We start from the raw sequence: 72,089 nt of genomic DNA on the forward strand, positions 1-72,089 counted from the left end.
TCTGGTCGGCCTGACACAAATGTCTTACAGCTTCCGGCACTTGAAAGACAAACGGCAGCGGCGGTCAACCGACCAAAATGCCAAAATGTGCCATAGATCCCGAGGACACTTGACCAAGGACATGGCGCATCGCCATATCCATCGGAACTCTGGATATAGAATATCAAAACGGGCGACGGACCGGCATGGATAATTAATGATTTGTTATTTCTGACCCGGATCGTTAAATGTTGTGATCGGAGGGGCGCGAAGGACCTATCGCTGATTGATGGAACTCCGGCAGGGATCCCTAATGATCTGTGTTTACCATATGAATGATTTGTAAGTTACAGACGTTTCTCAGCTAAACTTTACTGTATTTAGTGTTTTTTGTGAAAAACAGTTTGTATTTATTTCTTTTCTTTCTTTAAATTTACTATATTATTACAGTCTGCTTTATAAAATAGTATTATTTAAAAGTGTATGTACTTTTAAATTTACCCAATGTAATATTAAGGAAAAACTATTAAGTTTCTTTGTTTATAAATTTCATGCTCGGGAGAAATCAGCTTAAACTTTAAAAAAATCTAAAAAAAAATTGTTCTGAAAAATAAGCAAACTAAAGTATTTCTTTTAACATGCGCTTTATATTTTAATTTGTAACTCTTTGTTTGTTGAGTACAGCCCCGAAAATGTCTCATGTCGCGTGTAGTTTTCCATTAATGGATTTTGCCAGCTAGCTCCATCAAACTGGATCCCACATCTTAAGTTTGTCTGCCACCCATCCACTAGAACAAACATAATTAATGAGCCAGCACACGCTTCTATTTTCCCCCCCGCCTTTTTCCACACGTTTTCCCCCTTTTTCCCAGTTTTCCTCTCACATGTCGGTCAAATTCAGCTGGAAAAACTTATTTTAAATTGCATAGATTAAAAGACAAGCATAGTTTTTGGCTTAAGTCAAGATAAACAGCTGGCCTGGGATTTGGGGGTCGTGTGGGGAGGGAGGGGAAATCGGGTGGAAAAGTGGGCGGGGCCGTGGGATAGTCATGTGTGGCGTTGAGTGACAGGTTGAGAAGGACGACGCATCGCGAGCGCTGTCACTTTTGACAAATTATAAACGTCATTGCCAGCGACTTTGACGTTGGGTACTTGTTTTTGCTGTTCTTGCTGTTTTTAATGTCCATGTTGTTGTTGTTGTTGTTGTTGTTGGTGGCTTTTCCCGTATTTGGCTTTTCCTGCGGCACTTTCCCGAGGCTTTTCCGAGGCACGCCTCAAGCCGGCAAATTTATCCAACTGATTAATGCAATAGTTTGGCCAGACGTGAAAATTAATTAAAACTGGTGGCAGAGAAAGGCTTACATAATTTATACATAATTATTTTAAGTTAAGTGTCTTAAACTTGGTAGGTTTTGAGACTAATTATAAATATAGATTAAGTCAATACTTTAATTTTTTAGAAAGGAAATTTATGTTTCTAAAAGCCCTTTTTAATAAATTAAATTTTTGTGTATTTAATGAAGATTTTAGAGTCTAAAATGTATAATATATAAATTTCTAAATATATATATATTTTGAAATCTTATAAATTATATATCATAAAATATTAAATATTACAATTTATAAATTCATTTTACAGATAGAACGGATGCCGTATATGCAAGCTGCACTCATGCAATTTATTTGCCGCACTATATACTTGGTAAATAATCACCGAAATGTGTTGGGCATATCCTGCTTAGGGTCCCAAAATCCTCCTACTCCCGAGTTTCCTTTTGCGTCCAATTCTTTTTTATTGTTCCTCAGAAGTTCCAGGAACTGGAGTTGGAGAAAAAAGAAGGATAGTTTTGTAACAACTGACGGAATGTTGGGCAAACAACCCCCGCAGAGGCATCGCGGATGAAATTTAATAACACCAATAAAGCCATTCAAAGGAGCACAGGCCAAAACACCAGTGATCCTCGAAGGATATAGTCGAATATGGTATATATATATATATATATATATATATATATATGGTGTGTTGATGGCGCAGGCGTATAATAAATCAATTAACGAGCAAGGAGTCTGCTGGATTAGTGGAGGTTCGCCCTCGGCGCGGTATTTATTGTTTACAGTTCCGGCTGGACGAGCGTGCGATGGGATCACGATCCCAATAGCGATCATCTAGAAATGAGGGATCGGGGGACCCAGGAAATGGCACGCGTTTGGAGGCCAATTAACGCATCTTTGGCCTCGGCTTACGCCTTTGTCCCCGGTTTTTATGATCCCCATCCCCATGAAGGTCCGACAACTGGCGCTGATATCCTGTACCCACACACGAAGTCGAGCGAACGTGCCCGGGATAATTCCCGCTCGTTGTTTGTTGGCCTAACTTGAGGCTTATCCTTTGGCAATTATTATTTCAGGATGGATCTCGAAAGATGCGTGATATGGATATCTTTAAATATTTTTAATTCCATAGTTGCTAAACATATAATTATTTGTTTTCCTCGTTAGGCAGAGCATTTTTATTTAAATATATGTTGTTTAAGGAAATTATTTTAGGTTAATTATTTTTTAGTGAGTATATTAATATTTATTTATATATATATATATATATATATATATATATATATATATTTAATATATGCAGTAAAGATATTTTTCAAATAAGCACACTATTTTGAATAATATGGTTTGCTTTAATGTTATTATTTTAATTTAATTATGGAATTCTTAAAATAAAACGACATTTAAACATTTAATATAAACTTTGACAAATACATAAATAAAGGAGACAAATGTATAACAATATCTATAATAAGTTCTTATTAGCTTAAAAAGGCATTTAAGAATTTGCGGGTGGCCTACTTTTAAGGTGCCATTACGTTTCACAAAATCAAAGCATACTTTTGGGCAGCGGTGGTGGTCGAAACAAAACGTAACTTGAGCACTAGGGGCGCCAACTGATCGTGTCAAATATGGACATAAAAGAATATACAAATTAAATAAAATGATATTATAATATACTTTTCTTAAAAATTAGTATGATTTGTCTCTACAAAAGTCATAAATATAGTATACTTTACTATGCTTACTTAATATATGCTTATATTAGATCACGTGATCTTGTAATATAAATAAATATGATTTAACTTGACTTAAAACCAATGATCAAATGTGTGTAATTGTTTTCTAAATATTTGCGTAGCTCTGCTCTTAGGTATTCCTGTTAGACTCGCAATTGGCTGCGATTAACCGGCTTTTAGTACCCTTTATCCTCGAACTCATTAAGTCACAGTCCTCCTCCTTCTTTCAACATTCCGGCGACTGCTTCTCTTTTAATTTAACCCCCAATCGAGGGATCTCCGAAATGACCCGCAAATACGCAAACTCTCTAATACAACTAACGAAGTGGACAAAGGACGCAGGACCTGCCTCCACCCCAAAAAACAAAGGGAAGAATCTGATTGTGGACCTGAAGTCCAGACACATGCAAAGCAGCCCCCGAAGAGTTGAAACGAAAACAAAAGTGAAACTATGTGGCCCCAGTGGTGGGGGGCGGTGGGGTTGGAACTTTGGCTGGATGTGGGCGGTGGTTCACACACAAAAAGTGTGACAAGGGGGGAGGGGTGGGGGGAGAGCATGGTCAACCGGAGGAGGTTAAATGAATGAACGGATGAATGGATAAAGGCCACCGCATGTTACACAAGAGTCTGCCCCGTTTTCATTGTGTGCACGTACAGCTGCGGTCAAACTGGTAGCACCAGCACAAAAGCAATATGCTCCTGATTAAATAAATATTCTTTATTTACATCAACGTATTTAAAAGAGTATTACAATTAAAGAGGCATCAAATTAATTAAGAAGATAAAAAACAATCAAAGGGGGACAGTAAAATCTTTAGAGATTTTATATCAATCGATAATATCTTAGAAAACATACTGATATTTAATTTAAGGTTCAATTGTTAGGCGCTAAATGATAAGCTAACACATTTTAAGATTCAAAACTCTAGAGATTGCAGTGACTCACTCAATAACATTAAAAAAACAGATTGTACCATAGAAAGTAGTATCGTAGCTTAACTAAACTATGGATATTTTGTTTATTCAATAATAATAATAATAAATATTCAATAATTCAATAAAAAATATTTAAAATTTCCGATGCTATTGCTTGTACCCAAAAGTGTGTGCTTTGCATATGTATGTGTTTTTGGGTGGTTCACTCTAGTTTACTTTGGGATTTATGAATGCTTTATGGCGGCTTGTCTGGACAAGTTGTAGAGCGATTTTCATGGGGAAATGCGGGGAAAAGTGTGTGTGTGGAAAATTGTGTGTAAGTGAGTGTGTGTGATGGTGGGTGGTGAAAAAAGGGGCTGGGGGGGGGGGGGGGGGGGGGGGGGAGGGGCAGCAGGGAACCCAACTAATTTATTGCCAACTTCCGGCAAAGGCGAATAATTTTGTTTAGTTTTCGGTGTTGATAATGAACGAACGGTCAGTGGCAAGTCCCGCCCCAAAATTTTCAACCAAAGGGTGCAGCCTTCGGCGAAGGACCTTCATTTTTGAGAACTCCTTTACTGACCACCGGGGTCTTAGCCCCTTCCCCTAAAAATACAAAAAGGGGATCTTTGACCAACCCTCCGGAAATGCTCATTTAATTTTCAGATATTTGCGCACAAAACTTGCCATGAATTTATTGCTTTTTAAATAAATAAACGAGCAAATAAAGTGCAGAAATTAAGGGGTTAGGAAGGGGGCTACCCTGCTTAGTTGTGGCGCAACTAATTGAAAGTCACTCAAGTGTGAGAAGGATGCGAAAGGGCCACAGGAGCATGGGGGTGGCACATAAATATTTAATTAAAATATTTCGAAAACAGAAAAATTAGAAAGCATTTGGAAGCAAGACAAAAGGCAGATAACACATGGAAAGCCAATACAAAAATATAAAAGGGTAAGAAATGCACAAAAACATGTACTTTTTGCTTAAGAAATTAAAAATTAATTTACTATTTTACTTAATTTAATTTTTTTATAACAAATTAAATTAAAAATTTCCAATGTAATTCATTAATTATATATTTAGAAAGTAAATTTAATAATGCTGCATATTCTATATTTGACAATGAGGTTTTGGCAATAAGTAATTAAAAATAAATTATAGTTCTATTAGTGGACAGAGAAATATTTTACCTTGACCAGCCAAAGATAATTTAAAGTTTAAAGCAATCATCAGCAGCCGTTTGCTATCTTTTCTATACAATTTGCATGCACAAAACTTTCGCTGCGAATACATTTTCTTTTGGTTTTCCATTTCCTTTGTTTACTTTGGCGGGCACACATGCCGACCCCCCCTCCCCCTCCTCTCCTCGTTTTTCTTTTGCAGAGATTTTCTTTTTTTACTCCGACCAACAGTAAAAAGCTTTCAGCAGCGCGGCAACCTCAAAATCGTCTGCCATAACTAATTAATGCCGTACTAATAGTGATGGCGTACCCCGGCACTCTGCCACGCCCACCACAGTCGACACCTAAGACCCCCTTTTTCTATATTTCCCCCATAAATATGTACAATCCAGAATCCAGTCTATATACATATATTATCTGTGCTTTTGTTGGCTCCTATTTTTTGATATTCGGCATGTCTCTCTTTTAGATGTCTTGAGGGGCATTTTCCGGAAAAATGCGGGGCGGTGGGTGGGGGGTACTTGGGGGTACGAGACAGCCAACCACAGCCATGCTGAAAACCGAACCACTGCCGCACCGCCAACCCGAAACCCGAACCACCCGCCAGGGGGCGCCACTTAGAGAGGCAGCCAACAGCAAATGGGAATCACGAAAACTTTCGTTTTTCTATTTTTCCCAAGCAGATTCACACACACACACACACACGCACATATAAAAGCAGGGAGAAAATGTTCATTGCATTGCATTTATTTTCTTTTCCCCATCAGCGTCACCTTGTCTGGCATTCGTTTAGCATTTTTCGACATGAAAAGCGAGCGAAAAGTGGGCGAAAAGTGGGCGGAAAATGAAGGGGGCACACAGGCACCCGCTTTACAAATGGATGCTCTTTGCACTTTGCAATTTTGTTTAAAGGAGCTAAAAAATTCTGCGCATGTTCCCTATCCAAAAAGGGAAGCAAACAAACTAGAAAAAGCGAATGCATTGGATGAATGGAAATTTCCCGGGGAGAAGGTTAGTGGAGCAGCGTTCAACTTATACCAAAATGGCGGAGGAAAATCGAGAAAATTTATCGGTGGCCAAGCAATGCACTTCTTTGGCCATCAAAGCTCCAAAGTACATTTAAAATTATAAATAATTAAAATAATTCAAATGAAAATCAGATATAATTGATTTCTATGTAAGTTAATTTGAAAATCTGGCTTAAAACTTTTGGCAAACAAATTTGTTCAATTGTCATTTGTCAAAAAATATAACTCACAGTGCAGCTTATTACTCCATCCAACAATGCACATCACTCTTTAACAAATAGATTTTGTTTTTCAATTTCCGCATTTTTCATAGATCACAAAAATTGGCAAAAAAAAATGTTCAGTTTTGATTGCCAGTCAATTTGGAATTTTGTTACGAGTTCGACGGGAAATAACATTTCATTATTAATCCATTATTTTTATTGTTATGGCAAAAATACAAATAATTTTGAACAAAAAATCGGGATTTTGGTTTAAAACACAAATTTAAGCCTGTTTATGGAAAGATAAATTAATATATATGTACATATAATATTAAAAAATGAACACACTGAGAAAATTGAGTTTAAAAAATCTACGCTTTAAGGGATAAATTGGGTAGCAAATTTAAAAAAAGTAAAACAAAATTTGCTAGTTTTTAGTTAGCAAGCCCAAGCTCTACAGTCTGTTCGAGTAACCCGAAAAAATAGAGCTATGCCAGCAGAAAATGAGGCGCTGAACGCGGCAAAATAAAACGAAATTGTCACCCACAATCTGCCATGCAACCAGCCAGTGGCGCACGGCCACAAAGTGCAGCATGATGAGGGGGGGGGCCCCGAGTGCAGTCGAGGCGGTGGGTAACGAACCCCAAAACGAGGGTCTTTGCGCTCCCACCTCGCAGAAAAAACACACAAAATGAAAAAAAAAAAATCAAAAAACAGAGTGGAGTGAGCGAGTGCAACCCTAGAAACTATTAAAGCATCGAGTCGAGTCGAGTCGAGTCTACGGTCTCTTCCAATCAGCGGATCCGATGGTTGCGCATTTTTCTCGTCGCCCAACAAAAACAACAAACGTACTGGGGAAAATCGAGGAAAAATCGCAAAAAGGACACAACAAAAACAAAAAACAACAAAAAAAAACAAACACAAAACAAGTGGAAAATCTGGGCACAGAAATAAACTAGAAAAGCAACGGCTCCGCCTGCTGCCACCAATGCAATTCATGGAGGAAATGCTCTGGGCAAAAGGCGGAGAGGGTGCCAGAAAGGGGGGGAAATCGGGAAAAAAGGGAAAACTGGTGGGGGAAGGGAGGCATTGGTGCCCCCTTTTGAGTGAAATCTGCGACTGAGTGAACTAAACTCGGAGTACAAATACAGTTTTGGCTCGGTGAATAACATGTGCACCAGGGTTGCCAGGACGTTCAGTGTTAATATTATCATCACTTATTTATTTGCAAAGTTTTATTTATGTAATAAAAAAACAACAACATCGACCGGATTTCCAATTTGTCTAGTATTTAAATAATCAAGCATAAAACTATTGTAGACCAAACAATTATACCATTTATATGGAGAAAAACGGTTAGAATAGTTTTATAATTAAGAAATGTTTCTTTTAAATTTAAAAAATTTCGATTTTCATATTTAAAATGTAAGAATATTTGATTAATAATTGTGTGTGTATTTTGCTTGATGATAGTGGTCTAAAGATCATATAAACATTTTGAAAATTATTTTTGTATGTATTAGACAACTTTTAAATTTAAAAATAAGGAACATAAAAACGCATAAAATAATAAGTTCATATTATTGTTATCATCATCATAAACTTCTGATTGAAGGTGATGTTTTCATACTCAAAACCTTTTAATTTTCTTCACTAAACTTCTTGGCAAGTTGACAACCCTGCTCCAGCTGCAAATTGAGTGCAATTGTTTGTTTCTTTCGTTTTTCCCACTGAAATTGCAATTGGGTAAGGCTCTTTTCCCCTATGTGTGAGTGCTTCATGGGTTAAGGGGCTGGGGTATTGAGGGGTTAAGCACTGGCGGCAGGCTGAGATTCTTTTCTTTTTGTTTTTATTGCCTTCTGTCGTGGCACGTGGCACACAAAATGTAAACAAGCCGCAAAAGTGAAGCGCGTGGGAGGTCCACGAGGAAAATAAAAATGGATGGGGTTCGAAAGGGCGCCGAGGGCAGCAGGGTGTTAAGAGATGCAAATGTGTCTAGGATTTGAGTCCTGCGGTAATCAAATGAAGAGCAGCTTCAGTAGATATTTGCTTTCCATTAGCAACTTTTCCCTTCAACAAATATTCAATCGATGTGGACAGAAATCGTATTAGACATTTCTGTTTTCAATAAATTTACTTTAATTTTTCTAATTATAATGTTTATCTTAAAAGTATAAGTACAACAATTAAAACACAAAGACAAAATAGCAAGTTAATATTTCAGACCTAAATTGAATATATATTATTTAAATAAAAGCATTTCATAGTTAGTATCAAGATTCATTTTTAAATAAAAACATTTGCTAGCACTTTATTAAGTGAGTAACAAGATTTGAGCTTATATTTTGTTAGAAACTTCAAAAAAAGACAATCGATTTTATCAATATTCACGTCAACAGCTTAATCAAGATATTTTTTTATGAATTGTAAGTGAAATTAAATGAATAGAACCTAATTTATGTGACTATTAAATTAAGGCTTAATTTTTGGCATTTCGTTTGCTTCATAGATCTCCCAGTGTTTTCGCAATCATTTTTGTAATCTTATGAATGGATGTTTATTGAGAAAAAAATGTGTGCTGATGGGTTGCCTAATCAGGATTGCACTGCCGCCGCACTATTACGCACATGGCAACGGATGAGCCCCACCCACCCTGAAATTGGCACCTGCCTCGAGTCCGGGTAATCGGACCGGAGTCCTAGGCCTCCGATCCTCCGGTTTATTCCATGCAAAATGGCCGCTCATATGGCCGGGCTCTCCGCTCGGATTGCGTGTGCATTGGTTTACTTTTGTTTAGCAAAATGTTCATGCAAATCCGCGCGCTGCATTGCCATTTGCATAAGCGGCCCCAGGACGTTGAATCCGTACCAGTACCCGTACCCGTACTCGTACCCGTACCCGTACTCGGACTTGCATTCCTGCCCCGACCCATTGTCCGTAACTCCTTGTCCGTAACCCGGAACCCGGAACCCGGAACCCCTAACCCGGCCTCGGTTCTGGGTCCATCATTAACCATCGCAGGTTGCGTCCGCTATTGAACGGCGCGCGATGTGTGTGCGAATGCACTGGGCCAAAAATGCCAAATTTAGGCTCTGTACAAATTTTGGAGAACTTTTCCATACGATTTTATTGAATTTCTCTTCTTCATATTTATTTCAACTCTTTGGAATAAATGCAGTTAAAATAAAAACTATTTATGGTTTTAAAACATATTTTCCGCTTTTAATTAAAAATATTAAAGAGGCATAATGTTCTATCTATTTGCTATATGTTTGAACAAGCATTTACCTTGCCTGATTATTATATGTAAAATGTTTATTTTTTATTCAGAAACAAGGCCTTATTAAGAGTTTTTTCCATGAGATTTTTTTTATTTCTGCAAATTTGCATGATTTCAAACGTAATATTTGTTTTTATGCAACACTTCACAACAAGAGTTCCATATTTATTTCAATGACCAAAATATTAGAAGTTCGTTTTTTTTTTCTGAAGTATAGACTTATAAGGCTGCATTTGCCTTTGCTGACCATGTTTTTGTGCAGTGCTTGTGCTGGAGGATAACTCATCACCAGCGTCATTCCATTCCCATCCCAGTGCAATCCTTGCTACGCATATTCGCGCACGCACAAGGACTCTCTCCCCCAAATCCTCGCCAACTTCTGGCCCAAAGTGAATCCTTTTGGAACTTGCCAAACTGGTTGGTTTAGTTTTCAAAACGCTACGTCCTTTCGCCCCACCCGCCCGTTCCTTTTCCTTTCTCCGCCTCACATGTGTGTGTGTGTGTGTGTGTGCGTGGAAAACCATTTAAAATTACGGCAAAAAAGCAACAAAAGTTTTCCCAACTGAAAGGGGAAAATGTGGGTGGGGGAAGTCGCGCTTGCGTTGCGTTGCGTTAAATTAAAACGCGTATGTTGCACACATTAATTGCCAGGAAGTAGATACGTTGTGGGTGGTTGGGCGTTGTGCAGAAGGGCAGGGGGTGGGGGAGGGGTGAACGGGGGGTTTTCGTTGCAAAAATGGGGGTAGCCCGAGCCAAAGGTTTTTCTAATCATTAACACAGTTGCCATCGCCATCGAGTTTGTTTTGTTTGCCTGCCATTATACACACACGCACATACATTTGCAAATTAGAAATGTCCGTCAAATGCCCCGCCCCTTTTGCGCCATACGCCCGCCGCCCGCCGCCCTTCACCACCCACCTGCCACGCCCCTGCAGACAAGTTGCAAAAGGTCGCTCAGATGGCCGTTGTTAGGATAATGCCGATGATGTCCTGGCTAGGAGAAAGCGACACAAAAACTGCACATGCGAGCACTCACAAGCTGCACAGTGGGCCAAATGCCACTATAAGGGGTTACAAATTGTACGATGAGAAGGATTTTTCAAAACAATGTGCTTTAATTTAATATATATTACAAATAGTTAAAGAGAAATTCGAATTCTTTTTTAATATTATATTATTATTATTTTAAATAGTTAAAGCGAAATTCGAATTCTTTTTTAATATTATAAAAACGATGTTTTTGAAATCATGAGGTACTAGTCTTTAGAATTTTTGTTTCGTATTTCACATAAAAAATCAGATGTAGCCTTAACTATTTGGTTACTGATAGGGCAACTCTTTCAAAAGCTTGAATTTCTAAAATTATCAGGACCTTTGTTATTTCACTTGATATATAATGAACAATATATTAGTTCAAATCTTTAAACCCTATGGAATACTAAAAGTGACTAAAAGTATGCAACAATATATTGTAGGTCCGTAAATCGGATAGATACATATTGAGTTACCAAACTATTTCAATCACTGCATACTTTTAGAAACCTTTTTAAGTGATTTGAAAAACTTAGTTATTTCTAAGCCATTATATATCAAACACTTTCGACCACTGTGCCTTGTCTTATTTGTAATGTGTGTAGAAAAAAGTGTATAAAAAACAATCAATTCGAAGTGGAAGTTTATATCAAGTACAGTCCCGCTGGGAAACCCACACTAATTTACAGTTAGACACTAATGCGTGCCCCCTTTGGAAAAACTTTTGTTTGCCAAACGGAGAAGTCGAAGAAGAGGAAGCAGCAGAAGAAGAAGAAGAAGAAAAAGAAGAAGAAGAGGACTTTGACTATGAAAGCAGAGAGAATCCGATCCGAAGTCAGCAACAAACTAACGATAGTTTCCCCTTGTCGTGGAAAATAGTTTAAAATTCATTATATATGTATATGAAATGAGTGAAAACTACTCAACTGGCTGATTGTCTATCCCTTTCGCTCGCTCTAGCTATCTCACTCCCCCCCTCCAAATTTTGAGCCGTACATATTATTGTGAGCGAACTCTAACCATATATTATATGTACGGCATATGTATAAATCTAGTGTATATTATGTAAAATGTTGCATTTTCCTGCTCAAAAAACACCACCCCCACCAACTTGTTGTTGTTTATGATAATGAGCATTTCGCTCATGTGTACATCTACATACTTATATATATATATATATATGTATATATATAGATATAGATGTATATGTATGGGAGGAAAAGAGACCCCCAAAAGGGTTGAAAACCCGTTCAGATAATGATGCTAAATTTATGTATTTTGTGTAGAAATAAAACCTGATTTCCAAACGAGTGAAAAGTGCCGAGACTGACCATTTAGCATTTGGGGGTGGGTACACTGTATTTTGTACTGTAAGTTGTGGCGCCCCCGGGGGGACCAACGGTAATTTCCCATTTCCCATTTCCCATCTCCATTTCCGCAGACTCTGAGCTCTTCTTCGCTTTTAATTGTTGCTGCTGCTTTTACTGCTTTTGCTGCTGCGGCGGCGTCGCCGTTTTTGAGCCGAAACTCAATTTCCGTTTGAGTTATTTAAGGCCGCCACATGTGTGTTTTGCTTTTTTTGGAGAGCGTCGTCCACTCGTCTCGTCTCGTCTCGCCTCGTTTCGTTTCGTATCGTATCCTATCGCATCGCATCGCATCGCATCGTATCGTATCGTATCGTATGGTCTCTCATATGTTGCGTAGCATGGCCCACCCACACTGTCGTTTGGAAATTTGAAAAGTTTTTTGTGTGAAAATTTCGAAAATTCGTGTGCGTTGTTATCATTTGCAATTGTGCCGTTAACCGGTTCAGCAGCAAAACAAACGCACGGCGGCACGCACACATCCGAGCTACACACACTCGACTCGTCAACCATTTGATTCCAAATTGCCAATTCCGAATCCAAATCCGAAACGGTTTCGTGTGTTAGTCGGTAGTCGGCTGGCAAGTGCAAACTGCAAATCGGGTGCGCTCAAAGGGCTCTCGGGAGGCGGCAATCGGCGAGGTTCGGGCCCAACACGAATTGCATCCCGGCAGCAATATCGCAGCACGGCAGCAACACCAGCAGAGCAGGCAGCTCTGGACATGGCCAGGTGCCCCCGAATGTGTCACTCTGCATTTTGACCACTAACGCGCCGGCTGTGCTTCCGTTGCGTTCCGTTGTGATTCGATTTCGATTGCGATTTTGATTTCGACTCCGGCTACGACTTCGATTCGATCGGTTTTGATCCCCTACGTCGTTGCGTTTCTATCCCGCCGTTACGTGGCAAGCAAAAATCGCGGGCTGACAAATCATAGAAAGTTATCATCATAAAGATCTATCAGATCAGCTAAACTGTCTTCAAAAATATATGTATAAAAAATAAATTAGTTACACAGATCGTTTAGCAAAGAGATCTTACAAAACAGAGATCCTGAAACAACCAGTTCTTAAATACAATGTTGGCGCCAGCATTTGTTCAAGTTATTTGTTTTTTTGAGTGTGCCTCAGTCGGGCAATAAAAGATCGAAAGTTGCAAACAGTGAAGAGATCTAAGCGATATAAATATATGCAGTGCACAATATAAATACACTTGGGACATCATCAGTCGACCAAAGTGCACTAGGTGCTTAAAACAGGCCAGAAAGGTGAGTTAAGAGATGAATATACATTTATTCGGATACTACGGTAGTAACATGGTATTTTTCAATGCCCAAAGTTGGCAGATTACCTTTGGTTTTAAGTATAATAATAAGGGAATAAGAAAATATTACTAAATTTTCTTTTTTAATATTAGGAAAGAAAGAAAATAAATCTTCTCAGCTACTTGGCAACTAATTAAACAACACCCATGAATTTTTATTATTTTATGCTCCTGTTTTATATATTCTCCACACAAAGACGTTTTTAAAATAAACATCAGGTTTGTTATTAATTGTTTTCTAATTTATTTGACAGAAAGGACACTAAAGTCAAAGTTTTACCAGTTTTTACTTTCCTTCGATAAAATGTTCTAGAAATTCTTAAACCAATTTTTCAAAATCTTATTTTGTATTTTAATTTATCAATTTTAAGTTTAACATCTGTTTGCCACATTTAAGCAATTTGAGAATTTCTTTTCAAAGACATATAACATGGAAGAATTTTGGTTTGTATTAATTTTTGATTTTCTTTTTATAAATTGTCATAAGCAAAGTTATAACCTTATGCAATCACATTTTAGTTCAGTAAATGGCCACTTTATAATTGTGATTCCTCATAAATAAAGACGATACATATCGCTTACGAAAAGTAAAAGGAACAATTGTTATTTCCTCTTGATTTAAAACAAAACCAAAAAAGGAAATTAATGCAGAGAGCATTTAATAACCCACTTGACGTGTCAAAAATGCAACGGGCAGTGAGCAATTTTTACTTAATGTAATTAATTAAAATTTAACGTATTAATTTCGAGCTGGACAAATCTCATTGTGCAAGTGCGAACAAAGACAGCAATAATTGTGTGCATACGCGTAAATGAAAATAATATGATACCTTGGGAAACTCATTGGCGAACCGCACTTATGTACCACAAGTTCTACCGCGAAATTGATAATTCAACGGTTAACCAAACCGGTCAACAACTAACAAAAAAAAAAAAAAAACAAAAGTAAAAGTAAAAAAGAAAATCGGGACAAAAAAAGCGCGAACCGTGCTTCTGCGAGTGTTAAACGCTTTAAATCAACTTAACAGTTGGAATCGGATGAAAAAACTACCCACACAATAAATATAAATGTAAACAAAAATTGAGTTCAAAGGACGGGAGGTTGAGGGATTTAACATACACCAGTTGTATTGATCAAGAAAGAGGTTTTCGTGTTCAGCATTTTATTATATTTCTCAGAAAAAAATATGCTTAGCTATAAGATACAAATTATATGTATTTATATTGTTTTCAATAAAGCTTGTTTGACCTAACTATCAAGCGTAATTATTGTTTATAAATAAAAACAAGAATTTAGACCGAGGATGAAAGGCACTAAAAACTTTTATTCCTTTAAAATATATTACAAAATAATAAGACAAACTCTTCGTTCTGTGTAGAAAATAAATTTTCAATGGATATAATCACTTTTTAATTATCAGTATTCAATTAAAAATAATTTAATTTATGTAGCAATATGCAAATTTAACTTCAGACAACATTAGAAATTGAAAGACAACTAAAAAAAAGGGAAATCTTAATAAAAAGCGTGTATATTTTTTAAAACAAATGTTTTAAGCCCACCAAATTATTTTTTTTGGAAAATACCCCTTTTAGATGACGTTAAAAATAGTAGATAATCAACAGAGATTCTGATTCTGCCCCGAAATGTGGGGCGGGTGGGCGTGGCTGGCAGTCAACTTAAGGGCCATTTGGTGGGTGGAAGGTTGAGGGGGCGGGGGGAGAAGGGATGGGAGTGGGCGGTATTTGAAAGTGGTCAACCAACTCGTTGACCGCAAAAGAGAAAAAATAATAAAATGAAATAAACACACGCAGACAGATAGGACAGATAAATGCATATGTATGAATATATATATTGTATACATATATATATATATATGTACATGCGGCCTGGCAGTCAATCACAAACAAAACAAACAACAATGCCAACAATAATTTCTACAGCCGGCGCTTAAATGTAGGCAATGAAATTATTTTTTCCCCCTTTCATATTTTCCTGTGTGCTTTTTTTTTTTGGCGCTGCTAATGCAATGCGACAGTTGAACGTTTCATTTTATAATGTTTAATTTAATTTATATTTATTGCAAATGTTTAGTTTTTTATTCCTGCCCGCTGATTGGCCAATTTGAAAGTCGCTAGTTTTTGTTAAAGTTAATGATTTGTTTTAATTTGCTGGAATTATTGACAGTTTGACAAAATGGTAGACTAAATAGAAAATTCCTATTGGTTTATTGATAGAAAAATAATTAATAAGCTAGCTTAAGGGAATTTGAGAAATTTAGAACATATTAAAGAACTTATTAAAATTATGTAGTTAAATGCAAATGTTTGTAATAAAATTGACTTAAGTTATTTGTGTGTTTGATTTAAAAAGTAGTTTTCGTTTTTATTAAATTTTAAGCCTATTGAAATCTTATATAAGTTTAAAATAAGCCTTAAATGTAATCTCCAATTTATAATAAACAATTTTGAAATAATAAGCCAAGTAGATGCTATTTTCTAAATTAAAGTTGACTTTTTTAATTAAAAACAACTTTACGGAAATATAAATAATAGTAAAACAAAGTTGAAAATTTAAATTAAAAAAGTTTACAAATACTTACTAATCAATTTCTTTGTCAAAACCTATTTAAATTTCCTTTACTATTTCCCGTATTGTGTCTTAATTAAAAAAAGCTGACCATTTTGAAAAAGAGGTGAAGGGTGTGGAATTTGGTGGATCGGTGAGATATATATATTTATGAGGGTTGCTTGCAATTATATTGTGCATTGTGATGTTGTTGTCTTTCGTCTGGGCGTCGCGTTTTTTTTCATTTTATTTATTTTTTTTTGTGTGAGTGCAACTTTTATCGATTTAAATTAAAAACGCATTGCTGCAAATTGTAAAAATTATTGTGTGCGTCTGTCCGATTTTCCGACTGTCTGTCTCGCTGCATTTTCCCCAGCCAGTTTTACCAGCGTAGTCGTTCTGTGTGTTGTTTGTGTGCCAGGAAGCGCCGGCACATTAAGTTGGTAGGCCGTGTTGTTGGACAGCATCCTGTCCCCCATGTCCACCCCGTTTTCCACCCGCCATACCGCCATGTCCACTTCCACATCCACATCCACATCCATGTCCATGTCCATGTCATTGGCCGGGGCAATGCGGAAAATCGCATTTTCTCATTTGGCTTCTGTCAGGCAAAAATATCAAAAGCGCGTCGCGAAATCTCGTTTATTTTTCACACGCATTTCTGACATCCCCCGACGGATGCGCATCCTTCGTCCTGCGAGAGCAGCGACGAAGAATCCATCGAGGTCTGACGACATGCTGGCCAATTCTTCGCCGTCTCACGCAAATTGGCTTAAAGTCGTTCGATCTGCGGTCGTGTTGCATCGCATTCAATAAAGGACCATTTCAGTATGGAGTCGTCTTTTATTATTTGATTTACTTCTGTTGGCATTTTATGAAGAACTGCGAGTTGTTGCGTATACGTCGTGGTGGCACGCGAAACTGTTACATTGGATAAAGAAGTGGAGTCGATGTGTGTTTAAATATATATATATATATGTTATTTTTAAAAAATAATGTTAAATATATAGTTTAGTGTTTATTTGAAAAAAAGTTTAGAAAAAATGTGCTGTTTAAAAAGTGCTTAAGAATTCGCGTTTCGATTGCGTCTGATAATTCATTACTAGTTCTTACTAATTCTTTAAATCAGCCAACATTCAACATATCTTAAGCTGTCGATTTCGTTCCCTTTAAAAATTCACGCCGACCTGCAATCAGTGATGTTCTATTTAAAAATGCGCAAGCTGCAAGAGTTAATGCATTCTCCTCGATGCAACGCATTAATGTCCTGGCCGCCATTGCAGGAGGGCTCCTGAAAAATATATAAGTATGTGCGGGCATATGTATATTTATATATGAGCGGGCAACAGCGCACACAATTAATAAGAATTACATGTTGTATGATGAGGGGGTGGTTGGTGGCTATGTGTGTGGATGTGTGTTTGTGCGGGCTTATCCGCATCCTGCATCCTGCATGTGGGGGCGTGGCAGCAACTGCAACAGCAACAGCAGCAACAGCAGCAACAGCAGCAACAACAGCAGCAGCAACAACAGCCGCACAAGTGCTAATGACTTAATAAATCATCGCGTGCGACAAAGAAATATATGGGATATATGTTCCTGGTCGGTCGCTCCCCAGCAGCAACAACCGCAGCCAGGAAGAGGCGATGGTTTGGGCATTGCTGAGGTCGTGATTGGATCGACAAACAAAAAAAAAAACAAAATAAGCAGAATATATACGAAAATGTTCGGGGGCGTAGGCGGAAATAAATGCATAATTCAATGAAAATCCAGCAGAAATTCCTTTAATCCTCAATATTCATTAAAAATATGAGCCGACCTCATGATGTTGCTGCCGTGTTATTGACGTTGGCGTTGTTTTTGCCGAAGTTGCTGATGATGTTGCTGCTGATCTGTCTTTTCTTGTTAAGTCTTCATGTTGTTGGTCACAACAAAATACCTTTATTTTTTGCCAGTTCATTATTGTTTTTATTTTTTTAAGCTCATTACTTGATCCCTGCGATGGCTTTTTTTAATCTTATTATAATTAAAATGTTAAAACCAATTTTAGGTGCGTACCCTTTTGTCCTTTAATACAATTTTATTTACATTTTGGGTACTTAGTTAATTTATTAATTATAAAATGCTTAAGAGTTGTTCAATGATTTTAAGCTAATAAAAATATCTTATTATTTTATAATTATGGATGCATTTCGATTTTTGTATGTATATGTTGAGTTATCTGATCTCTTTTTTTGCGTCTTCTTTCTTATAAAATATGAAAATCCTTAAACTTATGTTTTTACGCTTGTGCTACAGATTTATTTTTTTTTTTTTTGTGAATATTCTTAATTAATTTTATTACTGATTTAAGTTGTTAAAAATTTCTTTCTCACCCCTTTGTCATATGTTTTCATACCGATCCTCCTGGCTTCATTTACGCATTGCCTGCCCTTTTTATGTCCTTTTTCAATTAAAGCCATTTAAAAGCGGAGCCAGCAAATTTTTGCTGCTGCGAACATCTGATGTTGCTGCTGGTTTCTGTGGCCAAGGGGCAGGTGCAACACCGTCCCCACTCATTACATCTTTATGTGCTTGAGTACATAATGTGCGGAGTACATAAGCTTAATCAGCAACTTAAATGTGTCGTGTGGCAGCAAGGATTTAATGCGCTACCGACCCCCTCTACAACTTTCCCCCCACCTCGCGGCTCGATTTTCCTCACTTTTCCGGCGATTTCCCCTGTGCGGGAAACTTTTGCTGTCCGGCCATTTGCACGTTACAAAAATTAATTCGATTTGCTGCCCGGCGGTCATTTTAATCGTTTGCCGTCGTGCGGTGCCGTTTAATGAAAGGACGAAAACCAGGACACACTCGCGTTCGGGCGGCCTGCAATGCAATTAAAAATTAAAAACGTGAGCAAAATGCATAATGAGCTCTCAAGCAACACTTCATTAACGCGTTTTCTTTGCCGTCCCCATTTCTCCCCCCTTTAATTTCCCTGTCAAGATAAGTTACACTCCTTTTTTTGCCGGCGAGTCCTGCGTGTGTCCTGCACTTCGCATTGATGGGCGACAAAATGTTAACAAGCTGTTGAAAAATTGGCAAACAGGTCAGAATGCGTAACCAGAGAATGGCCCCCAACACACCTCAGTCGCCCTTTTCCTCCTTTCTCCGCCACTTTCTCCACCTTCTCCGGAAAGAGTTTGGACAGCAGGCCAAAAGCAAATGAGCCATCTGTGATATGGGACAACGAATGTGGGATCACCTGCAAAAGGTCTTGAAAATAAGAACTTTGATGTAAAAGAACAAAATATGATATGCCATTATCAGAAAAAAAAAATTAAAACAAAATACAAATTAGTTGGAAGCAACAACAAAGAGTTCTAAACTTTAGATTTGAGTGAGAAAAAATAATATATTTCTATTATTATTTCATATTATTTAAATATTGTATATTTTCTTTGATGACTGCTTTTAGATTAAGTTTTATAAAATTAAACATTTTAGTAACCGCTTTATTAATTCAGACTTGCCATTGCCCATAAAATTAAATTTAAATTGAATTTAAATAAAGTCTGTTCCTATGAAAGCATATTTAAATTAAATAAAACAAAACTTAAGTCTTTTTAAGTGCTAATCAATAAAAGTCTTTTCAAGTTAAAATATACATTTATTTGTTCCACTTTTTAATGTTTAATTTTGCTATGTATTTATAGTTGCAAAAAAACACAGCTAAAGTTCAATTAAACTTGATTTAAAATGAGCAAAACCTATTTTAATTACCTGTACAGCCTGTGATTTATGTTAAAAGCAACCTGAACCTTGACCACATCGAGGGTATCGCTTTATCATGCAACTACTTAAGCAGCGTCATAAATTTACACGCCAGTCGAACAAACAATGCCCGAAAAAATGAAAAATCCTGACCGATGGCCACGGCACGGGGATAATCGAGTTGGGGTGTGGAAAAGGAAAAAAAAAAAAACACCAGGGGATGAGGTGGCACCCATTCCGCAGTTCGTGGCCTCAATGTTGGCCTCAAAATGCAAAACCCCAAAAAGAAGCAAAGTGCAAGAGTGGAAAAGCCTTGCACGTGATTGTCAACAAGTTTGACTGCAATGGCTTGGAAAAATCGGGGGAAATGTGGGGAGGCGAAAAAAGATGGACCTTGCAGTTTGTTTGCCATTCCGCCATCCCTACTCGTTATTTTATTTTTTTTTTATTGATTTTTCTTTGCCTGCTTTTTTGCGCTGCTTTTTTGCATGTGTGCATATTACGCATACGCCGCGTGTGCAACGGAAACCAGCCAACTGACCAAACGCGTCCTGAAAAGCACCATCACCATCGCCATCCTTCAGCACCCTCCACCACACTTAACCCCACACGGCCCAGACCCTTAACCCTTGTTGTCGGTCTGCGTTTGTACAGCTGTCAGACAAGCTCTGGCTGCAATGCGTTGTTGCCCAAAAGGCATAATAAAAGCGTAACTGTTCAGAGAAAATATATAAAAAAATATATATGGTATGTGCAAAAAGGGAATCCAGCACAAAGTCCAGAAAGAGGAGCAACAAAAAATTACCCGCGGAACACGCGTGTTCTCTCATGTTTATTATTGCAGCAACAAATTGGTGGGGGGGGGATAAAAAGGACCCCCTTAACCCCCTCATAATTGTTGCATTGTAGCATTGTTGCATTCGCATCTTTGACAGACAGACAGTGTAAAAAACCAAAAAAAAAAAAAAAAATCAACGAAAAAAAATTGACCACCAAACAACTCACCTGCCACACCCATCTCCGCCCCCCTGGGGGTATATGTTTTCTCTGTTTTGGGCCTTTTGTTGGTGGCAACCACATATTTGGTTGCTGATTTTTGGTTTCGTAATTTTTCCTACCCACAATGCAACAGCGGCAATTGTTGTTGCATTTGTTTGGACCTTGTTTTTGTTTGCGTGTGTGTTTGGCGGTTTTTCACCTTCTTTTTCTCCTTTTTTTTTCCCCCTATTTTGGGTCTACAAATTATAGCGAGTTGTTTAAGCCGGAGTTTCCTTTTCCGTTTTTTTTTCCCAGGGCTTTCGGTGAGTTTCACAATGCTGGTTGGATGGGAAAGCTGTTGATTGGTTGCGATTTTTGATTGTAATAAATGATGAAATGATTGGGACTCACGCATTTTCAGCGAGTTCTTAAGAAAATTATATAATTATCTTGGGGCTTAAATAAAATAAAAAGTTTTCTCTTTTACGTTCTTAATGGTGAGCTTATTAAATATTTTTGAAATGATTTTAAAAAGAAATGATTAAAAAGAAAAATATACCTATTTAAAAATAATAAAAAAGAGAAGAAAAATGAATTGAAAACCAAGACAAAAATGTTGTAACATCAACATATTATATTTTTACTTAGCCAATTATTTATAATTCATAAGTGTTTATCTTCTAAATGTACGAATCTGTTTTAATATTCTTTTGTCCGTACTTAGCTCTTAATTCAATGTATAATCATATTTTTTACTAGACCACAATTTGCAATGACAAAAATCTTTCATCCAAAAGTAGTCAAAACTAAATGTAAGTATGCTGAAATCCCACTCAAGAAATGCCCCACATGTGTCATTTCAAATGCAGTTCCTGCCTCTGCATGCCAGTTAATTATTTCCTGTCAATGGTTAGTTTTTCCCTGCAACAAAAGTCAATGCATCAATTGCCGTTGCAGCTGCAACTCCATCATCGGCTATATGTGTGCATTTAGACTATATATATATATACGTCTAACATATATATATATGCCGTAAACTGGGCAATAAAAATATTTACAACAACAATCATAGCAAAGGCTTTTTGGGTCTACCAATATTATTCCACACAACTTCAAACCCACAAAATGTTGGTTAGTTTTTCGTAATAACTTCAAATCTGCACTTGCCACTTTGTGTGTGTGGAAAATTGGATGGGTGTGGGTGTGTGTGTGTGTGTGTGTGTGTGTGTGTGTGTGTGTGTCGAAAGAGTGAGGAAAATGGGTGCAAATGTGGGAGTTGTAGCCCTAAATCGTAACATATATATTTTTATATATACCTACATGTATCCACACAAAACGCCTCCCACGGGCCCTAAAAATTTCAAATGGCATAGAATTTTGTGTTCAGGTTTTCCAGATTTGTTGTTGTTGTTGTGTTTTGGTTTCTGGTCGGCCATACGGAGTGTAAAAATAATTTAACTAAAAATTGCACACAAATATCCCTCACACACCGTCACCGCAAAATGTGTGTGGGCGGATACGTGCCCCCCCAATTTCCGGAGGTGCGTAAAATTCAACGCAGGCAAAATAAAATCGGGTCTGCAAAAATGTGCAACAAGGAGGCAAAATGTATGAGAGCATAGGAACAAAATTTTAAAAAATTTATCAATCGGCTGCTAATTAATATTTAAATTACTTTATTTTAACTCCAATCAAAAACATTAAGCGGACTTTTCTATTATTCATATGTGTTTAAATAAAAGCGTTTAAAGCGCTTGAACGATAAAGAACAATAAAATTATATATTAAAAAATAATATTGTAACATTTGTTTCAAAACTCCTATCTCACAAATTAATAACCTAAAATCATTTAAAAACAAGACGATTTAATGTTTCAGTTTTATTACAATCTAAAGAACGTATTTTTTTGTTTTCAGAACATGTTATATATTATTTTTGTTTTGTTTTAAAATTTTTGTTTTTGAATTTAAATACATTTTTAAAAATGCAGTCTTAGTCTAAGTGCCTTTTATCTGGTGTGTATAAAAGCGTAGGATTTAGTGAGCTGGATCGACTACAAACGAAAATCGAATATCTTTTTTAAATGACACTTGTCTCTCATTAGCATTGTTATATATATTTTTTTTAATTATTACTTAAATGTTGCCTCTATTGCTAATGATTATTTTATATATTGTTATTTACACAAAAATCCCATTTTATTTTTTAGTATAAGTAGTAATAGTATATAAAACACATAGATAAATATTAAAGCGTGGGTATTGATAACTTGGACAGGTCATTTTTTATCAGCAATATTTGCTGTAATATGAAAAAAAAACAAAAACTAATAGCGTTTTTTTTTAAGTAATAAAATTATTCAATTATATTGTAATTATAATTTTGTAATATTATTTTATTTTTTTTAGCAATTAAGTTGTGAAAAATATATAAAAATATAAATTAGTTTATTAACATATTGGGCGACACATTTCGATAGCTTATAGCTTAAATATCAAAGATAAATGAAGGAGTGCGTTTTTGTTTTAAATTGTACAAAAATATGCTTAATCGACCCACTTAGTTATATAATATGTTATTACTTTAGATATAATAATATGCATATCAAAAGAAATAGAAAAGCAAACCAGCAAAATTATCTAAACAAGACCGAAACGCTAGACCATCCCCCAGCCAACAAAAACAAAAAAAACTGACCACTCACACGCACACACACAGACGCCACCCACACCCACACTCACACCCACCAACACCCACACTCTCATACACTGATACACTCAAACGTTGAGACTGCAATGGCCTGCATTTTTTTTGGGGGGCGGGGTTGCTGCAGAAAGGACTTTTGAGTGGAGAAACGACTTTTTGCGAGAGAACAAGGCTCCACACGGAGTTCAACCCTTGCCGCCTGTGTGTATGTGTGTGTGTGTGTGGGTTTTGTGCTCGAGTGTATGTGTGGGTGTTTTTGAGTGAGTGAGTGAGTCTGTGTGGGTGGGCTCCATGTGTGCGAGTGCGAGTCCTTAATTTGCTAATTGAGAGCCTGCAACGGCGCATTACACTGTGGACAAAGTGGCGAACTGAGCGGAAACTCAGTCCGTGTTGAGTGGAATATGTAAATTGCAGGGCCAAAAGTAACTCAAAACAAAAAGAGTCATAAAAATGGGGGGATTTAATTTGGTTTTATTTTTTGTTTTTCACATCATCAAAGGCGGCAAATGAGGGAACACTCAAGGGCCCCCCACTCCGCACATATGTCTGTCTGAAATGGGATCCAATGGGATTTGCTTAGCCAAGACAACCGAAATGTCTCAGCGCTTGCCAACTCAACTCGGAATTAGTCTAAGATTCCAACTCAGACACTGCGCTCGCCCCTCAAAAACCGCCTTTTCAGAGGCTCCTCCCCCTAAGACAAAAAATATTATAAAAATAGTGACAAAGAAGTGCTTTTCAAAGAAAAAGTGATGGTTACTTACGCTAAACTAAAGTGATTTGTTTTTACCTTAAACTTAGGAAAAAAACACATTTATCTTAATATTTTTTACAAGTGTTTTCTATAAATAAATGATAGTAATTGAAAGTGAAATAAATTTAAACGTGAAAAAAATGCATTTGGAAAGTAGAGTTTTTGCAACGAGATAATATAAAAAATGTACCAAAAATAATTCAGATAAAAAGTATGTGACTTATAGTGAACTAAACTTAATAAACACAAACAAGCAAAATTTAATCAAAATGAAATAGATTCCAAAAAAATTTGAGTAAGTTGGAAATTATAGGGGACAACAAACATTTACTTCTTTGTTGCAACTATTTAAAAAATTGGTAATGTTACTTGAGTAAAGAGATTTTGTGTTTAACTATCTTGAAAGAATAACATGGCAAATGGAAAATATTGTGTATTTCTATCTTAAGAGCTTAATAGTTTTAATATTTTTAAATCTGACTGTTTAAAAATCAAAGAAATTTTGGTTGTTGTTTTTCTTTAAACGCTAAATATGTTAGCTACATTTTAAAGAGCATGTATATTTTGTATTCTTATCAGAAATTACCTGATTCCTAGTCACAATTTTTAGCCCTTTGAAACTATAAAAATAAGGGACAAAGCCAATGAAATGCTTCAAATTTCACCATCAATTTAGCATTGTGCCATGAGTAATCTCCAACTTCCCTGTTTTTGTGCCACACTTTTTATGGACGATTTGGTTGGGGGCAAAACAAAGGCATAAACAATTTCCTACCACCCGAAATCTTCATTTTTTTTTCTCCTCGACGATCAAGTGCATTTGTTGTTTGTTATTGCAGGGAATTTAATTGCCATAAACATAAACAAAATAAGCGCAGCGGCCAGAGATCATTGCTCATAATTTTGTGTATTTATAAAGACATAAAGCCAGGAGATCGTTAAAAATATGAAATGTATCAAAGGCGGCGAAGGAGACCACCCAGGAAAAACGGGGGAAGGGGCGGAATGAGGGGGATTCATTTAAGAAACATACGTATTTTTGGTGTTTTTTTGCATACAAATAGGGGAAATGGAGCTCCATAATTAAACCGAAAACGAACCGAAAACCGTAGCTAACCGGAATGTTGACTGCAGTTGACAAGATGTCATGCAAAGTGCAATTTCCCCGTTCATTTTCCGGATGGGGTGGGCGGGTTGGTTGTGGCGGGGGATGTGCTGTCAAATGCTTTACATTGCAGGTGGGTTTTTCGCACTTCCGAGAGTGTCGAGCAATCAGCAGCAATTTGGCAAAGTCCAGACGCTGGCTTTACACCCATTTGGCAAGGTGCATGGTTGAGGGGGCAAAAGGGGGTTGGGAAAATCGAGGGGATGACCTAAGGGAGTCCTTGGGTCACATCCGTGTCAAAACAATGTACGCACTAGAAGTCATTTAATTTGTTAAACTCGGTGATTTGGACACACTCTCTGCCAATGGGGGGAAATATGCAGCCCCTCTCTTTCTCATCGCCTATACCCATCTCTTTCACTGAGGGCTGGCATGTCAATTGCTTGACCAAAGGGTTAAGGTTGGGCGGCCATACCATGCTTGCAGAATGCGACACATGCCTTACATTGGCGATAACATATTACACTGCTCAGCAGGTCACCATTTTCGTTCATGTTCAGTTCAATATACTCAGAAATATCTAAAATTTAAGTGCTTGCATTTTTTTCTTACTTTATGAAATTCAGCATGTTTGTTTTCCTTTAATTGGTAACTCATTGCTTTCTTTTATCAGTTTAATATACAAAAAAAATATGTAAAATTTTACGGTTTTCCTACTTTGTTACAATACGGAATATACAATAATTTATCTTCAATTTCCTTTGATGGATTATTCTCCGATTTTAGCTATATAATATAAAAGTTTTGCTTAGCTTGGCCAGTTTACAACAAAAATAGCTCAAAAACCCACTTTTTTTGTGTCTATGATTTGCGCCCATAAATATTGTTATTTTGGCTGTACTAATAAAATTAATGGACCAATAACGAATTGTCATATCTCGATGAACTCGTAATTGCAAGTTTAGTGGCATTTAAACCTGGACATTTTATTTTTGATTCCTTTATGCAAAAAAAAGTGATTGTTAGGATAGGTTTTATTGGAGTTACATCGAAAAACAGTTTGAAAATTTGTTTTTTTTTTTTCATGCCAAAAATCTATAAAAATCAAATGATATATTTTTAGCAGCGATTTGAATGCATTATTTTAGACCTAAAGAAATAGATGAATTTATAAAATAGTACTAATATTGGCTAAACTAGATTTTGTTCTTCTGTTAACAACTCTTGGACAATGTTTTCAATGAGCTCGAAGTGCTGGCCAAATGTGGTGGCACGGTTTGACAGGACACCAACTGGAATGCACAATTCCTGGATAGACAGTGTTGTCTGAAGGTGACACACGCAGACAGGACTCAGGATGGTGGACGTCATCCGTATGGCAGCCTTGCAAGTTGCATGTTGCATGTTGCAAGTTGCTGGGGTGACGATGGGGCTGCGTCTGCGGTTGCTGCTGCTGCTGTTTTGCAATTGCAATTGCGATTGCAATATCTGCCCCTGGCATCGTTTGTGCATTTAAACAATCTAACGCCCCGGGTGGCAATGTGGGAGGGGGTTAACGTTGACTGCTGGACGCTACGGAAATGCAAATTATGTTATGTGTCAAGTAACCGGAAAATGCGTATTAATTGCCGTTGAAATGCAATATTGCACTTAAGTTGGTGACGAATAAAGTGATTGAATGGACCCCCGTGTACTTAAAGCGGCATAAAGTTCGCAAGAAACTGCCGGTATGGGTGTGAAAACAATTGTGTTAACTGGGCGTGGAAAACAGGGGAAAGTGGGTGAAAGTGGGGGCGTGGCCACATGCATTTCACCGCAAACGAGCCACTCAACGAGTATTTCAAAATAACAGACAGCCGCAGCCGGGGCTGACCAGCAAAACCAAATGAAACCAAAACCAAAGCCGACTTCATCAACAATAAAAACAAAAGCAAAGGCGGCAGCAACTCGCAACACTTGCTGCATGTTGCAGCTACAACGGCAGCAACAGCAGCTGCTCAAAATGCAATTTTTCACTTTACGCACAGGCCAGTGCCAAATCCAATCAAGCCTCAAAAATGTTAAACGCCTCCAACAGTTTTTGGCCACCCATTTTCGGGCCTAGTCCTTGCTGGCTTAAAAGCAAAAGCCAACGGCCAGCTCTGCGGGCACAGGCAAACAAACAAGGACACCCGGCAGTCGTTCAGGCAGGCCGGCCAAGGATGTGGAACTCCGGACACGAGGACCTCAGGACAGCGGCCAGAACAGGCTGCAATCTGGACTTATTACGCCACTTAAAGCTTAAGCATAACACACAGACAAGTCCTTCGCAAAGTAAGAGGAGCAGGCGAAGTCACGGCAAGTCTTGGGGATCCCCATTCGAATGGGGACTACCCTCAGGACCAATTGGTATGCCTACCGAAGATTTCAAGACTTATTCAGTCATAAGACATGTTTATGCAATGATTATAAACAAAACCCCTAAAGTATATCTGAAAAGCACCTTGGAAAAAAGTCAAAATAGAACGCCAATCAAACTAAAGATTATAATAAATACTATACAATAAATACATCGTAAAGATGTCATAGTAAAAAATAATGATATAAGGTATTAATTAAAATTTAAGAACTAATTAAACTTAAACTTAGTCTTCAAACTTTATGAGATACCTAATTGAAATTCAGGTTTTTGTTTAAAAGATACAAATATATAAATAATCAAACTAAGGACCATAATAAATACTATACAATAAATATTTGAAAATAATCAATAAAAGGTATTACAGAAATAATATATGAAACTCAGACTTAAAACTTAAAGAGATACCTAATGAAGTTCAGGTTTTTTTGAAGACTGAAATAAATAAATAAAAGATTTAAAAATATATTAAATCATCAGAAAATTAAATCTTTAGAGGGTTATTTTAATGAATTGAACATGAGTTTTTGTACGTTGAGTTAAATTAAACTATTTAAGAAATAAATATGAACTTAAAATATTACTTTATACAATATTGAATTTGAAAAAATGTTTGCCTTTGTGTGTTTGAGTTCTGTATAAATTTTACTTTGTTAAATTTTAATTACCTTGTTAATACATTTGCATATTTATAGTAGAATAAATGTAAATAATATAGATAAAATCCGTACCAGATATTTTTACTTATGGAGCCAAAATCAAACTCCTTGTATCTTATATTATGCAGAGAAAGTATACTTTTAATGTTTAGTTTTCATGCCTTTATTGTTTCTTAACAAATTACAATTAAATATAAATTAAATTCTTGTCAGCATTTCTTGTCCTTAATTCACTTGTCAGGAAAATTCACGACTAAATAAAGTAAACTCCTTGTATCTTAATAAATGAAGTTAATAAATTAATAATTACTTAACTTATACTTTGCACAAAGAGTAAACATATAAAGTTAAGTTTCATGTCTTCATTATTTCTTAACAAATTTAAATAAGAATTAAATTCCTGCCAACATTTCGTGTCCTTAACTAGCTCACTTAACAGGCAAATTCACGACTAAATCGTGGCCCCAGGCCAAATTTAACCCCAAGCTGACAAAGTGCTTCGCACCTCGGTGCTGCCAGTGGAGTGCCCCCTGTACAGTATCATTCCCGCGCTCCTTCGGCCTCAAATGTCGTCACATTGTCGCCTCAAAAGGACACCCACTCCCAGGGGCATGTCCTTGCCGTCTCCTCGTCGTTTGTCGTTTGTCGTATGTCGTTTGTCGTTTATCAAATGGCCAACGCTGCGCCGCCGGCCGTCGGCTAAGTGACAAGCAAAACCGCGAATTGACCAGAGAAAGTCCCAGGCTCCGGCTGCAGCTCCAGCTCCAGCTCCAGCTCCGACTCCTCCTGCATCTGTATCTCCATCACCATCACCATCTCCATCTCCAGTTGCAGCTGCAGCTGCAGTGGGTGGATGCACTCGCAGGATGCAAGGACCCAGAGTTAAACGTGTGCCTGCACACTTGCACTGCCCAAAATCAAGGCAAATTCAAATATTTTAAAAATAATTTTCCTTGGAAAAAAATATTATATGGTTTTTGTATATCTTGCAATGCCTATTCAAAAAGCAATACATAATCTAAGCTTATTTCTAAAGTAAAGCCTTTTCAAAGCCTTTAACCATTTGTTTTTAATTCCGTAGGCCATTAAACGGTTATCTTCTTAACGTTATATAATATAATGTATTTTCTAATTAAAAATGTGTTTAGTCAAATTTCACATTTATACTTTTCATAAATATAAACTTTTATTACAGTTTTAAGTTCTTATAAATTAAATTTTTCTCAATAGTTTATTTTAGTCGAGGAATGGGTTTTATAATATACAAGAAACAGCTTTTATAAATTGAATGTCTAAGGAATTGTTTGTATTATGTTTACAAAACTTTTTTTAACATATGGAACATTTTATATTTAAATATCATATTTATAAGTATACTATACATACCCATAAGGAGGAACAAACTTTTTAACATTTAAATCAATCTTTAAGCAATACATTTTTTTCCATTTGATAACGTATTTTTTTGCTGTGCACACGCACTGAAAAAGTGAGTGAGCCAGAGCCAAGGACGACAAGGACGAGCACAAGATGCGTGCCCGTGTGTGTTTTTTCGGGCTCGAGGGTCGAGGGTCGGGGGTCGCCGTGTGAACATGGGTTAAAAGAGGGGCAGAGGGTTTACACACAGGATTGGGCATTGTTTTGGCCGAAAGTTGACCGAAAACTTGGCATTGTTGGTTGCTCGCTTTTGGGGCTTGGGACGGGCAGGACGGAATCCAAGAGGACGAAAGGATTGCATTGCACTGCATTGGATTGCCGGCAAGACTGCAGTTTGAACTTTTTTTTTTCCTTTTCTGTGACTGGGGAATTGCAGTTTGCAGTTCTCTCCGGAGGGCGTGTTACTGCATCAATTTATGGTTGAATTTTGGTGTCCACTCGTTCTTGGACTCTTGATTCCGGGTGCGTGCGACCGGGTTGTTTTTGGGATAAGTGTTCTGGGCGTGCCGGAAATAAGTTTGCTGCCCGCAAATTTAGTTGATTTAGGCATTAAAGCGAACACACACACACACAGACACCCGAATCCTGAGTCCCAAATCTAGAGTGGCGAGTCGAGAATCCCGAATCCTGGGGCTTCTGTGGTGCCCACTTTGAGCACTTATAAACAATGTATGACTTAATTTGTTCTCAGTTAGCAAATGTTGGTAATTTCGGTACTTGTTCTCAGGCAAACTCTGTGGCACCGAGTGGAAATGATAAATTGATTGGTGAGGTGGGGAAATTAAAACGGGGATTTACTGAGCAGTCACACTGAGTCCATAAGCTCAGCCTTTATTTGGACAGGTGCTGCAGTGAGTGGTTTTAATTTTAATCTTAATTGTCCTAGGGCTTCTGTAAATTTAAGGGTACATTTGATCAGCAAAATAGTTAATAGGTTTTTAAGTGTCAAAGCTTCGGGTATTTATTTGCATTACTTTGTTCCTTGCTATCGTCGGTACTTATGCTTATTTATTAATATTATTCATATTTTTTACAAGTATGTAACTTTAAAACATTGGAAACAAGGCCGATAAACTTTTTCAATATAATATACAAATTAATTTAAAGTTTTTGTTTTATATTTATGCCATTATTTCATTTACTGCCATTGGCTTAAAAGTAAAAATGTCCCATAGATTTCCATTGACTCTTCTTAGCCCGTATTAGCCTGTTCAGCATCTTTTTGGTTAAGTTAATATGCAAAAAATTTCGAATGCCATAATAACAACTAACACACACTCACACATACTTGACATTGTTGTTGCTGCTGGCTAAAATACCACACAGACGGGGTAGCAAAAACCCAAAGTCCAATTAAAATTTAACTACATCAAAGTAGCAGCGCCAGTAGCCCATCCACACATGCCACATACATATATACGTATGCTTTCCATATATGTATGTATATACATATATATAGCTATAACATTTAACAAGTTTAGTATTTGGGTTTGCCATTTTTTGCTACCCATTCCCGGTCATTTTCCCTGGGAGTCCAACAGATGGACGCGGCAAACTATGGGTGGAAAGGAAAAAAATTCTAGGAGCAGAAGGTTGGGTGCGGATTGAACCAAAAAAAAAAAAAAACGGTCAAAGCCACCCACTCACGCACACAAAATGGGGTTGTTGGGCTGTCGCTGAATGGACAAGTCCATGGGTATCCATGGCATGTCGAAAATTGCGCAGCTTTACGGCAAATGCCGCAAATTGAAACAATTTACATGTCGTACATGTGTCGGCGGCGGGGAACGGGCGCCATCAAAGGGTTAAACTTGCGTGTAACCCTCGGCTCCTCGCACTCGTCTATTGATACCCGGTTTTAACGGCAACCATGAATTTTGATTTAGCCCCTCTCTGCCCGCAACATCGAGTCGAGTCGATTCGAGTCGAGTTGTGCTGAGTCTGGTGCAAAAATAGCGAACTGAAAAACTGTATCGCTCCAACAACAACGAGGTGACAAACCGCGCGTGTCCATGTCCTGTGAGTCCTGTGAGTCCTGCGAGTCCTGCCAACCTTTTGGTGACGGTGAGCGCGGATTATGGCGCGTTTGTCGAGCACTTGTCGCTGATTTTTTCACTCCTCTGGCCACCAATATTTTACACTCCAGCTGGCAACATATCTTGAATACCCTGCCACTGATTGCTATAAATTTGTATATTCCCCTGATCTGCATTAGCTATATTTATATTTTATTTCTGGTTTATTGTTTACTGTGGAAGTATGTATATTTATATTTTATTCTATTGTCTTAAGCTTTTGAGGCTCATTGATATTTATTTATTTATTATAGAAAAAGGTTATATTAACAACTTCAAATAATAATTATTGCTTTTTTCTTTTCCTACAAATTAAAAAGGATTTACTTAAACTATTAAATATTACCTTAATACAAGTACAAACATTATAAAATTTAAATAAAAAATTATAAATATAATAGAAAAGTGGTAAATCCGTTGAGAGCTTTACTTCCGAAAACGAAAGTGTCCAGCTGAAGGGCATCGATCAACCCGCCACTGCCGGCTCCTCAACTTAATTTGAGAGTCCGGTGTGGCCCAGTTTTAACCCCCCTTTTACCGCTTATCTCACCTACTTCCTGTATTTTTGTTTTTTGACTCCTTTTCGGTTTTATCTCGAGCTCGGTAATAACCTTTATAAAGTAAATTTACAATAAAAGGCAGGCCAACGAAATGAAAGGCAAATGACGTTGGAACTGAAAGAGTCGGCATGCGATACACCCCCCGCCCTCCCCATTCGACGACCATTAACCCATGCCGCTGAATTTTTCGCCCATCCATTTTCCCCTTTGCATTTTCCGCGCTTTTCCCGCCCATTTTCCAGCGTGTGTTGTCTGGACGCGCGACGACACGTTTGGCTTCCGTTGGATTTCTGCCGCGATTTCCTTTTTGGCATCGGACCTCCTCGTTGTTGCTGCTTGTTAACCCCCCCACTTTCCCATTTCCCCAGATTTTCCACCATTTCCCTTTGTGTGACATTCGACGGTTATATTGTGTACAGTATTTTTTCGTGCCTTTTCTTTTGTCCTGTGTTCTGTGTTCTGTATTTTTTTGTTTTTTTTTTGTTCGTTGTTGGCCAAAAGTCAACCCATGAGCTGTGGCATTTTTAAGTAATTTTTATCGGTTAGCAATGTGGGGGTATAAAATGGAGGAGGTCGAACTGCGGGTCTCTCGCAATTGGGCGAGTTTTTATGGGCACTGAAAATAATACCGGTAAACTATATCTAATTGACATAAAAGCATTTAATTAAATTATACAAACAGAAATCAGGTGCAAATTTGTTCAATAACTGAGAGCCCAATATTTTAACTAACTGTTTTGTTTATCAGTCCTAAAAATTTTTAAAATAATAATAAACGCCTTTGCACTTAAACAAAATGATTTTTAATGTTTGGTAATATCGTTCTAAAATATATAAATTCCATAAAATTGGTGTCAGTTATCAGTTATTTCCGAATGTATCTGAACCCTGTGCCAAAGTATCTGCATTTGTATCTGCATGTGGCTGTGAGCCTTGTGATTTTTGAGCGCAACACGAATGTCGACAAGTGACAAAATATGCAAGTATCAAACCACAAATTCTCACCCGTGAGTCCACAATCATTTTGACACTGGTTACGGTGACGAGTGCAGGATCCTTCGTCCTTCGTCCTGCCTCCTTCGTCCTGCATGCCCCACACATGCCGCACGGCAGCGACTAGATTTGGATAGTGTTGCACTGGCCGAGAGTGGTGGCGATGAAGTCCTTTGCCGGAAATTGAAAAGTGCAACGCAAATTGCGTTCCGCTGGGATGTGAATACCCCAACCCCCCCAAATCCTTGCCATTTCGAGTCCTGCCAGCCGTCTGAAGTCCTTCCCCCGTCGAGTGGTTGACAATTGATTTGTGTTTATGGTGGCCATGCCCATGGACATGCCTGCATCCTGTCGTCCTGCCGTCCTGCCGTCCTGCCGTCCTTCCATCCTGCCATCATGCAGTCCTGCTGCATTCCCCTTCAACCCACTTTTGGTGGACCCATGTAATATGCCATTTTGGGGCTGTGATTTAAAGACATTAACAGGCCGGTTGGGTAAAATGGGAAATTTTATGGTGTCGCAGGCGCAAGGCTCCCATTGAAGGTACCGCCCTCAGCCGGAGATTGATGACCTAATCTGGCGCGAAAACCTGGCACTGAGTTATTCAGTTCGTGTAGGAGTACCAACTAGCTGAGTATCTCAGATATACTTTCTCACACTTCTGGGAAATATTAGTTTGGCTTCTGTTCTGCTTGCCATTAAATTATGGTTACTGCAAGGAAACTTTTCTGACGAAACAGTTAAAATCTACTTTCGGAAAAAATAATGAATTGAATTGCGGTGCCCATCATCTGAAATCTAAATCTAAATAATCGATTTGGCAAGGTAAGGAAGTGTCCGGTTTTTCGAAATTTTAATTAAGCAATTTTTAAGAACACAATTTGATTTAAAGCGAATTTGGAAAAAAAAAAACCAAAAGCGTTACTTCGGAAAAGGTGTTTAAAACGATCGAATTTCTGATGGCCATCGACTTTTAAAACGTGAAATTTGGGAAATAAGCTATAAAGTTTTGTAACATAAGTACACTAGTTTAGTAAGCAGGTATGAAATTAGCCATACCTTCGACAATTTTACTCTGGTCGACTTGAAATTTAAACACAACATTCTTGACATATAATGCATTAATTGCACATTGAGAAAGGAATATAAATAATTATCAATTATGAAATTTTAATTTAAATTTACCTAATATTTAAGAACAATTTAAATTCTTTATAGAACTTTTCAGAGTTGATTTGATATTTAAGGAAGTTCTTACTTTAATTGTTGTTCAATTAAGGCCTACCTTTTTTATCTTCATTTTATGATCAAAATTCTTAGAACTTGTTTATTTGAAGTATTCGTAAATGTTCTCTTTTATAAATGTTTTTAAAACTTTAAATATTTTAAGATGGCTAAACAGTAATACAATCAATAGAAAAATAATGTATTTTAATCAAATTGTTTTTTATATTTTATTCCTACAGATTATTAAGTACTCTTGCGGGTAAAGCCTGAATTTCGATTGTTTTCCAAGGCGGTGCGATTAAAGGACGACAAAATTGTGCGGCTAAAAAAAGTGCAGGCTCACGCTCAAGGGCAACTGGAGCAGTTCGAGCAGCAGCAACAGCAACAGCAGCAGCAGCAGCAACATCTGCAGCAGCAGCATCAACAGTTGCAACAATTGCAGGACCAGCAGCAGCAGCAACAGCAACAGCAACAGCAACTATTGCAACAGCAACATTATCATAACTATAGCGGCCATAGCAACAATTACAAAATGCATTTAACTACCACATCGAGCAATTCGACGGCATCTAATGCCAACAATAATAATAACAACAATAACAACACCACCAATAACAACAACAACACGAGCAGCAACAACAACAACAACAACAACACGAGCAACACAAACGGCAGCAGCAACAATACGAGCGGCAACAACAACAACAATAACAACAACAGTAGTGGAAATAACAACAGCAACACAGATCAAAATACACCGCCAACGCCTGCGCAACTTTTAAATGAGGCGTACACGAAGATGACCTCTGACATATTGGCGGAACGCACGCTGGGCGACTTCCTCACCGAACATCCAGGTGAGCTGATCCGCACCAGCAGTCCGCTCTTCGTCTGCACAGTCTTGCCGCCCCATTGGCGCAGCAACAAGACGCTGCCGGTGGCCTTCAAGGTCGTCTCGCTGGGCGACATCATGGACGGAACGATGGTCACCGTGCGGGCGGGCAACGATGAGAACTACTGTGCGGAGCTGCGCAACTGCACGGCGGTGATGAAGAACCAGGTGGCCAAGTTCAACGATCTGCGATTCGTGGGCAGGAGCGGCAGAGGTGAGTCCGAAAAAGTCACGAACGCGAATTCTTAAGCACTTTTCAATATACTTCCAATTTCATACGTTTCACGAGGTAAAAAGTATGATGAGAATAAAATACCGAAGTAATAGCATTTTTAAACTCGAATTCTTCAGTAACTTTTAATATTTTAACTTCTCTTATGCGAAATTAGAAGATTAAAGAAGAATAGAGAGAGACAAGTAAAAAGTAGCTTTCAGCGCGAATTCTTTAGCACTTTTCAATAGTTTTCAACAAGGGGTATTTAAAAATAATATACAACTTACAAACAAAATCTAAGCCCAAAACCAATTGCGCTTTAAGGTGAAAATTACGGGCTTTTAAGTTTGAGAAGCGCAGAGAGAGGCACTTGAACCGCTCTATGCGATTCTCAAGCTCGTTAAATGAAAAAGTGGAGAATATTATGTGTAAATGTTATAAAAAAGAATTTAATTCACTCAGACTTTAAGTTTCCCACCAAAAAATCTATCTCTTGTGCAACAGGGTCCGATGGATACCCCAATCAAGTCGAATTCCCGGGGTTGACCCAGGCCATCTTCAGTTAAACCCAGTCCTGATTGCGAGAACGCCAAAGTTTTTCCGTCAAGTGGCGCCTCTTATTGGCCCTTGAAAAGCCCACACAGACCTCCCATTTCCATCCCTCGACTGCACTCGAAACAATTTGTTCAATTATCGCCCGAAAAGTTTTGCCAGCTCCCTGCTCCTTTTCCATGCCCTTTGTATTACTCGGGGCACTTTTTGCATTGCTGTCATCCTTTTTTCGGTTCATTTTTTTGGTGCCCAGTCCGTATCCTTTTGTATCCTTTTAACCGCTTGTTAAGCGCTGCACAAATTGTCAGCAGTTCATCAGCAGTAACCATCATCGTCATCGTTTTCATTCACCGAATAGAAGTGGATTACTCCGTACGGTTTTCCACTTTTTTGTTGTCAGCATTTGTGTGGGCTTTGTCTTAAAGTGTTTAATAAACTGTCGGAACGGAAGTGAAGTGAATGGTGACTACTGATTGGGTGTTTTTTTTTTTACTTTTGAGGGAGTTTTTTTGTTGGATTTGGAGCTTTCCGTACTAACTGAAATACTTTCAAAATAATAAGTAGATAATTGTTTTAACACTAGCTACCTAATGTTTTATTTTGATTTGTGTTTTTTTTTTAATCTTCAATATGTATATCTCTTTAATACAAAATTATGACAGTTCTTTATTTAAAAATAGTATTTATATCTCTCTCAAAGTTGTAATTTTTGTGTGTTCCCTTATCTCATGATAGAACTCAACTACCATCCATCACACAAGCCATAATTCAATCAGCAATGGGCGGCCAAAAAAAGATTTTCGCCATGGGTGCAGGTTTTGCCCAAAAAGGGAAGGACTAAGCCCAATTCCGCTGGTCATTCTGGCCTGGTCTGAAAATGGGGGATGGGTTTACCAGAAGGGGTACGCATCCGCTGCGGTGAAACCGCAAAAACCAAAGCTTCGACCAGCGAAAGGGGGACAAAAGCGGTTTTTGGGCGGCGGTTGGAGGATGGGGGCGTGTCTGTGTCTCGCCGAGGATTCATTCATTGTCATCATTCGGCCAATGCCAAATGGATGCGTGTCCGCGTCCGTCACTCTGCCTCCTGGTTTTCTCCTCCATCTTTCGCATTTCACTTCAACATTTTTCGCTGCACATTGCCCAACCTACGATTTCCTGCATTGAAGCGCCTTAATTGGGAATTTCCCATTCACTTAGGCCAACTACGGTATAAATGTCAACAGTTCATTTCACTATGCTTTTCTTTCCCCATTTGAAGCACTCTTATTTAGTAAACTGTTCAAGCAAAATTTGTAATACATGCGTAAGTTTTTTGCTTCAATAACCACTGTTAAAATATTTTGTAAAGTAAAACTCAAAAAAAAAAAATTTAGAAAACATTAAATATAAAATCAAAGTGAAAACTTAAAATTAATTTGTTTGAGAATATAAAAGCTGCAGAGAGAAAAGTTTAATATCATTTTCTGAAAAAAGAACACATTAAACTTGGAGAGCCCTTTGTACAATACGTTTTAGAAAAAGAGTAAGTCATATGTAAGATATATATCAGCAAAATCTTAAACAAATGTTTATTTAAGGATAATTTTCTCTTTAATAATTAACTCCTTAAGAAGGCAAATGTCAAAACCCTCTTCTTCTGTTTAACCCCTTAGTACACACCCTCTCCTATTTGTCCGTCATGTTTCACTTAACCGAGTCAAATTATGATAACTCTAACTGTTCACAATTGTCTGCCTGTTGCTTGGCCCGAAAATTTCCCAAGGCCCTTGGGAAAATCTCCACCCTTGGCTCGCACAATTACCAACTTTCGAGCGAAAAGCAAAGCACCATTTTCAGGGGGGCGGTGAAAAAATTGAAAAGAACAGAAGGCAAGCCAAAAGCAAATTGTGCACAATTTGGCATGACTTCCCCTCGCAGCCTGGGGTTTTCCTTGTTTTTCCATTTCCACAGACAGGCGTGTCCTTTTCACAGGACAAGGTGTCAGTTGCTGGCAGAAAGTTGCCTTTTTTTCTTTGCCTTTTTAACGCCTCGACTTTTGCTAGGCATTTATCTTTTGAGCGTGTATTTGTTTCCCCAGCCGAAGTTCTTGTCTTTTTTGTCCCCAAGTTTTGGGGAATGTTTATCTTTGGGTGCGGGGAAAAAGAGGTTTGGGATTTCTTGGCTCAGTTCATTTTGCGGCTGTTTTTGGCCGTATTAAATGGCTTGAGAATTGTGTAAATAAAAACCTCAAAAGGGGATGGCCCTCGATTAAGGGTAAGCATTTTTCTGGGGTGTCGTAACTGGCGGAAACTGGCACCGACTTTAACCCCCTTAAGCCCCCCCCAAGCCGCGGTGTTAACCCCCACCAATCAACATCATCATCATCATCATCATCATGCGTGCATGTGCATGGCACTTTGCTAATTAAAAGTGTAGCCTAGCGTTGGGCCAAATAAATCGATGGCCGGGTAATTAAATTGCATGACAGAATGGGGGGCGGCAGCAAAAGAGGGCGTGACTGGAGGGGGGCTTGACGTACTACCTATGGGCCATGCATTTGTTATTGTAATTAGACAGCAGCAGCAGCAGCAGCAACGGCAGTGAAACAAAATGGCGGCGGCCACGGTGGCGGATGAAATGCAAATAACTCATACGCCCCATGGACGCGGTACAGATTTAATACAACTTTGAAACGGGGCAAAATGTAACGCAATTATACCTATTAAAATTTGACCGAAAATGGAGCTTAAATGAAGGTTAAAGACTACTTGTAAATGAATTACAATACTTTTTAAATCAAATCCAAACTTTTAAAACGACTTCTGTGATTTTTATTCTCAAACATCAAGAGTAAAAATAAATTTTAAATGTTAAATATCTTACCTTATTACCTTACATTAAACCCTTTTAATAGAAATATATTATTAAATTTTACTATAAGACTTCCAGAAATTATAAAGGACTTACAGGATAACTATTAGACAATAAAATAGTTATTAAATTAATTTTTTTTTAATTTGTTTAGTTCTAAAACCAGGGAGCCTAAGCTGCCAAGCTTCTGTCTTTGTGTTGTACCCCATTTAAAAACCCCACATCAGCAATCAATCAATCGAGCATATATCCACCCTCAGGTAAACACAAACATGAAATCAACAAGCAATCAAAATAAGCAAACAAAAAAAGATGAAAACCAAAGAAGCCGCAAAATGTTTTTATTTTGGTGTTGGAGCGACTTACTGGCTGGCTTTCAAAGCTTTCAAGGGCTTAGCCTTTTTTAGGCCAAGAAGTGAAGTGGGAAACGACTTATGAGAAAGCCACTGAAAGATGAGGGTAACCTTACCAAATCTCTAACAAAACGACTCAGCCTTTTCCAAACGGAGACTTTTAAGATAAATCGAAGTTTATAAATAAAAATTTGTATGGTTAAAATTCGAACAAGTGACCCCCAAACAGAATTATTAATACAAACAAATATATGAATAACTGGCTTATCCTCCAATTCTTAAAATAATTTCATAAAGAAAAATGACTTGTGTGGAACTATTTAAGTTGCCCAAAGCCTTTTTTTTCATTTCGCTTAATGCTTTAAACAAATTTAGTTTAGTTTCCTTTTCTTCTGGTTAAATATTTAATATTTCAGATCTTCAACTATTGACAAACGCCTATGTGTGCGTGTGTATCTGTGTTTTGGGGCTGAGTGTGTGTGCTTTCATTACCCCCCAATTGATTTATGACGCCTGTGCAACGGTAAATTGCCGGGGATTTGCCAGCCAGGATTTCAGGATATTTGTCAACAGGATTTGATTTTAAATGCCGCCACACCCACACGGAAATGTTTTGCTTCTCAAGTGTTGACATTTCCATTTGTAGCAGTTTCGGTGGAGATTAAGATGAATGCGTTTTGGGCTTGGGCTGGGAATTATTGTGGGATTATCAATCAATTGGGTCAAAGGCGGCGCTCTGATTATAATTGAATCCGCCAATCTACAAAAGTGGTGTGTTTCCATTAAATAATGTAAATATTCTAAATTTCTGTTTACATATTTCCTTAAAATGTGTAATTACTTATAGATTTTAAATAGGCAAAGGAATGGAAGCTGTTAATATAATAGTTGGAATTAAAACTGATTGCATATCCCCTTCAATTATGTATTTATAAATTTGTATCAAATAGACAAAATAAAAATAAAATGTTAAAAGTTTAAAAATTAATGTGGTACATGAATACCCATTGAAAAGGTCAAAAATTAAAGTACTTATTAAATTAAACTAAAGCATTTCTGTACTCGGTTATGCATTTTTATAAAAACACTTTATTTTTACTCTACCCAACAAATGTCAATTTCCAGGAAAATAAAAAGAGGACTTCTTTTAGTTGTTTCGCAAATTACTCGCTTAAATGATCGATTATCCATTGCCAATCTCACAACTTTACCGCCTACACCCACTTTTCGCAAAGGGCTTTTCCCCGCAAGGAAAGTGTCAAAGAATTGCGCAACAATGAACTGCACTTGGTGGCAAACGAACACAAAAGTGTTTTCCCATCTTTTGGGCTGCCACTTGAGACTTCATTTTTTATGGCGGAAAAGAAAGTCGAGGCGAAGATATTGTCCTGGTTCAGTGGAGTGTGTGCCCAGGACATGTGTAAGCTCCTTCGTCTGCGTTTATACCCATATAACACATAGCATATATATATATAACTGCGGGAGTTTGGGAACGTCGGCGGTTTATTTGTATGTGCCGAAATGATTTACGCTTTGTTTGTCAACTTAAAAAGCAAACCTCCAGCCCACCCCGCCCCGCCACTTCAAATCACACATACGCCGCGTTGTCATAGACAAGGCTGGAAAACACAGGAAGGCGGCGGCTCAAGGAGAATGAAATGCTTTTAATTGAATCCTGGGCGACAAAAAATGGCAAGATCTCAGGACAAAAAGGCCTTGGCAACACTTGACAATGACTGGCTGAAACAAGTTAATTAAAAGAAAACTGCGGCGCAAACGAAATAAATCTTGGGGCGCGAAAGACGCACATGTGAAGGGTTTGTTTTTTGGGAGGGAAAAAGAGAAAAGCAGACTAAATCAGTTTAAATTGTAATTAATTCTTTATTTCGAAAGAAGAATGAGGGGCTTGAATTGAACTTAAATAAGGGAGTGTTGAAAAATCTGAAATCTAGAGGTTGCAAACAAAAGTACAAAATTACTTTAAAAAAAATTTAAAATATAATTTAATAAATTACGAGATGCAAAAAAACTGGGTTTTGAATATAAATTAGAAGTTTATATTAGCTATGAAAAAATGTATCAATTTAACTGGAAATTGAAGTATTATTTATTTTTCATTTAATTTAAGAACTGTAGCAATGTATATATATGGTTAATTGTATAAATCGATTAATCCAAAACTAGAAAAAAGTTGTTCCTTAAATAAAAGTAGTACCATGCCACCACCAAGCCATTATTATTTTATGGCCAACACATTTACGATGTGACAATATATCCCATCCCATCCCATTCCAAGAAAAACCCCAAAAGAAAACCCGCAAACAAAACATCCTTATTGATTTGCATGTCTGGCGGACATTAGGCATGGAAAATCTCATAAATTTGTTTGTTTGTTTCGCTTGCCGTGTTTTTTCAGGGAAGAGCTTCACGCTAACCATCACCGTGTCAACGAATCCACCGCACATAGCCACCTACAACAAGGCGATCAAAGTGACTGTCGATGGGCCACGTGAACCCCGCTCCAAGACAAGTAAGTATTCGGTATCCATAGGTATCCATGCAGTAGGATTGGTTTTCCCCCGCTTTTCCAAGACCCTCGTCTTCTGTGGGGCTTTTCATTTGCAGGACAATGCATAGCAATTTATTAGTTGCCAAATAGATAAATTGTTCTCCAGCAGCAGCAGGCAGTTCTCAGAGATGTAGACGAGAATAAAGATAGAGATTGTGGAATCGGCAGGAGTTTCGGGGTCCAGTCCTTTGGATTCCAATATTGTCAGTGATGCGTGGCTTTTGGGCAGCTTAAAGCTAAACTCTCATCTATTTTACTTAAATATATTAAAACGATTTTAATTAAATATAGGATACCACAAAGATGTTTTAAAAATAAAATCGCTCATCAGCTAAAATTATAAAATTCTAAAAAGCTCTCCAACTTTATTTAATCAAAAATAAAATCGTTTCCAAACTTTGTTAAAGTTTTTGGCTTATATATATCGCAGAACCATTTTAAACTTATGTTACTAAGTAAAGTAAATTGTGGTCAATGCATTTTTGAAGTGAAATATTAACCAAGACTTCTTTGGTTAAATAGATTATTTATCATATTTGGCTTATAGTAAAAAAATACCCAGGTAAAGACCAGTTAATTTAACAAATATCATTATAAATATTTATTTTCTTAGGTTTCTTTATTTTGTAAAATAACTAAGATAGGGCATCGCTTATAAGGGAAATTTCCGGGTACTCCCAAAACATTGCAATTTCACTCTGCACAAAAGCTCAGACCACTTTAATTCCTGCCTCGAGATTTGGCTGATGCTGGAAGGACACTTCCTTGCTAATACTTCACTCCATTTCACTTCAGAATGCCGAATATCTTGAAGGAATATTCATTAGACAGCTCTATCACACACACTGCCTGCCCCGTTACATATTTATAAGGATGCAAATATTTTACTTTGCATATGTTCCTGGATTCAGGCGAAATGTTCAAAAAAGGGGGACAGAGGCAGGTCCAGAATCGGGCAGTGGTCCAAAAGTTTTGCCGGTCTGTGTAATCTGGTTTCGGTCCGTATTCAAATCCATGAAATGATTTATATGCCCCGAATGCCAGACAGAGTCCGAAAAAACAAGGGGAAAGGGACACACACACAAGGGCTTTAAGCTGCAGACAAAAGGTTATTATTTTATAATGAATACAAGCTGGCAGGATAACTGCAACCGCCGCAGGATTTTAGTGCGGGCCAAAAATGTAGCTGAAAGTGTCGCCGGTTGGTAAAAGTTTTTTGGGCCATTGTCATTTCACTTTCACATACACACAAAATCCATTGTCGATAGTTCTTGCGGAGTCTTGGCAATTGGGGGGCTGGGAAAACCCGTCTTTTCATCTTAAGTGAATCGAAAGCAACAAAATGTCACTCATCAACTGCTTGTCATTTAAGTTTTCACACAGACAATGAGAAACTAATGCAGTCATTTACACGAATACACATAAATAGTACAGTGGTCGCTTGCATTTGCAATAATAAATTTTGGTCAATTAATTAATAGGTTAGTAAAGGTTTTTGTTTTATTAAACTGTATTACTATTAACTAAAAATTAAACAACTTTATACATTATATAAACTTAAGGTAATTTTATATACACATTTAAAGAAAGATAATTCAATTAAATTAAATCCTATTAAAATATAACAATTCCATAACTAATTATACAATTGTAGAAATACATTTTATTAATCCTAAATCACAACTTCCATGTAGATCGCAAGCGACCATTGTTCTAGTGCAATAAAACCATTAAGTTAAGGACAGAAAATTATAACTGAAAAAAACTTAGTGTTATCCCTTTTAGGACAACAACAGCAGTTCCACTTCGCTTTTGGCCAAAGACCGTTCCACTTTTCCACGGATCCACTTTCCGGCTTCAGGATGCCGCCAATTGGCAATTGTCAGAGTGAGTAATCCCCAAATCTCTATTTATTTTCCCCTTAAATCCAGCCATGCAAAATATTTTTGGGATATGTGATATTAACTTTAAGTTACGCATTAAAAGTCGAAATGTATCAAAAAGTATTTACAAATATTATTTTTGTTTGCCATAATTATTAATTATATGATATATAATTCTATTATATATTAGTTTAATAAAAGTTGAATTCAATATTTAATTTTCGAATCCAATAGCAAATTAAAGAAAAAAAATACTTTATTTTGCAATTTTGATTATCACAACCTATTACCAAACTGTTAGTATTTAACAATGGCTTTGAAAAATCATTTTTTTTATTTTAAAAGTTGTTTTCTCAATGTTTTGTAGGTCTACTAATTTGTTACCAAAGCTAGACAGAAAATAAATTTTTATATATATCAATATTTTTTTTGGCAAATTTGTTCATGAAAAGACATACATATATGTCGTGTGTTAATGACGAAAAAAAGAGCAACTTAAAAAACTTACACGCTTGTTTTTTTTCGTTTTAATGCCGTTGGACAACCATTTGAATGTGGTAAAATTGCGGGTCACCTTGCCATATAGGCTTTTTTCTGGCCTAAGTGGGTTCGTTGTTGCTGTTGTTGCTGTTAAACTGTTGGCCACTTTATTTAACCAAAGTTTACTATACAAACAAATAACCGTTGGTCAAACACAAGCACACACACACACAAATGAGGGAGGAGAAAAAAGTCAACGCCTAAAAAAAGCGCTTTTAAATCAGAGCTTCGCATTCAAATTATGATTTAAATGAAAAACTACGCAGTCCAATAAATTGAAAGCATTTAACCAAGCCAATGTAAACCAATTTTGACAGCTCAAATACTAAGCAGGTTGAGCCAATATTTTTTTTTAGTTGAATGCTTTGATACTCATTGACAAAAAGTTGTTTAATAAAAAACTTTTCTTAACGAATTGTATTTTTAATTTAAAATATAATTTTTTTTCTAAAAAAATTGTTTTTGTATCTTTTTGAATGGCTAAGTCGCCTCTTGTTTGCCAACTAAAAAAACAAAGTTCTATTTTGTATTATACACATCCCAATCATTTTTCATTTTCAACTCCAGCTCCATTGATAGAATATTTATAACAAAATCAATAATTAATATTGTGGGAGACAGTTTTTTTATGCTGTTTTTGCTTTTGTGTTTGCGTAGGTGAAATAAATTTAATTGTACATTTTAAAATGCATTTATATTAAATTTGATGTTTCAATTTAAATTGACAATTAATTGCATTACAACAACATCAGCAACAAAAGCCGGACTAGACATTGTCCCCATCTCCTTCCCCAAAAACTAGCTGCCTGGGGCTAAAAAAAAATTTGCAACGACTACAAATGTGATTTTCTCTTTAGAGCTTGATGCTATTAAAAAAGCTGAAAATAATAAAATTAACATATTAACGATGTTAAAGTAGAAAAACGCAAAAGCAAAGAGTTGGACATACTTTAGCTAGTACGCAATATTTAAGCAATATATATTGACGTGGAAATCCATAATGACAGAATTTGGATCAGGAGCAACTCAAATATTTAAAATTTTAATCTGATTTTTTTTGGGCTTTAAAATAACTTGAAAATTTGTATGTTCATTTTTTAAGCGCGTTTTATTGCCCACCATTTTAAAAAAATATTTAGGGAATTAATTAGAGCTCACTTATTTGCTGATATTTTGTAGGGCTTATTTGTAAAAATCACACCTTCAGTTAGATTATTTTTCAATTTTATTGGTAAAAGCATTTTCAATCAACAATTATTTGTAAACATAAAATAAAAGCAAATTTAAGTTCTTCAAAGCTGTAAAAATCTTTTCAAAATTATACTCAAGTGAAAACCACTTTATAAAAGTATTTTTCAATTTTAATCCAATGTTCTTTGGCTTTTGATTTAAATTCCCCACTTAAGTATTTTCCCAATTCATTATTTGTAGCACTTGCCACTTATATTTTATTACCGCCACTGACCAAAGTGATTCCGGTGAACTAAAAACACAAATGTAAATAAAAAATTGCCATAAATATAAAATGCAACGCAATCAATGCGCAAATTGGCTGCCAATTTGGGCGTCACCTTCACCTGTCACTCACAATTTAAACGCCCATTTTGTGTCAATATTTTAACGTCTAGCCCAGTGCACAAATCAAAATGCAAATTGCACGATTTACAGGATTCTGAAAAGGCAATCCACATTATATAACGCACATAAATATGTATATGTGGGGAACGGGCACACAAGTAAATAATGATTACTGAAAGTGTCTGGTGATACTGATTACCCATAAATTAATTGTTAATATGCAAAAAGCAAAGTATCCTGAATTATTTATTGACAAATTTTATTGACAGTCGCTGCTTGACTTAATTACTGGCATATATTTTATTAATTTCGCAAAAAAAAAACAAGAATCATGAAACCCAAACTCGAATAGCGAAGAGCGAGGGTTTTATGTTTTTAAGGGATTAAAGGCACTATTAATGGTTTACAGTATAAGAGTTGACGTTGTGAAAAAGAAAAAGGTTGATTGATCTTAATTTTTAAGAATAAAAAATGCAATGCAAAAGTATAAGAAATTTTATAAAAAAATTTTAATGTTAAGTAAAAGTGCAACCCGGTAAAGGTTATAGTGACCCCTGGAGTTTTTTGTTGTTTTTAAAAGAGTTTTGCCATTCCATGCGACTTAATAATATATTTGCATTTATTTTGCCACACCTCAACCCTCGGAAAATGGGAAATGTTCCTCTGTCCTGTGCCTTGTTAATAATTCAGGGCCCGAAAATATGCGCAAATAAAGTCAATCAGTGTGACAACAAACAGGCAGGACTAACCACTCTCGCACACAGACACGGATAATGACAGACACCGGGTAGAGTAGCCCACAGTCCACAGCCCACATCCCACAGAGAAAATTGTACACAAAAAGCCACGTAATTAATGGAGGTAGAAACATTTAAGCCAATAGCATTAATAAAGCCACCACAAAATCAATATCCGGCTACGAAAACGCGCCCGTCGCCTATAAAAACTAATTAATAATTTCCGAATGGGCTATTAATTAAGCCTAATTATCTGTGCATGGGTCCCGGCGACCCGCAAAATGTTGACTCCTCTTACCCCGGCTTCTGTTTAACCCCCTACAGCCCCGCAAAATGGCTAAAGAGGGGCTGAATTTTTGGCAGGCCTTGGTCCGTTCCATTGATTTGTTTGTCGCTGTATTTTTTTCACTTCCTGTCTCCGCAAAATGGCAAAGGTCCCGCATAATATGTGGAAAGTGGCTGAGGGCCAGGACCTCCAATTAGCGGCCCACATGGACCATCAAATTGGAGGAGCTGGACCTTCCACAGGGCGCCACATGCTAATCCTCAATTATCTTGCATTTATTTTGTATTTAAACAATATTAAAGCTAGTGAAATCCATTTTTATACTTCCTTTTTTGTTGCTTTGATATGTTATTTGTTTTAAAAAAAGAGTCAAGCATTTTCTTTCGGTTTCTTAATATTACGATTAAGTATTCAAATATACTTAAGCCATATACTCAAATTAAAGTTAAATAAGTATATATAAATATTAAATTTATTATAATTTATTTATAATTTTATTTATTAATAATTTATAATTTATTTATTTATAATTTTTATTTTTGTTTAAATTACTCTATATATTTTTAATCAATTTTTATATAAACATTTTTTGTATTTATTTTCAATTCTTAGGTGCCAGCAACACGCATTGGGGCTATGGATCGGCGGCCTCAGCATATTCGCCGTACTTGGCCAGCAGCGGATTATCGTCCTGCACCACACCCACTTCCGCCCAGTTCAACAATCCAGCCCTGGGCTTCACCTGCTCCTCGAACGACCAGAGCAACAATCAGGACTTCGGAGGAGCCACCAATCGCGACTGTGTTCCAAGTAAGTTTGCCCCTAAATCCCTATTCACATGAAATATATTTAAACTAAATCAAAATCTTAAAAAAATAAAAGAGCAAGAAATAAATTACCAAAAATAAGTTTTTTGTATCAACAGTTCAAGTATTTTTACGAACTATATTTAAATTGTATGTTCATACTTATGCTTACGCTAAATAAAGCAAAATAATACCGAGCAATTGTATAAAATTATTAGATACTAACCATAAATATTGTTAATCCACAGAAATACAATATCTATATTTTCCATTTTCTTCGTCTGTTATTTTTTCCAAGTTAAAATTTGTTTATTTAATAAATGATATTTTAAAACTGCGAAGACTACATAATACATAGAAATCTATACCTTATTTATAAAGAATGATTTTTTAAAATATCTACACTGGTTAAAAAAAACGTATTAAATCCAAGTATTTCAAACTAAGTTGAAATACGTTTCGCTTTGATTTTCATCCAATTTAATAATATATAAGATGAAAATATTAAATTTTTACAAAATGTTTTCTTAATATTTTGGGATAGATTTTAGCATCAATTAATTTCTACATTTAAGTTTAAACAATATTTAACTTAATTGTAATGCATTTAAAACAAATAGATACAACATAAATTTTTGACATATTTTAAATATATACTTAATCATGCAATTTAATCATGAAATTTACTATAATGATTTTATATGTAATTTTATTATAAGGCAAAAATGTTGAAATCAAAAGCCAGACATGTATATTTATTACCCCATTTTATATCATTGTAAATAATATGTTTCCCCCTATTTTCTTGCAGTGCTGCCCGACTCGACGGCCAGCGATCTGGACCAGCACCTGAGCAGCCTGGTGGGCTCGACCAGTGGCCAGATGACGCACCACAGTCTGCTGGGCGCCGGCGGCCAGACCTCGATCTCCTCGACTGTCAACGGGGGGGCGAGTGGGGCGAGTGCCGGTGCCGGAGCGGCCGGCGGCGGAGCGGGCAGTGGCGGTGCCGGCGGCGGCGGTGCCGGTGGCAATTCCATCCTGGTGCCGCGATACCACACCAACGCGAGCAACGAATACAACGTGCACTCCAGCCAAAATGGACCGCGCAGCCTGAGTGACAGCTCGCAGGCGGAATCGCCGGTGCAGGAGGACCTGCTGACCACCAACACGCCGAACTTGGGCAGCACGGCGGGCGGCGGGGCGGCCAATGGTGGGGCCGCCAATGCCGGAAGTGGGGCGGCGGCAGCGGGTGGCAGTGCCGCCTCCGCAGTGGGCAATCCCTCGATGCTGGGCGCCAATCAGAACTTCCCCGGCATTGTCAACCAGGCACAGCACTCGGCCGCCTCCGCCTATGGCGGTGGATCGGGAGTGGTGGGCGGTGGGCATGGCAGTGCCGCTGCTGCCGCCGCCGGTTGCAATGGCTCGCTGTATCCAGTGCTGCCGGCCAGCCTGCTCTACTCGCAGCTCTATACGGCTGCCAATCAGTCCGCCCATGGATTCCATTCGCATACGCTGCCCGCCCACGCATCGCCCAACTCATCGGTGCATGGCGAACTGCAGAGCGTCATGGATCACATCAGCAATGTGGGCGTACGGCAGCAGCACAATATCATGGCCGGCGGGGGAGTGACCCATCCGGGCGACCTCACACTGATCGGCAACTGCGGCGCCTCGGTGAGGAACATCGAGGACGGGAATAGCAATCGGCAGGTGGCCGCCTTAGCTGCCCATCGCGGCCACCACAATCCCACCGACAATGGGGGCAGCGTTTGGAGGCCCTATTGAGGTCAGGTTCTGTGGTGCGGCTCGGCGGTTCTATAGTGCGAGGGGGGCGGGCCGCAGCACGAGGCGGGGATGGGGGTGGGAATGGGGGCGGGAATGGGCATGGGCATGGGCATGAACTACTTGGGGGGTTTCTAACGTGTAAATATCAAAAGGGTCGAACAGTGAGTTCCAGTTGCAGAAAACCGATTTGCAGTCTAGAACACATTGAAATCACAAAAGTATTCTCAAAAATATCGATAACAAAATTACAGATTACAATTTTATACTTTTATCGATTTTTGCAATTTTTTCAAGACAGTATATAATGTAAATGTATATATATATACTTGTGTGTATATATATTTAAGCTGCAAGCAAAGACTCCACTACAGGCATCTTGTGGTTTAAAGACTATTGTTTTCGACAAATTTTTATTGAGTTGACGTTACAACTTTAAGGCATCACATTTTTAATCAACCATTTTCGAATTCGAGATTATCAACAAGATAAGCATAGATTTTTTTAAGACAGAATACAAAATTTCATAGTCAATTTTTCAAGTTTATTTTTGAAAGAGCTATCGGTCAACGAAAACTGGGAACCGCCGGGGCTTGAGCCCTGTTCGAAAAAAAAATTATTGTATATATCTGGGGCGTAACTGAAATCTTTGGAGATTAAAAAAATAGCTTGGGTGTCGATGGGCATAATTTTTGCAAACCGATGAAAGTATTCAGCTTGTATATAGTGTCAGCGGACGTAAAATATTTCATATCCCACGAACAGGCATCTAAAGCATTGTTTTTAAATCTCTAGAAGTTTGTGAATTTTTGTGTGTTTTTTTTCTCATAATCTTATGACCATATAAACAAAAACAAAATTATCAATTTTTAGTAGAATTTGTTGGAGTGTTACAAAGCACTCCAAATAGCATATAGTTAAATAAAGAGACAAGAATATAAACTAGGGATTACGAAAAAAATACTTAGCAAATTTGAAGGGTGAAAGGATAGCCCTTTCAAACACATTTCTGTGCAATTTTAAGACATAAAAAAACACAAGAAAACATATATGAATTTTAAACAGCATTGGGTCTGTATCGAGTTACTTTTTTTTTGTATTTGTTCCAGGCCCGTGGTAAGCCCGAGCCATAAAACTAGTCACATTAGCGATAAGAAATTACCGAAATAAAATACCGAAAACGATTAAAGAAAACACATGAAAATACTTATAAACTTTAAACTAGTCGTAAACATTTTTGAAGCCAAATCCAAGTTGATTTATAGTTATTTTTCCTGTTTTTTCTGTAAGATATGAGTGTTGGGAATGAGCGAGGGTATGGGTATTTTTGAGGGGGAAGGGGGGGAGGGGGATTTATTTAATTGGGCGGGTCGTAGAGCCGATGTATGTCTGAGTTCCTAAGCCGTAATCCATGTTCGTGAATTTGTTTACTGTTCATTTCATGTGCTTCGATCTGCGTGTCCTTTAAATGTGTATAAACATGTGCAATCTAAGCTAACCAAAACAAAAAAAAAACAAAACAAAACAAAAACAAAAACAAAAACAAAAACAAAAATATATAACTATAGATATGCATATAACGAGATATCTGTATACTAAATGGTAGACCGCACACCCGAAACCGCAATCTATGACACTTGGAAACTTATATTGTAATTATTTTTTTTGTTAGCTGTAAGTGGTAAAAAAAATGCAACAATGCAATTAAATTCCAAACAAACACTATACTACGCGAACGGTAAATAGAGTTAAGAAATCGGTTAGAAATGTCCAATATAGCACATTCTTATATATAAAAATATATGTACACGCTAACTAACAGAATCGAAGTAAAAATGTAATTGATGTATACCACAGGAATCCAAAGAAAATACCGAAACTATGTGTATAATTTAGCCAAGATCCCCGCATATTTAAATATATATAGAAATTAAACCAACATTTTGTGCAATAAAAAAAAATAAAGCAAACGAGAGTTCTTTGTAATAAAATAAATAAATGTAATTAAAACATATTATTTGAGGAACAGAAAAACTAAACCAAAATGATCTAAATAAAACTTAAATTCAACAATTATATTAAATAAAATTATGAAAATTAATAACAAATTGTGATAACAGTCTATTTTTTCAAGGAGGGATAATTCATTTATTATATAGGACATATACTGATTATCATTTTGTTAAAAATAAATTTTATATTAAGTATTTTAAATGTTTTATTTTATTATTATAATATTTTGAATAAAAACAGTAAACAGAAGCATGTTAAGATCTTTGGTAATCTCAGTTATTAAACTAAGCAAAACTAAAATGCAGTAGTTTTAATGTAACCTATTTGAAAGTTTTTAATTTATGTAGTTATTTGTAAGTAGTAGCTAACTAACAATTTTATACTTGATATTTTGTTGTAAAGTTTTTTATTTTGTCCAATTTTTTGTATTTTGTAGACAATCCTTTCAAGACGAATTTTATTTGGATTTTCTCCTATTTTCTGTGCAGCCGTTTTACGACTCCGTCGGGGCCAATTGGCCGTAGTGAAACTTATGACCTGGCCGGAATACTACCAAGCCCCGTCTCTTCTAATGCCATCTCCGTGCGGTTTGGATTTGGCGGGCAACGTAATTTTCTGCTCAATTTATTTCACATTGTGGCATCCAATTAAGCTGCAAACCGAGCTGCCGAGCAGTCCACCCGGAACCGTTCGAAATCAGAGGAGTCTGTATCCATCCGGATACGGATATCTCACCTCATCTCACCTCTCCTTACCTGCGCCGCCCGCACATATGCGGCCATAAAAATACAGCCAGGCTGCAAGACTCCGTGATGCGAAGCGTAACAAAGCGGAGAGGAAGCGAAATAACCGCAGAAAGGTAGCCAACAGGGGGTTAAAGCACCGGATGAATTAGAGATCGATATAAGGATATAAGGCCACGGAGATAGTAGGCAGGGTTAAAAATAAAAAGGGATATGCTGGGAAAAAAAAACTTTTTAATTATTTCCATGCCGAAGATGTTTCGCATAACAAATTAGCTCACCGTCAAGTATTCAGACGGGTGTGTGGGTGTAAATAATTAAAAATTCTACCCATTACTTGCGATGCTTGGTAAAATTTCAAACAAACGCCAAGACACACAGACGCTTTAACTCACATGAGGCATTTGTAAGGGCACTGAAAAAAAATTATTTGAGATTGAGTAATTACACAAAAAAACATTAACCAACACTTCATCAAAAACTGTCATCTTAATTTTTTTTAAATGTTAAATTATAAAATTATAATAATAAATGAAAATTTAGAATGTGCTTTAAAATTCTACAATTTTGTAAAGCAATTATGTTTTGTAAATGGATATTTAGATTATATATAGCAATTCTAAATGTTGTTTTCACATCTATTTTAACTATAAGCAATATTATTTAATATAGAAATAAATTGCTTACATTAAGTCTTAGATTAAAAGTATTGGTTTGTTAAAATGAAACAATAATGTAATTTGGCTGTTGTGTCCCCAAATATTTGTGTAGATTTTTTGTCAGTGCAACCAGAGCCATGTAGAGCTAGAGGAAACCACTTGAGACGCTGATTTAGCCTCTCAACGGGCATTCTTTTGCCCCACCCAAAAGCCTCATCCCCAAACCACCCACCACCCACCACCGACCACCCAACCAGACACCACCCCTTCCAATTGGAACGTGCGCCGCCTCGCATATTAACACGTTTCATATGAGCAAATCCCTTGGCGACCATCAGCAAACGGGTTAAGGGGTTAAGGGTGTGAGCGGGGGCGGCGGCGGGGGCCAGTGGGGGGTTAAGAGCCGACTCGAGATGAGCCAAGATGCGTTGAGTGGAAAGTGGCAAGTGAAAAGTGGCAGTTGGAGTGAAAGTTGAGTGGAGTCCTCCCATTTGCTGCATCTTCCCGTGTCTTACAAATAAAATTCATTTTTCTTATTAGCCATTTGTCGGCGCTTTTAGCCGGGTCTTAATTAAGGTGATAAACAAGCAAACCGAATTAGACGGCTGGCAACAAAACACGGCATGAATTGGGATGAGTTGCATTAAGGCAGTCATCATAAAAAAGGGGCAGAACAAGCAGTTGGTTTGAGTTTTGTTTTAAGAAACTAAAAAAAAACAAGAACATATAGTGATCTTTCGGCACCATTTAAAATGAAAGATTTTTGCTTAATTAAACATTTCCATTTGCCGAACATAACTTGGCTAAAACACAGTTTAATTAATAATTAATTTGAATACCTTATCTTCTACATCTCACTTCAAATAAAATAGTTTAAATAATATATAATACTTTAAAGCAGATTGCTAAAGAATCACATATATCACTTTGAAATCTAAATTCGATTGACCAAGTTTTGGGGTCACGAAACCAAAACCTTACGCATCTCCACCTGTTCAATGCTTTCTAAAACTACAACTCTTTAATCAACCCTCTCAGAATTGTAAGTGTTCACCTGTTCGGCTTCTTTTATTGGCTGCCTCATAATGGAAATCATCTTTTGGGCCCGCTTCATTTGCTCCTCATGTCGAGACTTTCGCCCAACCTTTCTGCCCAGCTTTCTCCAACCCTTTCTCCAGTCCCCTTTCTCAATTATGCATGAGTGTGTGTTTTTGGTGCATGGGTGTATATTTGATTACGATGCCAATTAGAGAATATGAGAGTAATGAGTGGGGTATGCGGAAGGTGGAACCTTTTTTCTTGAATATTGTAAGCCGGAAGGAAGCTAAAGTTGCCTTAATTAGCACGGCAAAGAAACTTTCTAATTATGAAATTTGTTATACTTTTTGCCAACCGACAAATGTTGGAAAAACGTTCACGTTCCCTTCCATTCATTTTGCCACTTTTATTGCTGACCAGTCAAATAATGCAGTGATTTCTGAGGTCAGCAGAGTATTATGCAGATGTGCCTTGGCCAAAACCCATCCCGAAAACCCATTCGGAGCTAAAACGCCTTTTGAAAATCTGTTGCTGTTACTCGTGCAAATATTTAACGGCTGCTACATTTTTGCACCTTTTGGCACACGGACACACGGGGCGTATGAGAACATTCTTCATTGCGGTTTTTACATTGTTGTTTTCCATTTTTTTTTCGTTGTGTTTTTCTTTTTGTTTGTTTCTGCCCCATGCTTTTGTTATGTTTGTTTCCGCATTTTCCGCTTTTCCACTGGCGTTGCACATTTTTGGCATTCGCGCTTTGACGGGCAAAGGCGCCGATCCCCCCGTTTTCGGCATTATATTTGTTTGGCCCCACAACTGACTGAATCCAATTCCCTTCATTTATCCATACCCATTTCCATTTCCATTTCCATTTTCCCCGCCCCGTCGGCTGGTGCATTGGGTTTCTGGTCAGTTAAAATGTAAAGGAATGCATTTCGGCGAATTTTGGTGGCCGGGGGTCAAAAGGTCAAGACAGGACAGGTGGTCAGCGCGTTCAGGGACCACATTTAAGTGCTTCTGCCAGGACACACTTAAGACTGGGATAACAACCTATCAATAAGCAATTTAGACACCTTAAAGAAAAAACTATGTTATATTTATTGATTTAGCTTAGAAAACAATTAAGCATTTATTTAGATCATTTAATATACACATAAGGGATCTATTGTAATTAAAAGTTTACAAAAAATACTTAATCATTTATTATCGGTTATACAATTCGTTTGTTTAAACATAGTGCTTTAAGTGAATTTCCCAGCTTAGAATTAAAAACTATCGTAAAGCTTATGAACAATTGATTTATGTTCTAGGAATAAATGTGTTTATTATGAAAGTAAATTTAAAAGCTTTTAAAACTACAGTAAGTTCGAAACCCTTTAATAAAGAAACACAATTTAAAATATAGTTTTGTGGCTGAATTACATTATTGAACGTTGCCATAAATTTCCAATTCGTTTCTTAGAAATCAAGTTGGCTAATATGATACATATGATATAATAAGTACAGAGCGATTGAAAGCCCCTTTGATCCAACTTACTGACAAATCAGATTGCCGCACTGAAGCAATTTATGTGGCCAGCAATCTCTTTTTCACAATCGCAGCTTGCAAACCGCTTTACATATGTGCACAAATATATCTGGGATATGGAATATGGGATATGGGAAATGGGAAATGGGCAGTATGGCCAGGTGGTACTCGCATTCGTATTCGTAGTCGTACATGGTGTATGGCATATAACTATATGGCTTGCACAACTGGCCGCAATCATCTGGGTCCCAAAGCCCGCGTGTCAGCCCCAGCGAATTCCGCACTACGAAGAGTCCCGAAATCAGCAGCAGGAGGCAATCATCCGCCGCGTTCGAGTCCCATGTTGGCATTTTTGGGGGTGGGGATGTCCAATGGCAGGAGGTCAAACACACTCGCAAAAACTAAGGTGTGATGGCGAAAAACATACACATTTAGAATCTAACGCTTTTATCATTATTATCAAACTCTGAAATATATTAACTCTAAAATTTAAGCATTAAAGAAAATTAACCAATTTATACAGCAAAACTTTTAAATTTTTAAAACTAGCTTTGTTGTACTTTCCATTCAAGTGGGTGGGTAATTCCCGTAGAATTTGTATCTGCTTGGCTCTTTCAACGTAGATCACTTTTAAAAATAGTATCAAAACTAAAAAAAATATTTATTATTATTCTATGTTGATACAGTAATATTTTGTGTAATTTTAAAAAGCGATATAATACTTAAAATTTTTTATCCACGAATATACTCATTTTTACCTCGTAACGCAGGCTTAAGCCACGATTTCCGATTCAAATAATTTATTTTGGTAAATAACATTTCAATTCTTTTTTTTTTTTGTTCTTTAGGTTCAAGCTTAAAACATTTTCTAATATTTAAACTCAAACCCAAAAAACCCATTAAGAAACTTCCACTTAAAGCAATATTTAAAAATTAAGGCTGTACCGACTTTTAAAGAAAATGTTTAAGACAATTTGAAGCGGCATATATTTTTTTCCAGTGGGTGTGGGTGGAAAAATTTTGGACAGCGGTTTAAAACTGTCAGGCAAATCAAACTAAAACTGAACTCTTAACGATTCGAGCACGTATTCAATATGGTTTGTTATGGGTAACGCTAAAGCCTCCCAAAAAATGGGGGCGTGGCTGGTGAGGGGAGGAAGGGGCGAGGGAGGCGTGGCAGGACTTCGTTTCTAGTTTGGTTTTTGGTTGGGTTTTTGTGTGTCGAGGCATAGAGAGCATGGCCCGAAATGCTGAATATTGATTTGAATCAATTAATTCGTGCGGTTGTCGCTGGAATTACTCCCTCGAATCTAATTAATTTTAATGCACGACTACACACACATACGCACACTCACACACGCATGGTGGGTCAGAGGGAGACGGGGCATAGAAAGAGACGGGGAGAGCAAGCGAGACAAACAGGAGGCGACACTTTGGCAACATTTTAGGCGCAAAAGCTGGAAAATTTATATTGAAGTCGAATTATGCAATTTGCTACTAAATTGATTGCATTTGCACTGTTCTATTCCGCACACTGACACTCGTGCGAAAGAGAGGGAGAGTCAAAGAGAGAGAGAGAGAGAGAGAGAGAGAGAGAGAGAGCGAAAGAGAAGGAGTGCAAGCAGAGATAGCGATAGTCTGCGTGTGTGCATGATTGAATTTCCTTTTAAAAATTATAAATAAATAACTCACCAAAATTCGTAGGCATCGGTTGAGTTAGATAACATTTTGTTTTGCGGTTCCTGAACTTGATCCAAGCTGCCTACTAATTTTTCCGGTCCGCCTTCCCTAAGTTTCATTACTTGTTTTTCGAAGTAAGAAATCAAAATCCTTAAGTTTATAGATTTATCACTAAAAACTACAAGCAATTTAACAAAATTTACTCTAAAAAGTAAAAAAAATGTTCTGGAAAAGATACAAATTAACTCGCTCGGTAAACTAGGTAATAAAACAAATACTCTCGATTCTCACTATCAATTTTATATTAACTCTAATAATATCCGACTTTAACTGAGTGCTCCTCATCATAATTAGTTAAAGTATTTCCCATTCGTTAGCCATCGGCAAATGCATTCCTCTTTCATTTGATATTAGATTTATTTTTTTTGCGTATTCTCAAATGGCGAAAATAAAATCATATTTCATATTTAATAAAATGCATTCGCATGCATTATTATATTCATTATTTGCCAACATATTTGTATTATTTGCTGGCCAAAAGTGGCGGCAACAACAGCAAACAGGGACAAAATTCAAACATTCAGCTATTCAAAGGAGCCCCCTAAACTCTGACCCCTGACCCAGACCCCTTTCACCCTACGCCCATTTTTTCGGAGGGGGAAATACAAAGAGCGATGCGCGTTTACCACACAAAAGGCAACGCACAAACACGAGTGCGTTTATAAATATATATCTGTAGTGACAGTGGTCGCTGAAAAATTATAAACAAACTAATGTTATTACTTTATGACCACCAAAATATATTATCCAGCAAAGTACAAATACGAGTCATATATCTTAGTAAAATCAAATTTTAAAAAAAAATAATTCAAACATGAGAAATAGATGATAATAATTGAAAAAAATTGTAAAGTCAAACGAGCGTTCCAAAATAAAAAGAGTAAAAAAATGGAATTGTTATCACCATAATTAAAAACGCCATAATCTGAAACACGTTAAATTAGAAAAAATTTCAAAAGAGCTTCAATGCAATTTTCTAGCGACCACTGTAGTTGTTTATATCGGAGCACACATTTATACATGTACAAATATATATAGAGATATATGCTGACCAAAACAAATATTGTTTTGGCCATGTTTTGGGGCACACACAAACACACAATGTCGACATTGTCCTGGGCGAGAAATGATTTTGATTTTGATTTTTCGGCAATTGCAATATAAATGCGATCATTTTAAAACAAAATGGCGTCCGCAACGGCGAAGCAACAACAACATTTAAATGTATGATATGATTTGAATAAAATTTGTGCCCCCTCCCCGCAGGGGTCGCCCCACTCTTACCCCATAAACACTCACCAAGCCCCCCGTTCAACCAACATAACCCCTTGACCCCTTTCACCTCCAGCGAAATGATTTGAAATCGTTTTGTGGTTTTTACGAGTTGCAAATCATTTTAATTAAAATATCAAAATTAGAAAATGGAAAATGATTACATTATTCATTAGTTTTCATTACGCAGGGTTATTTATTAGCAACAAAAACAGCAGGATGTTAGCCAGAATATAAATGCAACCGAATCGATGTTACACTTGTAGATAGATTTAAGTGGGCAAAGTAAAAGATTTGTGAAACAAAATATATTACATATAGTATTCAATATTATGGCACAGGTGTTCACGTGAAAATAAAAATTTCAAAACTTTGATTGGCTAACTAATGAACTAATAAAAAAGTTTAAAAACATTTTTTCACTTAAAAACCAATTTCTTCTGATTTTTTTTTATTGTAATTTGGTCAAAGCAAGACGTACAGCCATAAGACTGACTGTTTTGTGGAGATGGTGACCTATACGCTGAAAAACTGGTCGAATGACAAAATTTACGAATTTTGAAATTCCAAAAATTTGCTAGAGTAAAACATAATTAGCTTCGATTGGAAATTTAATAACGCACTCGACGATATGGACATTACTTCCCATGATTTCGAAATAACATCAATTTTTTAAATTCTTGTTTATTTGTTATAACTTGGTCAAAACTGTTGAACAGCTGGCTACCTATATTTTAAATCCCCGGTCGATTTAAAAAAAAAATGTTTTATTAATGCTTAATAATTTTTCGTCACAAAATTTGATATTAGCAATTTGGTAAGATGAAAATTTGATTTTCACGATTTTTTTTTTACCTCGTTATGAGGTATTATTCATTTACTCGGAGGAGTTTTTCAGATTACAGCTGCTGGCTCCATCTAGCGGATAACGCCTTGCAAAAGCATTTTAAAAAAAATTTAACCAGTTTGAAAAAAATCCTAATAAGCACACAAAGCTTGCGAAAGTTTTCTCAAGAAAAATGCCGGCAAGCTAAGAAAATTGGCAGCTGAAAGAACGTCGGGTTTGTCCTAAGGACCTTTGCCTTTGTGTGTGTAAGTGTTCGCTTGTGTGTGTGCGTGAGTCTGCGCAGATGAAAGCTTACTTAGACATTAACCCCCATTTTTTTGGCGGACGTCTTCCAAGACGCGTCGCAACTTTTTGGCTCCCAACGTTGGGCCCCTTGTTATTATTGTGGATGGATTTTTTTTCAGCTCGTTTCTGGTAACGGTTCTTTTTTTCCCGGCTACTACTTCGGCATAAGGGCGCCAGATGGCGCCAGGCGAAAAGCTCCGCGATGTCCTTCCGAAATTCTTATTTATTTTTTCGTTTATTGCGCAAATGATTTCTTTCGCTGCTGGCACTAAATGATGAGTAATTTTTGATTGATAGCTGCCATCAATAAAAGGAGCCACCAACACTTACGCAGACGCACAGTCCTCTTAAGGGAAGGTCCTGGCACACACACACGCACACACACTCGCACCCAGAGAGAGAGCAGGCAAGCGTAAGGCATTTCGACCAATTATAAGTTGCGGTTAACCGCAACATTTATTCAAGAAAATGTTCGGCACATGCCCCGCTGCCAGTGCGAGCGAGATGGCTGTCCCGTATGCCTGGCGGGCGCCAGAGCGAGAGGGGAAGAGGGCTGAAGTACTGGCATTGGATAAAGGACCTTCCCTAGGGGGTGGTGGCTTCAAGGATTCGTGGGCCCGGTTCTCAAGGTCCCCGGCTAACTGCCGGTGGGAAGTGGTGAAATGTCAAGAATTCCGCCCGATTCTTTTGGGGAGATTTTACCGCTTTCCGAGGGTTAAATATGACGGGGGATTATTATGTTTGTGGTCAACCAAAATAAAAAAAGGGGAAGAAGCTAACAAAAAAATACGAAAGGTTTTAGATTATGCCAGTTAAAAACAGAAAAAAAAGAACATCTGGTTGATACATTATAAGTAATATTATACATTTTTTTACGGCAAAATTACACATTCTGTATTGCATTTTAGAGCTCTTTTTAACAAATTTCTTTTAAACTTAATATTATTATTGATTCTTACCGTTATTTTCAAGCAGGAAGATGGTTTCATATAAAAAAGTTTTGGTATGAATACTCAAGCCCACTATAATTTCTTATCGGATTTTATTATTATTATTATTATCTTATCTCAATTTTCATCTTGATTTTATATTTTTGTTAAGCATTCAAAGACAACACTATCGTTGAGTCATCAAAAAAGCAGCATGCCTTCATTTTAAGAAATTTATATATATACTCCAACCCATTAAGTTAGCTTCAGGTTTCCATCCCATTATTTTCACCTTCCTCATGCTGAGCATTTTCCACATTAGAGTTTTTCCCACCTCCCTTCGACCAGGGTGCAGAATTAATAGTTTGCCGGGCTTAAACGAATCGCCTTTCAAGTCGCTAACCACTGACAATATGTTGGGACAACGACAGACTTCGGGACGATCCAGCCGTCTGGTATCTGCACCACCAAAGCTGCCGAGCCACCCAAACTACTGCTACCGAGCCACCGGGAACCACATCAGAGGAGACACCAACACAGCTGAGCTGTGACATTAGTTTAGCGCCAGAATCCATTAAAAATCCATACTAATATATGTCAGGATAAGGCAGCAACTGCCACAGCGCATAATGAGTGACGAGGTGGTTGAGTGGGCTGATGTGGGTGGTTGAGGGTCGCTGTGGGTCGGTGTGGGTCGGTGGTTCGCTGGGTGGCTCAAATAAGATACCGCACACACTTTGTGCGCTGTCTTTGCACTCCTTCGCTTTGCCGTTTTCCACTTTTCCGCTTTTTCCACTTTACCTTGTCGATTTTTCAAAGCCAGCTCAACTGAACTTAGCTGAGAGCTGAAAGCTTCATCCTGCGGCTGCACTGCACTAATGAAAACTACCCGGCAAAAGCAAAAGGGAAAGGGGTTGCAGGGATAAAAAATAAATTAGAAAGCATTATCAGACTTTAAGCTACCTGGAAGTTTAATGTATTGTACATAGTACCCTCGGCAAAAAGAGAACTAATGGAATTATAGTTGACAATTTTTTAAAATATCTGGGTGAAGTATTAGGTATTACAAAAATTATTTGAAAAATTTTTTTAAAAAATTTAAAAATTCCACCTAACCTTTTCATAAATTGATGTATATTTAACACTTTGAGGGCTATAATAAATACTATTGCATACAAACAAAAACCCTTTAAAATTTCACAAACACTACTTAACTTTTTATGTTTACAATATTCTTTTTTAGCATGATTTTTTTTTTGTATTTTTCTTAACCAGTTAGAAAAATGTAACATACTTTCTTCACGCAAAACTACAGAGTATGTATGTGGCGAAAATAAAATTTAAATCTCCCTTTAAGCAGCCAAACGGGAACGAAGGCTGTCAGCTTGTCTGGCTTTCAATATCTTCTCTATTTTTTCGTATTGATTTTATGAAATTTTTATTAATAAACATTCGCGGCAGATTCCGCAGAACGAAGCTATGTGCCACCCTCTCTTAGCCCACAAATAAATTGAATACGAAGCGGAATTTTTTAATACGAACAAAAACATGAAGCTAAAGCTGAAGCGAAAACCGAAACTAAAGCATTTTGCTTGAGAGCAGAGAAATCCCCGCAAATCAACGTAATTAAATGCCGAAGGAGATATTTTGGCGGTGGGATGGAAACGGGTACGACAGGCGAAAAGCGAGGAAAGCGCGGAAAGCCAGGGAAAAGCGGAGAAAACCGTCAGCAATTAAAATGGCGCTTGGTCCGTCAGCCAAAAGACTTCAAAAAATGCCAAAAAGTTCAAATACTAATGAATTATCCTTTATTAGGATAATGTATGATGTGGTTCCTGAAGAGTTTGCTTAACAACTGCCTCATGCCGCCCACTTCTCGAATATATACGTATATCTTGTGATCCGTGAGGGGTTGCGTGGAGTGGCGGGGAGTTGTGGGGGATGGACAAGTCCGAAAGTAGGAAAAAGGTTCACGGCGAGTTTTTGCCCAGACTTTTGCCCTTTGTATGGAGGCAGAAGTTAAGGGTGGATTAACTATAGAAGTCAGTTTGTTTCGGGCAAAGAAAAATCATATTGACAAGCTTATTTTATTTTGTGCATTTTGTATTAAGTGCACAGATGGTTACGAAATGTTAGAGAAATCAATAGGTTTTTAAAATTGCTTAGAAAAATGACAAAAAATTTGCAAAAAGTAATTTCAAAATTTAAGTACTTTGTGTAGCACCCCCCTTAAAAAAATGAGTGATGACAATTTTGTTTTATAGTTTTTAAACGTTTGGAATAATTTGTATTTTATTATTAAAAACTAAACTCTTTATAATAATTAATTAAAAGAAAACAACAATATAACCAAAACAAACAAGGAGATATAGGTTTATTAATAATATCAACATATATTGTTAGTCTAGTGTAAATGCAACCAGGACTTAGGGTATTTGTTAGTTTGAAAATCCTACCTAAGTGACTTCTCAAGTCCCTCGTTTTGCGGGGATCTGTTGAGTTGGGCTAGAGTTGGCATTGGGGGGCTTGACTGGCTAAGAGGCTTGGAAGCTGCGGCTGGGAGCTGTTGGCAATTTATGAAAAGAGCCAAATTAATCAGACTAATAACGAAAACACGCCGAGCCGACGAAAAGGCGTCTAGGCAATGGAAATGGCCAAGCTGAGGGGAATAAAGGGCAGAAGGGCGGCAAAATAAGGCGAGCAAAAGCAGAAAATGCGGGCAAAACTTATGCAAAGTTTTCTTAATGAAAAGATTTACGATGGCAATACTTGAAATTAGCAAAAACTGAGGTTGTGGCCGAACAATGAGCAGCCAGCAGGGGTATGGGCTATGGGGTTGGGCGTGGAGGAAATACTTATAAACTTTTTGCCAGCGCAGCGGTTGGCAAAATGTAAAACTTTGCCAGCCAACAATGTTGCAATCGAGAAAATATGCCAAGCCTTCGGTTCGGACTGACCCATCCAGAATTCCCCCCGCCCAATTAGTGCGTATCCAAAATTGCGGCTCTGGCCAAAGAAAAATGTTCAGTTCTGTGCGGAAAATCAAATTAATAAACTCAACTAAAAGGATTGCCATGGCAACGGTATATGCTGCTGCTCCTTCGATCCATCGCCTCCTTGTGGCCAGGACTTAGATGTTAACAATCAAATCCACACGCTCCGTTGTCAGTCGCTTCAATTGACAGAAATTTATTAAAATAACTCGCTTGACAGCATCCACTGCTGATGTCGAGGTGCTCGAGTTGGTCAGCCAGGTGTTAGGACAGGTTTTAGGCACCTCATCGGTTGCCCAACAATTGGTCTCGAAAAGCTAATTGGAGTTCAAGAGAATATAAAATATTTGTGTAATTCTGCACATTTTTTTTAACAAATGCTTTAGCCTAAACAATATTATAGACAAAAAATCAGTTTAAATGTTGAGATTTAAACTTATATATTTACTTATTTTTATTGCCTGTATCGCTTTAAAATTTTTAAATGATTACATTTTTTAATTGAAGTTTATATTCAAACAAATATAGGTATGGTTGAAGCCATAAGAAAAGTTTAAATGCACTTGTAAACTTTATTTTTAGTCTTGCGAAACCTTATACTTAACTAAATACATTTTCAATTAAAGAAAAATGTATACAATTAGATATTCAGTACAGCAATATTACTACTTGGTTGAACAGTTGCATCAATTCACTTGCAACTTTAGTTTCAACAAATGTTTATAAAATAACATTTAATATTATGCTAACCAAATTTTCCACCATTTCTTGTATCTTTAAAGTACATTAAATTGAGGATTGAAAAATCTTTGACTTAACATATTATGATACCGATTTATTTGCAACCAATTTTCAAGTTTAAAATAAAATTCAATTCAAGGTTGAAAATTGCTTGTATATTTTTAAGAAGAATTTTCTCTCCTGCAAAAAACAACTTTTCCCTGTATTGAAAACTTTTAAAATTGTACTCTTCAAAAATCAGTTTTTAAATACTATATTATGAGAACAAATACTGTATGAAGACCTTTTTTTCGACCAATGATCTCTAAATATAGATTTTTTTTTCTTATATTTTTCCAATACGTCTTGGTCTACAGTTTGCCAAGCTGCGATTCTCCTTCGCTTTAAACCAGAATTTTCTCAATTTTCTGAAGCGTAAATTCGATTGAATATCGCATTTATTTCGCCCGTTCGTCGGTCGCTTAAATCGATGCCTGAGGCAAAGGCCACAATTCCACATCCACTTCCACTTCCGCACGAGCAGTGGCGGTACAAATAAAAAAAAATAAAGGACACAACACACAACACACACACACAGAGAGAGAAACGATACAGGACGGCGGGGAAAAAAAGGGTTAAAACAATAGAAATTGTTGCCGGCGTCGGAGAAGTTCGGGAAAAACAATTCTTTATATGTTGCATGGTATAATGCCGCCTTTAACGGCCCGTTCAGCTGCTACTGCTACTGCTGCTGCTGCTGCTTTCGCTTCAGCTACTGCTACTGCTCATGCTACTGTTACTGCCTTGCCTCAGCCATCCCCAAATCATTATTGCAAAAACAGCTCCTTTTTACTCGACATTTTTCAACCCCACCCAAATCCGGCGGCCCGGACATCGAATCCTTTCGTTCATAAATCAAGTCTTTGGTTTAATTAAATCTTGTGTTGGCGGTAAAAACTCGAGCACAACAAAATGCCGGCTGGAGCAAAAAAGAGGGGGGGGGGGAAAAAAAAAGAGAATAATCCAAATAACCAGAAGCTGGAGCCAACGCCTCCGGTCTTTTGGCCAAGAATATAGGAGATGCCAAATATTTGCACAGTCTACAGAGTCAGGGCAGGATATGGCTGGAAAATGGAGAATGGCAAAGCGGGTTCCTTTTCCATTGTCGACTCGTCACGTTTTAACTGTCGTCGCGGTTGTCCTTTTCATATTTTCTTTTGCAAACTCATTTCCTTTTGTCGGTTTTGACTTGTTGTCTAACGCCATTCGTTCTTTTTGGCTGGCTAAATGGGAATGGAAAGTCCCCGTGGCCGTAATATCGAAAACGTTTAGCTTTGTGTTCTGAAGTCGCTTAAATACGTTTTAAATTAATTAAGTACATATTTCATCATTTGATTAAAAAAAATTTATTTACCGTTTTATTTCATATTCGTTGCATCATATATAAATAGCTTATTATATTTTTAAATCAACTTAATCTATACTTTAAATGGAAAAAAACAATAACAATACTAGCTATATAAGGTTTTTGTTTTTTAACTGAATCAAAAAATGTAAGTTATGAAAATTCCTTATCTAAATTGCAATCAAATGTTAATTAGTAATTTTTGTGAAGTTTTAGTTAAAAGCAATTCCGTTTTAAATGATGGCCAACATTTTTCTTAGTGTCGACACAAAATACCCGCCAAGCAATTTTAAAAAATGGCTGAGGAAAATTAAAAAGACAACAGGATCTACAAAATAATATTTTTCTGCCCTACTGTTCGTGTTTTTATTTCCCCCCCCCGCCTTGAGGAAGCTAGATTTTCCCAACTCTCTTATTTTTTTTTTGCACACCAGACAAGGCGAAAACCTTGAGCACTTAAAGCTCGCTTAATCTTCGACATAAAAACCAGCATAACAATGTGGAAAAGTGCGGAAAAGTGTGGCGAGGGGCTCGGAAATACATAGGCTGGAGGCGGGAAATTGAATGCAGGACACGTTGCAGGATTTATGGCCAAGGAGCAGAGCCGCCGAACGCAGACTAACAGACTAATAAACACACAGTGCCAGAGACGGGGGTGAAAATTAAAAATCCCAGGTCCTTGGCCGAAAATTGCTGTAAAATTATAGAGAAAATGTAAACGTGAGGCAATGCTCGAGAATCCTTTCCCTTTTTCTGGCCTGATTCACTCGTGCGGCAGGACAAACAAAACGAAAGACGAATGAAATGAAATGGAATGAAATGGAATCCTTTACCGTAAGAATTTCATGCACGTCAACACGTCCTGGCGGCCAGGACATCGCCATCGCCATCGCCGTTGACAGGCGCAAGTTCCCACTCCTCGGTGGACGGGAAATCCGGAACCCAAAAAACCGGAGAGAAGACTGTGTAACAATTTCTAATTCATATGTTCCTGAGCCTGTTCCCCAATCCCGATGATTTATGATCCGGGCACGCGAATCCCGAAATGAAAGCCCTGTCCACAATTGCGGATGGACCTGCGATGGATGCGTGCCACGATTGGTTCAAGAATACCAATGGTTTATTATATACAAATTTTTGAAATACAAATACAAATTAAATACAAAATTTTCATTTTTGGATTAATAAAGTATCGGGAATTAATTAAAAAACAAACACAAATCAAATATTTGAATCGAAATACCTTTTTTGTCATTCTTGTATAAATATTTGAATCAAAATACCTTATTTTATCAACTTTGTATTAAAATAGTATCTGGCCTTAATTAAATAACATTTCCATTTTATTTGCTACTTCACGATAAGCCCAAAAATCCAATACAAATTTTTTTATAAAAAGTTGCTTAACAGGATTTAAAGTTATCTAAATAAAAGATGAGTAATAAACATATATCTGACCGATATTATCGGTAAATAATTATAAACGTTTCTTAAAAAAAAACTTAAAGTAGTGACAACATAAAAGTACTGACTGATAAAAGCGCAAATAATCTTAAATGTTATATTGAAAACAAATATCTACAATATTTGTGAATATGGATTATCTATAAATCGGAACTAATTTACTTAATAAGCGATTATTAATGAACGCAAACATTTCCTATTTAATATCAGTAGTTTCAATTTTGTATAAAAAAAAAACGTTAAGCACTTGTATACATTCAATATCGATGGTGTAATATTATAATGAAAAAAAGTCTAGAATATTTGTGACTATGGGCCATCTCTATTTCTTCGTGCTTAGAGCCTTTAATCATTCAATAGGCAATTTGTTTGGCCCGCCTGGCAGCGTTGAAATGAAATGTTTCACACATTAGGCCGGTCAACTTCTTGGCCAGGATGGCAGTTCTCCTCCGGCTTGGAACTCGGAGTCTCCGGCTACTATATTTAATATCATTTATCTTTCTTACGCCCCAATGTGCGGTTTGTGGGTGTGTGAGCGAGCACGAAAACGAGATGATGAAAGAGAGGGGATGATGAGCGGGGCCGAGCGTGTTGTTGTGATTTATGATTATCAAAGTATTTGTTACCTTTGTGTCCAAATTATTTGCTCGGCCATAAATCATTTTATCCCTGGGCAGCCTTCGCCGCTTTGATTAATTTTCTTCAATTGCCGCCCGCGATTGGCGTCTGCGATTTGGATTCGCATAGGGATTTCGATTCGGAATCGGGTTTTCTCCGACCATGAGACATGGGTCTGGATGGTAGGGCGATTTGTTTGATATGCCAGACAGCGCCTTGGCACATAATTCACACAATTGGTCAACAAGTCAACGGCGGGACCTGCCCTCCAATTCACCAATCAACCCCCCATCAGGCGTCATCCATTCAATATTTTGCTAATCTTGAGTGCAAACACAGCAAACACCATGAATTATGTATTTATTTTGCCATTTTTCTAGGAAACTGGGGTAAATGGGAACTTGAAGAACTAATGTTACACAAAGTAGCAAAACTTAAACTAGTAGCAATCCTTTGACTGCTTATTAAATACAAGATGCATACATTTTGCCTTCCTTTGGGGCTTCAGATTCGTATTTCGAAGCTGAAAATTATTTACTTTTACCAACTAAATAAAGTGAAAATAAACTCTCTACATAACTAAACCTACAAAATCTTCTGCGTTTATTTGCAAATGACCACCTTCTATTGTAAATTTCATACAAATAACAATTCCCATCAATGTATTCCGAAGTTTTAGTCTTGAATCCAAAAATCTTTTCAACATTTAACATAATCCTCTGCCGACTTTCACGCATTTGATTAGTCAACAAGCCACACCCCCCTTGGAAAAAATTCGTCTCCTTCTCAAGGACCTGCTCCAATCAATAGGGGAAAATCTTGAGAGCAAACTCAGCGGCAAATGAATTATTTATTTGGATTTATTTGAGGCCAAGTAAAACAAATGATCCGGACCAACAACAACAACAACAAATGCTGACCCAAAAAAAAAAAAAAAATGAAAAGAAAATAAAATAAAAGAAAAGAAAAGAGAAAAGAAAAGAGGGAAACCCAAGTGAAAGTGGCATAAATAAATAAAGAGCCGAACACAAAGCATATTAGGCTAAGCTACTTGCGATTTCCGTTACACGTCCGTCCGGGCTATAAAAATGCGGAAGCTGATTAGCCACCCACCCCCGGGTCACACCCACTTTCCCCGCACCGCCTACCGTCTACCGCCTACCGCCCACCGCCCAGCGGAAAAACCCAAGAAAAAATGAACTCCAAAGAAAAAAATGCCAAGGGATGGTCGAGAATTTTATGAGGCACGAAAATTTACAACGCCTCTGGGGTTGTCTTCAAAAGCCAAGATGGGGACAAATCTAGGAAAAAAAATGGGGAAACCAGGAAAAGCAAGGAAAAACCCGGGGCCAAACGAAGAAGTTGCCAAGTCTCATAATCGAAATTGGTCACAGGTGGCCCCGGAAAGTTGACCAATGCCTTTGGCCAATAAGGGGCCCCAGAGAGCTTATTGAAATTAAATGTACTGGCCAGCAGATAATGCCCGTTTAAGGCGTGTTTAGCTAAGTTGAGTTTGATTCGGGTGACCACCCCCTTCCACCCACTTTTGGACGTAATTTATTGCAAAGGCAAATGGAAGTGGGCAAAATGTCTGGGCAATCGAAGTGACCTCCGAAGCCCCCATGTAAATTAAGAAAAATTACCAAAAAATCGTCTCTGCCCGTCTGAACTTCCAGCACGACATGACATTTTCCTTTGACTGGCTAAATTTTTAATCAAATCAAATGACAGACATCATTAATTTTGCTTCAGCATAAAAAAAAAGAAAATAATGTGCTAAGTATAACAAAGGAAAGCAATTTGGAAGTAAAAAAAAACATAATAGAAAATTTTTTGTAATTAACGCTTCTTTTCAGGCAAGCTTCTTTATATTTGTGTTAATATCTCAGTAAGTAATTTATATTAAATTATGTATGCTTTATATTAGTATATACAAGTATGTTCAGTATTTTTCAAGTAACTAATCCTTTAATAAAAATATAAAAGCAAATGTATTGTTTTAAATCATCAACAATTGGATAAGAATCTCTGTTTTGTCTTGTCTTCTGCGCAAAATAATAATAATGTTTTTGATGTTTGTCTCTATTTGACTAACTAGTTACCAAGAAACATGGTTAAAAAATATAGTTTTTAAATCCCAATTAAAAAATTTAATTCATTATAATGTAAAGCTAAAAACAGCGGAAATCGATCAAAAATTGTGAAGAATGATAGCTGCGTTAGATGTTAAAACTTTTATAAAGATCGAAAATATCTTGTGAGTTCTTTATAGAACTGAATTCTTGTTTTTTATATCAGAAGAAAATACAATATCTTATTCATGGATTACGATCATAAAATCTCTGACATCCGTCAGAGCAACCTAAGCTAACTCATCTTAGTCTTTAGGTGATCCAAACTTTCCAAGTCAATGCCCCAAACCGAAAACCAGTGCTGCCAAGTCATCTATCACGGCGGTCTGATCTTTAATTATTTGAACGATTCAATTGACACTTGTAATAGTTTATACCCATTCCGAACTTGTCTCATTTTCAAACTGGAAACATGTGCGGCTGACACAATGGGGATGGAAATGTGGAAAATGTGGGAAAATGTGGGAAATCTGAAAATGAGGAAATAAGGAGTGAAAGGAGCTGAAGCTCTGAGGCTAGTTGGATAGATGGCTGCTGACGAGCGGACATTGATAAATCACATATGGACAGGAGTTTTGGGTTCGAGTCGGTTTCCTCTACGTTCCACTGATGATATTTCTTTTCAGCTCTCTTTTTTCAAAATGTTTGATGCTACCGGAAAGGGGATAAAGCCCCGGCACTGCAAACAAAACATCTGCCAAACAAAGAATATATTATCAACAATTTAATTTTATATTATGGGACTGCCTAAAATATTTCAAGATACCACATGTTCCTTAGATATTTTTTAATTTTGTATAACTTAAGTCAAGAAACAGCAAATAGCTGAAGGAATATTTTTGAACTAAATATTTATTGGAGTTTTAATTTTTGTCATTGGGTAAATTTAAAAATCTATACTTTAAAATTTAAAAAACAAATGCCATTATGAATATTAAAAAACCTCTATCACTGTTAAGAAGATATTAATTTTAAATAAATACGAAATTAAAATAATTATTAGACGTTTCAAATTTATATTTTTAGAAGCAAACATGTAGCTTTACGTTTCAGCCATTCACTTTTTAATTATTCAGATTTAATTTGTTAAAGAAATATATATAAAATACACATTTAATGTGATTGTTTTTTATTTTTTTTTGTTGAGTATATATATATATAAAGTCTTTATGTTTACTTAATATTCAAGTTTTTAAATACTTTCAAAAAGACTTTTAAAGGTTTCTGTCAGTGAGTTTAGCTACGAGTTTTCAGCAGCGACATCAAATTACGAACTCATTATTGTTAGCGACGACAATGGGGTGCTCGCTGGGTGGAGGAGGGTGGGGTCTGACCGACCCCCCAAGGCCTGCCCCCCATTTGCCACGCCCCCTCACTGGTCCTATTTCGTTGTTTGCATTTGCCGAAAAATACTTGAATGAGCTGGACCCTGGTCCTTGCGAAAAAGGGAATCCGAGTATTTGTTGACTTTGATGGCGGCCTCTTCTCTTCTCGTCATTTTTTTTGTTTTGTTTTGTTGAATGATTTCGCTTAGTGTAGGCGGGGCATAGGGGGAGTGAGGAAAACCCACATCAAACTGACCAAAATGCATGGAATGCCTATGAAAATTGTAAAGCGTTGTTGCATTGTCCGACTGCAGCTGCACCGCCACGTAGTTTTGACCCCTGACCCCGCGACCCGAAGCACTCATTAAATGACACTCACAGGAAAGAAGGCACAGGAATTGCATGCTATAATGCACACACACACACACACACACACCAACACACCGAACGAGGGGCTATTGGGGCGTGGCATTGCATAATTTTAGTTTTGCATTGGAGGCGCTAAAAAGCCAGCGAACCCCGCATTTTCCCACCCCTCATCATTTGCATTTCCCACTACTTTTTCGTTGCCACACATACACACCCACACACAAGCACAGCTTTGGAAAAAAGGAAAATCCAGGGAAATGTGGAAAGGGATGGCTTTTGTTTTACGCCGCCCCCAAAACAGCCACGCCCACTCTGGCCATAAGTTCGCATTGTTTTCCGCGCCATGGGAAAAGTGTATCCAAAATAAGATGGAA

At 37.2% G+C, this 72,089-nt stretch overlaps 1 protein-coding gene across 2 annotated transcripts; it reads left to right on the forward strand.

The window, feature by feature from the left end:
• The first annotated feature begins 12,650 nt into the window (after positions 1 to 12,650).
• LOC128264284 (runt-related transcription factor 3) lies at positions 12,651 to 49,699 on the forward strand. Of its 2 annotated transcripts, none has more exons than XM_052999686.1 (6): positions 12,651 to 13,319; positions 34,833 to 35,699; positions 41,871 to 41,984; positions 43,794 to 43,910; positions 47,660 to 47,857; positions 48,665 to 49,699. In XM_052999686.1, exons 2-6 carry the CDS (start codon positions 35,126 to 35,128, stop codon positions 49,636 to 49,638), a joined length of 1,977 nt encoding a protein of 658 aa, XP_052855646.1. In that variant the 5' UTR covers positions 12,651 to 13,319; positions 34,833 to 35,125; the 3' UTR covers positions 49,639 to 49,699. The 2 variants fall into 2 exon arrangements, with proteins under 2 accessions (XP_052855646.1, XP_052855648.1); XM_052999688.1 differs by having other exon boundaries at positions 43,809 to 43,910.
• The last annotated feature ends 22,390 nt before the right edge of the window (positions 49,700 to 72,089 follow it).

The sequence above is a fragment of the Drosophila gunungcola genome, unplaced genomic scaffold (assembly GCF_025200985.1).
Source record: "Drosophila gunungcola strain Sukarami unplaced genomic scaffold, Dgunungcola_SK_2 000064F, whole genome shotgun sequence".
NCBI lineage: Eukaryota > Metazoa > Arthropoda > Insecta > Diptera > Drosophilidae > Drosophila > Drosophila gunungcola.

What these genes read in the sequence shown, in the direction of transcription:
- LOC128264284 (XM_052999686.1), top strand. Translation starts at nt 35,126, where the DNA reads ATGCATTTAACTACCACATCGAGCAATTCGACGGCATCTAATGCCAAC. An exon ending in GCCAATTGGCAATTGTCAGA is followed by an intron (nt 43,911 to 47,659) that starts GTGAGTAATCCC and finishes TTCAATTCTTAG; the next exon opens with GTGCCAGCAACACGCATTGG. An exon ending in CAATCGCGACTGTGTTCCAA is followed by an intron (nt 47,858 to 48,664) that starts GTAAGTTTGCCC and finishes ATTTTCTTGCAG; the next exon opens with TGCTGCCCGACTCGACGGCC.